The sequence below is a fragment of the Leptosomus discolor genome, chromosome 21, assembly GCF_034619465.1.
Source record: "Leptosomus discolor isolate bLepDis1 chromosome 21, bLepDis1.hap2, whole genome shotgun sequence".
NCBI classification, from domain to species: domain Eukaryota; kingdom Metazoa; phylum Chordata; class Aves; order Leptosomiformes; family Leptosomidae; genus Leptosomus; species Leptosomus discolor.
In genome coordinates this window covers 6,477,164-6,528,670 of record NC_141411.1, presented here as the reverse complement: position 1 = coordinate 6,528,670, position 51,507 = coordinate 6,477,164, and the positions used below count along the sequence as shown (strand labels likewise).

Genomic DNA, 51,507 nt, shown 5'->3' with positions numbered 1-51,507 from the left:
TGGAAAATGTCCACATCTAACAGCATCCCTCTGTCATCTCTTCCATTTCCATGTCATCTGGCTTTCCTCCAAAGACCTCCTCTCGTGTTTCAGGCAAATATTACACCACATGGCACTCACGCGGTGAGTTCTGATGGATGGCAAGAGCAGTTGCTGAGAAGAAAGCCACAGAGATGGATGTCTAAACTGGGGCATGAAAGCAGAAGCACAACCTGATCTAAATTAGCTTGTCTAAATTAGCAACAGACCTGAGAGCAGACTATAAGCTACTACTTACTCTAGAAGGAAATGGTAAAGTGTGAACTTGGCATTAACTACTTATTGTTACAGATCACTCGTGTGACCTTCTGCCAAAGGTGTCTCTTTCCCTGTATTTATAAATTGGACAACGTGTAATGTAACACATCACTATCTTGCAAGCAAACTGTGAAGGCAGATTCCTTGTCATATGAGAGATGCTCAGAAACTATAGAGTTACTGAAGCTCTGAAAGAGCAATTAGATTAGATTCCCATGTGGGATTAATGCTGTTTCTCTATTTATCCTCTGCACTCCTTCAGTCAACACACAGTCACACAAGAATATGCAACTTTTAACAGTTTTAGAAGGCAGACGGATTTTGTCAGCACACCTATGATCTTAATTTTGTTCCCTATACCAGGCATTCATCCAACCTAGCATTGCCACACGACACCTGATGAAAACTCTGGGTAGGACCCTTTGTTATACATTTAGCTTGCAGTCGCATTATCTGTGTGATACTTGATTTCAGCTAAGGGTAAAAGACAACTAAGCCAACAAAAATAATTTGTGCTGTATGTCCCATAGACAGGCCAAAGAAAGTATAACTCAGAGTACTTCAGGGTCAAATTCTGAATCAAAAGGATAAACTGTTTTTCCTTTAATCAGCAGCTGCAAATAGGAACACACACATCTCTCCACAACAAATCAATGGCTCCACTGTTGTCCTTAACACAAATCTTATTTTAGGACTCTGCACACTATACGAACCTCATAAATAATTCATTACTTGGAAAATCATTCTGTGAGCCTCACTGACTTCAGTGGAAATGCACATGAAACAACAGAAATGGAAAATGATACATGGGACTGTGAGAACAACAGCCAAGTCCTCTCTTCCTATGACCTCCCCGGCCTGCTGTGGGCGACTTTTGTTGCTATTCACCAAAACACAAGTTTTACATTTCAGCATCCCAGCTTTTCTGTTGTTGGTATTTTGGCATATCACATAATTACTTCTGTAAATCATTGGTAGATGTTTTAAAAATTGCAAATGGAGGGAATGAACAGCTTCTGGGGGGGGAAAAGACACAAAGCTGAAATGAAACTAAGAGGATTCCAGAGCACCCTGCACAGCAAATGGCAGAGATTTTCAGAGACTCTTGATCACCCTCTTCTGATGGACTTAATTTGTCCTCCAAAATACTGAACTGTATTAATAGCAAACATTATAATCCCCTATTGCCTTTTGCAGTCTTGTGTCTTCCTAAACATGTCGCCATCCCTGAGATGAAAAGTCTAACGCTTACTGCTTTCAACAAACACGGTTACTTGACATTAGCTTGCAACAGGAGTCCCCTAAGTTCTTTTTATCACACGCTCACATTTATTCTTTGCTACTTCTGATTGCTTCCCTCCACACTAGACAATATTGACAAGCACCTACACTGAAACATGAACATGGTCCAAATCCTCAGGTTCAAAGCCATCAAGAAACTTATTATTTTCTTAAGTTATCACATGTATCATGTCAGACAGTTGTTCTCAGTTGGGTGTGATGTGGATATATGTTAACATAACCATAAGCTATTGAGAGATGGCTACGTTCAAATCTAGCTTTAAAAAAAACAAATACTGACAATATTTGTATAGGTAGTAATAGGCAGGACGTATGCATGCTCTCAATATACAATACACACTATGTGCACTATGTGTAAACTGATGAGTTTATAGGGCCCTAAATATTTCAGAAATTCACTTGGATTAAAGATAAGCTGCTGTGAGTCCTTAAACTCCTGTGAATTCTTGACTTCTGGAGAGTGAGACAGAAGCATGTTAATGCCACACATTGATTGCACAGTTAAAATAACAGCGTCAGGATATGCAAGAGAACATTCCTTTAGCGTAATTAATCCAACCCCACCACATTTTCTAGTGTCTTATGTGTTAAATAAGGACCAGAAAATAACTTATCAGCTGACACAGAGTCATTCAGACCCTGCCTTGGTACTTTTAAAATTTCTACTTCCCTGTTACATGAATAACCATGTTTTTGCTTTGACTTAGTTCAATTCTAGAAAAAGAAATCACAGAATTTTTAAAAGGAATTAAAGACAGCAAAAGCCTTCCAAAAATTGTCACAGAGTAACTCATATCTTCACTCACAGATGCTTGAAACACAGCTGTCCACACGAAGATGATCACCGAGGTTGCTATTTATTCAATGGAGGCAGACAAATACTTCTAAGAGGCAACCTACCCCTCCCTAGATGAAATGCTGTTGACCAACACCCGCAGCACAACAGGGCTAACACTGGAAGTAGATCAACGCTCACTCCTCTGAAAAACATGTCATTGTTATCCACCAGCCCTGTTCAGGTAGCCAAAACTCATCCCAGGGAGAAGTCTCTCTGCTTTTCAGCTGCGGAGACACCCCCTTTGGAGACAGTGGCAAAGCTTCCACGGCTCTGAATGCAGAGCAGGAGCAAACCCTTGACTACTGACAATATTTTTAATCTACCAAAATAAACTAGATAGCCTGATGGGATGGGAGGTCTGTCCTTCATCTTGTCTATCCATCAATCTGTCTGGATGAGACAGAGCAAGAGCCCATTCCCTTTTGCAGTCTGACTGGACACTAGTGATAGGGCCATAAATCAGCTAAGTGAATAAGCAAAACACTTGGGAGTCACAGGATTTGGAGGTACTAGTGGTGTCACAAGTAGTTATTTATGAGGTTCAGACAGTGGAACACACAGACAAGATGTGACATAATTGCTGGCAGAGACTGGTGAGCAAAATTAGTCAAACTTGTAGAGAAGTGACAGCAGCGAGCGGCTCATACAGACGTGATGGGTCCAGAGGCATGGGATGTACCACAGACATTGGTACAAGCACAGCGAATGTGGAGTACAAAGCCATTAGCGTAGACCACAGCAGATGACTTGAATCATCATTATAATAAATTAATGAGCAAGAGATGCAGCATTCTGTTTCCTCTGTAATTCATAAAAATCAGGACAGTCCCAAGGTGAAGGTTCTAAACAAAATACTGAATTGTTGTGTGCTCAGTCTCAAATTCGAGCTGCACTTTACACCAAAGGATCCAGATACTCACTGAGAAGAAGGACGTCTCACCTAAAATTTCTCTTTTAGCTTTCTTTGTTTATTTGTTAACTTTAAGTAGTATTTTGAGCTTGAGTGTTCCCATTTCAGAAGACTTTGAAAGGAAAATCTCGAAGGCTTTGGTTAGAACCATGGAGCTGAAGGCCAGCAACTGCAGAAGAGTGACTTAATGAAAACTTCTGAGCAGGTTACAGGGGGGGAACGTCACAAGCACTCCAGTGATGAATGGAGGTCTTGTGTAGAGTGGGGAGGAATGCCCAAGGATCAGATTTTGTGTGACTTATCCCTTTGGTAAATCTATACTTGACTTGATCTTCTCTTCTGCCTCAGGGATTATGAATATAAGTGATTGCTCATGCTGTCCATGATTTACGTATGCATACACCAGATACTCTATAGCTATTTATTTATTAAAGTGGCATGGACACAAAATGCCAAAAACGGGATACACATCATCTATATTTTCTAAGTGAATTAAAACAATTAAGCCCTAACAGCAGTGAAAAAGACAGCGAATTCATGTCAGTTTGGTGAAGCAGGTATGGAGCGACAAGACGAGAACAGGTCAGTCCGTTCTTTTTGATGCTCACAACATACCCATAAATTCTTAACACAGACACGCATTTTCTATACCATCAATAAATCTACAGCAAATACCACAGAGCAAATAGAACTGAGTTTTACTAAATGTCCAGAAGAAAAAACATCATATCCCTACCTGCTGTCCCAAGAAACATCTCCAAGATAACAAACATTAGACACCACAGCGTATCTTTGCTACACGTCCCATGTTACCTCCATGGGACAGTTAGGGCAGATCTCCAACAGCCTGCCATCTTACGAGGGAAATCGGCCGTAGGAGACCACTCCTCCCAGAACATTCACAACATTTGTCAGACCTACGGCAATGCAGAGCAATGTCTACCATGACAGCGGAGGTGACATTTCATATTCCCAGCTCTGTATCACCTCCACACAAATCTCGGTGGTGACATGACCAAACTCACTGCCTTACAGGTTGAGCTTCTGAGATGATCCTGCTTGAGGTCAATACTCCGTCTCCCAGGACCTTGGTGGCTTTGTTCGTTGACTCAGACCACAGAGCTCTTCATAGCTGTTCAACATGTCTCTTGGTCACAGATATTACAGATCTGTACAGAAGAAGTCACGCCCCTTATTAGTCTGTTGTAAATGTCACTAAGTGGCAAAAGAAATGACAAATTCTTGTCCCCCTCACACCTCTCCACTCTCCTAGAAGCTAAGTCTGTGCTCAGTAGCTGCCTAGCCAGGATGTCTCTATACTGTGCTGCGTGCAGTTTGTCGGGGGTTCATTATACACCCACACTTCCCACAGCACCAGGGGACAGGCATTGGACCCACTGCCTCTGGCAAGCCTCAGACAAGGCAGTGGGCCAACTTGGTCAGATGCGACCATCAGTCAAGGCAATGCTGGATTTCCAAGCACAAGCTAGGTCAAGACTTTGTGCCTCAGAGAAGGACAACCATTTGTGCAGACCAACGGCTTGTCCAAGTACGGGACAAGCTGTACACACAAGTTCTGTAGGACACAGCAGTAGACTGGTTCTCAGGGGCCATGAGTCCTTAGGAGATCTCATAATTCCTTAGAGGAGAAGTAAAAACAGAGGATTATTGTATTTGTGTATGGGCCAACCATGCTTGGGCTTGGCCTTCATAAGTGCAGCCTTTTAGCCTGTGCTATTCTCAGAGATCTGAAAGAAATCCAGTTCCTCCTAGAACAGCTTCACTGCTATAGGCAAAAAGGACATCTCGATTTGCAGTCTTTCCTTCCAGCACATCCACAGGCTGATCCCTGTTCCCATGAGCAGCAACAAGGCCACTTATTGCCATGGACAGGCTTAGCCTAGAAGTACAAGTGCAGCATATTGTGCCCAAAAATCTTTGCTTCCAGTCTGCCCTTGCAACTCGTAAACCTTCCTCCCTCTACCCAGAAATCTCAAACGGACTGATCTCACCTGGAAGCAAAGGTTCCTCTACCTAATTCCTGATGTTCACAGAGATGGCCAGTCTGGGGCCGAATGCTATCTTCCCCCAGCGGCATTACATGGAGGCAACAAAGCCTGTTCAGTCTGGCAGTCCACTTTCATTCACTTCTGGCTGAGAGCATACAATCTTTTTTTCCTTTGCATCGTGTGCCATATATTCCTATTAAATCCTCTTGTTCAACTCTGAGATGAAGGGCTGGCTCCAGAAGTTGGCATGGTGACCGTGGTTCACACGATGTCTGGGCTGACAGAACCAGTACAAGGTTTTCCTCTGGTTTTCCATCAGGAGATTAGAGTTCTAAAATCTGTGGTTAACGGGGAAGGGAACATACAGCAAAAACTTGGTCCTGGAGCTAAGATTTATGTTAGATAGGATGAAGACAGAACCATGAAGAGCATCACTTTCACTAGTCTCGGAAAGATGATCTTTCAGTGGAAAAGACACTGGCAGTAGCAGTATGATGTGTCAGCTGTTCAGATCCAGATATCAAAAACTTCTCCTTTGCAGGGGCGGGGATCATGATTTTAATCAACAGTTTAAAAGATAAATGTGGAAATTAAATTCTGGAGTAATTTTCTTCATTTCTTCTTTCTTTTTGACAGTTGTTGCCGGTTTATACCTTCCCAGTTCATAAGAAAACAGCATCAATAGAGGAAAATGTGATTGTTCAAACTGATGTTTAGGCTAAGATCATTCGGTTCTATGTCCCTTGTTACATTTGCAGTGATATAAAAGTAGAAGTAATTCCAAAGTCAAATGTAAACAATTTGAAAATTAGCAAGCCAAGAAAATAAGACAACAAGGATTTTCCATCTGCTGTAGCAGTAGCAGACACTGTTTTCTAGCAGCGTCCTAGCGGGTTTCCCACAGTCCCTTCCTCCACCCATTTTGGCCAATGATCATTCCCAAGTTCCTTCCTTATTCATTAGTTTTACTGGTCCAGGGCAGCAGTTATGTTGATCGGATTATGTAGCCTTAACATTAAGTACCTTTAACAAAACCAGTTGCTACACAAGTCTCTAAAGACAGTAACACTTCATGTAAGCCATGGGAACACTCCCAGAGGAAGCATTTACCAGCTTCTGCTGAAATCTGAACTCATCAGCTCCCATCAACTGCAGCAAGAGCCTTCCACTTAGCAGTTAGCCTGACCAGAGGACCTGAGCTATCCAGAGCCACAAGGCTTACTGCTGTTCCCCTTCCTGTGTACGCTCCCTTTCCACTTTGTTCCCCACTGAAAAGCACACTGCCGATGATATTTAGTCTCAAAAGGCATTTAGCTGTTGGGGTCTGCTTGAACAACTGAGGAATTCTGAATGAGGTAACTCCTAATTAGATAGACAGTTGGGTCTAGCAAGTACCAGGAGAGCCACAGAACCTGACCCTGACAGGGCTTTGCCTTATTTCCAACCCTGGTTTTGCATTTTTCTTGGGGGGAAGGAATGGAGACCTCTCCTACAGATGGATTGATAACTTAAAACCATCCGTGACAGAGCAAACTCCTCCAAGAGACTGACCTTCTTCCATTTCACAGCTTGTTTTCCACCCGCCCACCCAAAAGTCCTGTTAACCCCTGCATGTCAGTGGATAAGCTACTGCATACCACTGAAAACCTGCAAAATGTCATCACGAAGCCTGGCACATTCAGCAGCGGTCACCGCTTTCACTGCAAAGGGGACGCGTTTTTCCCTGGAAGCAAGTTCATCCCCTAATGAAGGGGAGTGAAGAAGTGTCAAGAGGCAACAGCTGCAGGACAGTTATTTCAAGATTGAATTTAAAAGTACATTTTATCTGTAAATGAGACTCTTCTGATCTTGTGTTTTCCCTGTAATTCCCTTCTTCTTCAGTATGTCAGTATGAAGTCTACCCGTTCTGACCAGTGACAACTGGCACAACTGTTCCTATAGGCTGTTGGTTCCCACTGCATGGCTCAGACAGAGCAAGAAGTGAAGAAAATAAGACCTGGTAGGTCCAAAAAGCTGACTGGATTTTCCAGTTCATGAACAGATGACCAAGGTCAAAACCTAGTCTCATACTTGAGTCACTTGTCCAATCCATACCATTCCCCTGAAGCATAGGTGTCTGGTCAGTCACTGTGCTGAAGGTCAAGGTGGTGTCAGGGAGGCTTTTGGGCAGAAATATTCAGAGATATGTAATGGGGCAAGATATGCAAAGCTCAGTAGTCAGGTTCAAAGTCAACTTGACATAATAGCAATAAGAACCTCATAAAAACTATACATGAAAAAAAAAAAAAAGTTGCATTCATTTAAAGATGGGCAAGGGCATGGAAAATGGAATAAAGATCCAAATTCAGTGACTACTAGTTACCTGCAGGCCTACAACCACCCAACATGCTATATCAAATCGGGAGAGTCTGACGGCACTGCTCTGGCTGGTCACGTACAAGTAAAGGGACATGCTTTTGTTCAGATCAGGCCATGGACCAGGTGGGTCATAGAATGGCATTTTGTTTTTACCAGGAGAATGCCCTGCACTAGGATGAGGAACAGTCACACCATGCAGTGGGTGCCCCAAACGAGTCTTCTGCTCTCATATTTGATTTTAAATAAATGTGATGTACAAAATATTGAGCACTCACAGCTCCCTCTGATTTCAGTGGAAGATGTCCATCCTCAGCCCAGCCCCTCAACACCAGATCATCTGTGTTGTACACTCCAGAAGAAATTTAAGGGACTATTTTAAGGCTCGAAGCCTTGGTTATTTTACCTCCCACACCCAAGATGCCAGTCTGCCCCTTTGTCATCAGCAAGCTGAGATCTGTCATCACTGTTCACACAGAGCCACGACTGGACCCACTGCAGTTAGCTGGACTTTCACACACTGAGATGCAACTCACCATAAGGGAAAGATCAGAATCAGGGTAACGAATCCAAGAAGCAGCAGTTCTCTGCTTTCACACTGCAGATTAGCTCCCCGCTTCCCATGGTGAAATTCCCAAGGGAATTTCTGCTATTCCCTGGTTCAGAACTGATTTAAGCTGTTTGCATCCATGACTGACCGGAGGGGTTTGCTAGCACAATCTGTGATTTAGATGGAGCCTGGCTGCCTATAAACCTGATATTCCTACTTCCCCCTTGTGATAGCTGCTCTCATGATTATCTTTCTTGCATGCTTCAACGCCTGGGCTGGCCAGTGTTGGAATTTACTGACCCTTTTCCATTTGGAAAAACAAAATAGTGGGCAACAGATGTTTAATATAGACTTACCAAAGATGCGATTAAACATCAACATATTACCAGACATATCACACCATCAGTACTTTTCATGCCTCCTTGAGACACTGAAGAAAACAACATTTTAACCCATAGTGTGCTTTAATGAATGTAGAGAGTAAGGCACGCCTACACTGCTTTCATTTGACCCTATATGGGCATCGGACTTTGTCAAATGTCTTCTTCTCCTGCTAAAATTAGCTATGTATGTTCAAACCACTTTGCATATGCCACCCCTTGGGCATGCAGAAGTTTAATAAAGCTCACTGCATGCAGTAAAAACAAACAAACAAACAAAATTGTCCTATTCAGATGCCGCAAGCAATTTAAGTTATAAGGCTTTCTCTCATTCCCTCCCTGCCTTCAAACTAGAGCACATAACAAATCCCCCAGTTCTGATTTATTTGTTTCCCCAACCTGCCAGTGGCAACCGATGAAAAAAGACCAGTCCTCGCATGACGAGCTATTTTAATATTTCATGCCCTAATGTGCCAAGAAGTTTGACACTGAAACAAATGGTAAGAAAATCTCTCAGAAACTCCAAGAAGCCACAGCACACACCACCTTCCCGCTTCCTTTGTGGGACGCCTGAACATTATTTTCAACATTGTTCTATACTGTTCGCCTGACCTACGCCTGCACACGTTAATGTGTGGCACCCACAAAGGTGCCAGAGGACTCCCGTTGGTGGGAATGCTGTCCCGTTCCTTCTGAAGGTTGTTCTCTGTCAAACTCTGCCCTTATCCAGCACTAAAGTATCGGAATAAAATAAGTGTCATCCAGAGCCAGAAAATTATGCCATCATCCAATGGAGAAATAACCAAAATAGAAATAATCATGATGGAAAGAGAGGGCATCTCTCTCCTTTCACCCCTGCTTGCTCCAGGAATCCTGCGGTTTCAGAAAAGAATCGCAGTGTTCCCCTTTCTGCAGGCATGAAACTAGTAGGTTCTGTCACTTCCCAGCGGTCACCTTTTCTGCCTTGTGAAGGTGATCACAAGGAGCTCAAACACACCTTAGCTCACAGCAAACACAGCTACTTATCTGAAACAGGTACACAGCACTCACCTGCACGTGCCACCCCAGAGGTCCTCTTCTACCCTGAGTGCTGTCAAAGCTGCAGCTCACCCGCGTCCTTTCTGCAGTCAGTGCTCAGCTGTGGGATCAGCACTGGGTCCCTGGGATCCTTCTCAGCTGCTCCCTCTGTCTCGCCTTCTGCCTCCTCTTCTCTCGCACTTAATCTCTCTCTCGCCCTCTCCCTCTGGTAGGTGAAGCCTGTCACAGGGCTGTTAGCCTGCGAGACATCCAGACGATTTTTTTTTTTATGGGAACCCGATGCACCTGCCTCCTATTCATTATTATTTCAGTCCATATCAGTAATGGTGCTGGACAAATTTGAGATTAACGTGATTCTTCAACATTTCACAAGTCAGTTGGAGTGGTGCTTTTTCTGCAGATGGTGTTTCCTCTTCACAGCGATTCATTAAAAACTTTGATACAACTGAATGGCTCTGGATGTTTTAAAGGAAACTGCACCTTATTTGGTTCGAAACAAATAATCTCAAGAATAACTTTGGTTACTAACAGATCAGATAAATTGAACTTCAGTTAAAAGTGAGTGGCCAAGCACATTTAAAGATGAGGTTTCTCCAAATATGCTGATTTTTAAAATAATAAAGTAACTCTTTGAAGATTTAGTATTAGGAATATTGAGACGACCAGAGCACTTGGCAGAACCAGCTCACAGTGCTAACGTGAATTTATTGACATGTAGTTGAAAAGCATGAGCCTGCACCCCAGTTACATGGCTGGGAGCAGCCTCTGTTACCTACACAGCTTTGTGCACCCCTTGGAATAAAAGGCACCTTAGAAGCATTAACAGGATTAGGAACCATTAACGGGATTAGGAACCATTAGGTCAGGGTGGGAATGGAGACCAGATGCACCTGCAGACTAGGTTCTGTGTACCAGTAAATGCTTCCTCTGCTAGGAGGCATTTATCCAGAATTACCTGGAGCTGATCTAGATAAACCTTGAGAGAAACAAGACAGAGTTCCAAAATAAAAGAGCCCAAGGCAGGGGATAAAGAGGCTTATAGACACTGTTTCCTCAGCTTGCAGAAGGTAGTGGGCACCCATGGACCACCCAAAGCTCTCCTTGCTCTCAACTTGCAAGTTGCAGACATTTCTGGTATTTCATTGCCCATGTTGCTCACCACAGGGATAGTCACACCTTAGGTGATAATGTCACTCATATTCAGTAATTTCAAAGTCAGCCCCACGCATTGTTGTGAAAGAGGACAGCCATGAGCACATCAACGCTTCTAAAAAGCAGATGGATACAGTTCAGCAGCTTATACTCTTCAAGGAAGAAGATGTGCTGGTGGGATAGGCTGTACACGAAGCACTTCAAGTGCTGAAAGGTGGGCAAAGCCCCAGTGATACAAACTGGCCTGGAATTATGTCACCTAGTCCAGTGTCATCCGACAGGAAAGGCAAGAATCTAAAGCAAACATCATTTTCAAAGGTTTTGCTTCTAGCCACTTGAAAGTAATCCCACACGCACCAGGCAACGGGTCTATTGCTCCCCCGCATAAAACTGTGCCTCCAATGAACCAAGCCTGGGTAAGCAATCCATTGTAAAGGAGGCACAGCGAGAGGTACGAAGACGACCGAGCAGGAGGACAGCAGGTTTGCCTTTTATGTACTTTTCAAGAAATCAGATAACCCGAGTGGTGTTTTCATTCCCTAACTCTTTTACTTTGGATTAACCAGATTTTTTAGTTCAGATTCTTAGTCCCTTGACATCACAGCAGCCAGCTGAAATCTACTGAGGATTTCCTACCTTGGCCCTCAATAGCTAAGCATCCTTCCTGTTGACGAGAGAGCTGGAGCTGTCACACAGTCTGCCAAGGTTATACTGTAACAGATTTAAGCCATAAAGTGCAGATGACACATCCCAAAGAATCACATTTACAAACCTTTATGTGCATTTACAGTCAGCAAAACATAGAAGATCCCTTTTAATGTTGTAGAAGAGCAAAAACATCTTCTGCCTCAAAAAGCAGAGAAGTACTAACAACCCAGGAGAAGCTAAAATCAGTCTGATTGATAGACTTGAAAATATTGCCCTTTACCAGACCTCAGAAACCCAAAGGGCAGCCTTATGTAATGTGCTTTACTTAGCAATCCTCTGACACACCCCTTTCCAATAACCCACTTCAATGATTTGTAAGCCTGGGTATTCCTTTCCCTTTGACAGTCCTCATAAAGATTATTTCCTATCAGACATGTGAGAGGACTCTACTGGAAACCCACCAAATACTACGTCTGAGCTGACCTGAGGATGTCAGATTCCAATTCTAATTTCATCCCACATTAGCAAGTGGTTATTAGTTGTCATAAAATTGCATTTGTCAGGAATGAAAATTCTTTGCCAAAATAAGCCATTCAGATTTATTTACGACATAGACAGATTTTGTTACTCTCCCACAGAGCATGACCCTAAAACACTGTCAGTTCAGCCAGCCCTGGCCTTCTGCCCTTTCATGTTTGCAACCCAGTCATTAAATTGTCTGTTAGGAGTTGTACTGAGGGCACAAAAACCTTCTCACCTCTACATCAAATGAGGATAAAACACAGAAATGAACTACCAGTGTGTTAAGTCTGAGAACCCTGAACCTTTGTTGTGACAGAACAAGAATACAACCCACTTTGTGCGTGGAGTCTCAAGGAAGGGGACCTGGACACTGGAGATAGTTGTACAAATCGTCACATCTCAGCCAGTTTTCAGACTCTCAGCGTGTAGTCTTGCCAAGAGTGTCCTACAGTAAGGCTCTACAACAGTGCTTCAGCTCCAAAGCACAAGCTCCCTACCAAACCAGGATGCAGCCTGGCAGCAGAGCATCTCTTTGAGGTGTCAAAGATCTATTTTGACCATGTTTGCCATCTCTCAAGCATACAGCCAGAAAGATACATCACAGTCCCCTCAGGCACCTGAGCCTGTATAATCCACTATTGCCTTCAGAGGCCATACTACTTCAGTAATCACGAGAAGTCCTGCCTGTGGTGAGGCTGATGTCAGGTAGCTAGATTCTGTGGAGAACCAACCCATTAGCTGAATGACCTGCCCAACAGTCAGGAGCTCAGCATATGCACCTGGACATGAAGTGGAGGATATGGTTCAAAGAGAGAAACTGTACCAGGTAAAGTGCCGGGGAGGGATCCTCTCCATCACCCACACCCAGGGAGTAAAGCCAAACTGCCCTCTTAGTTGTCCTACAGCCTTCTGCCAAAGGGGCAGTGAGCACCTGTGAGGCAGAGAAGACAAGTTACCGAAACATCCAAAAGCACTCGGAGCCTTCCAGACGGTTCAGCTACAAGACAAACTACGGGCCATTGCCACCAGAGCTTCTTTTTCAACTATTGTACATCCCTTTCTCCCACCCCTCAGCCACCCACATCCACCGGATCAATAATTGCAGCTTCAGAATAGCAGCAGGACAGGAGAATGCTCCAGGTATTCAGTCACATAAAAAGAGATGAGCCAAAAGCCAAGCAGCAGGGATAACCGGACTGGATTTCTGATTCACCTCTTCCAGCCTCCTTCGAAATAGCACATGCCAAAGGAGATCCAGTGGAGCTCACCTGACCCAGTACCACTCACAGAGGAGCCTACCCTTGTAAGCTCTGATTGCTATCTGGGTAACCTGACCTCCGCCTGCAAGCACAAAACAGGCCAGATGACACTAAGCGAGACGGTAAATGCCCAGCCTACAAATGCCTTCTTGGGTCCAGCCCAAAGCAGGTCTGATATCACCCTGTCACTCTGTTTTGGCTGACAGTTGCAGGGTCCTTGGTGGTCTTGTGAGGGCTTTTACCGCGTCATGAAGGCAGCTGAGCTTTTTGCCCGCAAACACCCCATGGCAGCCAATTCCCTCACTCGTTCTCCCATGTGATAGTGACCCAATGCGTGACAGACACAGGCCTTTACTGCTCACTACCAGGCACAAGGCCAGGCCAGGAATTTTAGCAGGGAAATGCCTGCAAAACCTGGACGTTGGGGAGCACTAAGAGCTGGGCTCTTCCCTGATGGAAGCGACAGCCCCAGCAGAGGCAGGGCAGGGACCTGACTGACCAGGCAGACTCGCCCATCACCATAGAGGTGATGGCAACAGCATTCATCAACAGTCCCATGATCATCAAAGGCAAGGTAAAATGTCAGCTCCAAGGTCAACCTGGAAAATTCAAACAACAGTTCAGGAACCAGCCTGAAAGCAGGTGCAACTACAGCAAAGGGCAGGAAGGGAATGAAGGCCCAGGCCTCCTGGGCCACGGGGAGAGGGTGTGGGAAGGGGTCCCATGTGAGGTTCCTCAGGACAATAAGGCCTATTAGTGCTCCTGCAGCCCTGTCCCTGGATTTCAGGAGAACTTCATTTCTGTGACACACCAGCTCACCCAAGCCCTGCACCCAATGGGGGCTCTTAGCATCATGCTTCAAATTCAGCTCCCCCTCCCCTCCCACCCTGCCTTCCTCAAGTCCTCCTGCTTCTACAGGTGGTTCTGCTCTCCTGCTGATTCCCAGGCCCAGATGACCTCTCCATCCCCTCTTCATGTCTGCGCCCTCAGTAGCACTCATCTGCCCCATAAGACTTCTCTGTTCATGACTAAAGGGAACGGTGGGAGCAGAGCCACTGGAAGAGGTAGGTAGCAAGAAGAAAAGGCACTGGGCAATGGACAGTCAAGTACAGAGACGTTTACCTTCCTCTCCTCTCACCCCCCAGTGTATGACAGGAAAAATTTTATCATTTCATGAATGTACCATTCACCACTTCAGAACTAAAGAGAAAATCCATTTTCGTTGGGAGCTTCTGTTGTTCTGAGATTTCCAAACTGAGATCTTGCTCCCTTCCCACAGTCTCTCAGTCTCTAGAATGAATCTATGCGATCCTGATGTCATAACCTTTAAAAAATATTGCAAGACTTTTCATATGGAATTTAATTTGATTCCTGTGCCGTTTCCTCCCTTGAGCATGTGCAGTGGATTGATCAATGCTGTCTAGCACAGCAGTCTTCATCCAGGTTCACCCCTGGAGGTGCAACTACTGCCTTGCTTTTCACACTAATATTGACTTTCTAAAAAGCATCACAGACAATAATCTTTCTGTTTAGGATCAAAACTGCAACTAGTTCTTGTGGGAAGACATCAGCAGTCTTCAGCAAAGTAGTTCCTCGCTACGGCATGCTCAGTTTATTGTGCTGTGAAGCTCTACCAGCCGTGAACCCAACCACAGGGGTCTCTTTTTGCCAGTTATTTCACTGACCCAGGGACGAGACAAGTGCAGAACTGGAGATGCCTAGTAAAGAGCACCAAGGAATGACGGTCAGACTGCCATGGGGCCTAGCCCTGGCAGTGGTAGATGATGAAGACACTGCCGGTACTTCTAGGCTCCTGAAGATGCAAAACTTCGTTTTTCAAGTCATCTCAGTTTAAAGTGTCCAGACCTGACTAACAGGTACTGAGAACCTGGAGCCTTCCCTGAGGTCACTGGGATCACCTGGATGCACATGTCTTGGTGCCCATACACTGGGAAGAACACTGGGGTATAAGCGTCTTGGTCCTTGTGGGTATGTGCATATATGAGTCTGAATGAATGAAAACATTTTGTTTTAAAATAAAATCACCTTCCCCTCCTTTAACGTCTCACACTGAGTCCTGTCACCTCATTGCAACGTTATTCCCTATGACAGAGATAAGTTTGCAACTGCCTGGGAAAGGCAGAGCCTCTGAATAGGAACTGGGTGATGATATTGTATCTCATAGCCCAGTTTACAACCTGGTCTCTGACAGTCTCCAGGAGCTACTTTTTATGTGCTGCCTTCGGTGATGTACAGTCGCATGCGCTCTGTATTTTCCACCACCAAGCACGTTCTGCCTGCTCGCGGTCAGACAGACAGGCAGGCTCCTGTCTGACCGAAGGACAGAGGGACATAGTGAGCAGGTCACTTTTCAAGGCAGACGGGTGGATAGATGCATCACTGAAATGGGCAGGATAATGTCAGGGGTGCTGATACGTCATGGCCAGACTAGGAGAAGGGAGGAAAGGAGGAGTGGGTGTCAGAGACAGATCCTGTGTCAGAACGGGTGATGGATGAGGGAGGACCGTCTTCTGGGAAGAGCAGCTGGGGCAGACAATACCAGTGCCAGGAGCTGAGCAGGAGGAAACAAGACCCACACAAAGGCCCTGATTAACCCTGCCTTTAGACAGAACTGGTCTGTTGCTCTGAAGCAAACCGAATGGCAAGCAAATTGCTTGCAGCTTGGGCCTTTACAAAGTCCAGCGTGTCCTTGTCAATCTCTTTGACTGACAGGTTGAGGGTCCCAGATGGTTCAGAGCTGGCTGATGCAGGAGGATCAATCCAGCACAGAGACCAACACTCCTAGCAACCCAGAAAGACACAGAGAAACACTTGAAAGAGCTCTAAAAAGCAGGGAGAAATCAAATAAACCATTAACCATTGCTGCTCAACTTCTGCACAAATATGAAGACAAAATTTCTTGGCTTTGTGTTTATTAAGACATGTCCATCTTTCAAAGTATAAATTTAGTTCTCTGTCCCATACATCTACACTAAAATTTCAGCCTTTTTCTTCCTGGTGCAGCATTTTCCTATCTATCCATCATATTCTAAGTGGCTATCTCATATTGCAGGTGCCTTTCTTTTCCCTGTCCTCTCTCTTTATCCTGTTGGACAAGTTGTATCTTCTTTGTAGCTTACGAACCCACATCTCATTGATAAGAACATTGAGATCTGCAGTTTATCTTCTCTGGAAGGGTTTTGGCCTCCTTCCTGACTCTCTAGGTATGTCTGTAAAAATAGAACATGCGCATTGCTGACTTATGACCACATCCTTGAGAAATAAACTTCCTTAAACAACAAGCCACAGCCGTCTGAGGCAGAAGCCAAGATACACTGGCCTTGCCACATGCCACAAAGGTCAACAGACCAAAACTGACGGATCAGACAGGAGGACAGAATGCCAGAAGCAAAGGACATATAAATCTAATGACTGTCAGCTTAACTATGTCAGCTGATTTCTGAGCTCAACCAGAGGGTGAAAGAAGGATGGTCCCAGTTTACCTTTACAAGTCTCAATGAACTGAGGCCTCTTCCAAACACAAGTAGTTATAGCAATTCCTTAAGTGTTTCACCCAGGAAATGTTCTTTAACACTGAGCTACAGGGTGTTTCAAGCAAGCCATCTACAAGTCCCAGGCAGGCAGTCACGCTGACCTGGTCAGAAGGTGGCAGGAAAGCTGTGAGAGTCTGCAGAGCAGCTGAGGCTTGTAGTGCTCTCTGCCGTATTTATTAAAAAGGATTTGCCACATCCCTTTGTCCTAAGCGCTGTTTCCAGAGATGCAAGGTCACAGCACTCATACAAGACTAGGGTACAAGCAAAGCCCTGGTGAACCAGAACGCCACCAAACCCGGCAGTTGAAAGAGAGCTGCAGCTGCATCACTGATGGTCACTGAATCACAGAGGTGGCAGTTGAAAGGGGGTTCTGGAGGTCTCCAGTCCAACCTCTCACTCAGGGCAGGACTATCCTGAACACCAGATCGGAGCAGCCATGGATTTTCCACTGAGTCTTAACAACCACCCCATACTCCCCCCAAGGACAGAGGTTCTCCCACCTCTGATGACCTGCCCCAGCCCTGCACCAGCTTCCTGGAGAAGCCTCTTCCTAGTGCTCAACCTGAACCTCCTGAGCTGCAACTTGTGGCCATTGCCCATTACAATTTGGCACCACCAAGAAGCGTTTGGCTGTGTCACATTTGTGACCACCCCTTGCTCTGCTGGTGACACACCTTCAGATTTAGCCCAGGATGCAGGTAGCTTTATGATAAGTACACATTGCTGGTTCATATGCAACTTGGCATCCACTGTAATGTCTGTCCTTTCCTAAAGGACCCCAGGTCCTTTTCCTGGCTGCTCATTATAGCAGCATGTTGTCTCTGCAGACACTCAACTACAGAATTCTGAGAAATGTCAAGTTGGGGACTGGACAGAAAAGCCACTCACAAGGGAGGACATTGCCTCAGCCCTTTCCCCTTGGAAACATGAGGATTCTGCCTGGCAGAACAGCCCCACAGGACTCAGGATCTGCTGCATTTGGGATGGAAGCAGAGGTTGTGGGCTGTGATCATGAACCACCATTGGAAGAGAGTTGTGATGGTGCTACCAGATGGCAGGTAAGACAGGAAGGAGCAACACAACATTGCAGAGGGTGCCAGTCAGTCTCACCTCTGTGCCTGGCAAGATCATGGAGCAGATTCTCCTGTAAAATATGCTAGGGCACATGAAAAATAAGGAGGCGACTGGTGATGGCCAACACGGCTTCACTAAGGGCAAATCATGCCTGAAAAATTTGGTGGTCTTCTATGACAGCGTTACAGCGTTGGCGGGTAAGGGAAGTGCAACTGATGTCATCTGCCCTGACTTGTGCAAAGCATTTGACACTGTCCCACATGACATCCTTGTCTCTAAACTGGAGAGACATTGATTTGATGGACAGACCACTTGGTGGATAAGGAATTGGCCAGATGGTCACACTCAAAGAGTCACAGTCAATGGCTCAATGTCCAAGTGGAGATCAGTGATGACTGGTGTTCCTCAGAGGTCAGTGCTGGGACCGGTGCTGTTTAACATCTTTGTCAGTGACCCGGACAGTGGGATCGAGTGCACCCGCAGCAAGTTTGCCAACAACACCAAGGTGTGTGGTGAGGCCGACACGCTGGAGGGAAGGGCGGCCATCCAGAGGGACCTGGACAGGCTGGAGAGGTGGGCCCGTGCAAACCTCACAAAGTTCAACAAGGCCAAGTACAAGGTCCCGCATCTCGGTCAGGGCAATCCCAAGTACAGACACAGGCTGGACAATGAGCGGATGGAGAGCAGCCCTGGGGAGGACTTGGGGTGCTGGTGGGTGAAGGACTGAATATGAGCCGGCAACGTGCGCTCGCAGGTCAGAAGGCCAACTGCATCCTGGGCTGCATCAACAGAACTTTGGCCAGCAGGTTGAGGGAGGTGATTCTGTCCCTCTGCTCTGCTCTGGTGAGACCCCCCTGCAGTGCTGCGTCCAGCTGTGGGGCCCCCAGCACGACAGACATGCAGCTGCTCCAACAGGTCCAGAGGAGGCCATGAAGACGCTCAGGGGTCTGGAGCAGCTCCCCTGTGAGGACAGGCTGAGAGAGCTGGGGGTGTTCAGCCTGGAGAAGAGAAGGCTCCGGGGAGACCTTAGAGCAGCCTTACGGTGCTGAAAGGGGGCTCCAGGGAAGGTGAGGAGGGACTTTTGATCAGGGAGTGCAGTGATAGGACAAGGGGTAACGGTTTCAAACTGAAAGAGGGGAGATTTAGATCAGATATTAGGAAGAAACTCTTTACTGTGAGGGTGGTGAGGCACTGGCACAGGTTGCCCAGGGCAGCTGTGGCTGCCCCCTCCCTGGCAGGGCTCAAGGCCAGGCTGGATGGGGCTGGGAGCAACCTGGTCTGGTGGGAGGTGTCCCTGCCCATGGCAGGGGGTTGGAACTAGATGATCTTCAGCGTCCCTTCCAACCCAAACCATTCTGTGATTCTATGAAAACTGTAAGAGGTCTCAGGAAAGGCCTCATAGAGGAAGTCTCATAGTTCTCCTTGGGACAGAGTCTTAGGGATCCAAAAGCAGAGAAAAGAAAGGCATAAGAAAAGGAGCAGGCTTTCTAGCCAACTTGGGACCCTGAGCTCAGATCTTGACAGCAGCTGTGGGAAGTACAAGTTGAGTGCAGTGACACAAATCCACATTCTTCTATCCTCTCTTCTCATACCCCAAACTCAAAATCCAGGCAGGGTACCCTATTCAAAGGGATCTAGATGGCCTGAAGAAATGGGCTGACAGAAACCTTCTGAAGTTCACCGAAACCAAGTCCTGAACCTGGGCCAGAATAAGTCCATGGAGCAGGGTAGGCTGAGGGCCAACTGGCTAGGAGGCAGCTTTGAAGAAAAGATAGCAGACGCAACAGGAGTCAGCAGTGAGCCCTTGCAGCAAAGAAGGCCAACAGCAGCCTGGGCTGCATCAGCAAGAGTAGAGCCAGTAGGTCAAGGGAGGTGATTCTTTCCCTCCTTTTATGAGGCCACAGTTGAAGAAAAAGGCCTGGACAGACTGGAGCAAGTCCAGTGGAGAGTCAACAAATAGTAGGTTCAGTAGGAGGTTACAGCCCATGAGGCAGAGGAGAGGCTGAAGGAGTTGGATTTGTTCAGTCTGGACAAGAAAGGAAGTGGGGCCACTGAATTTCAATCTCTTGCTACCTAGGGTGTCTCATAGAGAAGGCAGAGCCAAACTCCTACCAGCAGTGCACAGCAGTAGGACAAGAAACAATGGACACAAGGTGCAACAAGAGCAGTTCCAATTAGATGTTAGGAAAAAAAATGCTGTAAGAGTGGTCAAATACTGGAACAACAGCCCAAAGAGATCACATCTCCATCCTTGGAGATATTAAAAATTTTACTGGGTAAGTCTCTAATCAACCTGATCTAGTTTTGAAGAGGAATCTGCCCTCAAACCTGGTCATTCTTCGAGCATGAGGTTCAACTCAGAATATGGAAAGTCTAGCAAAAAAAAAGGACAAAGTGAAGGATAAAGGCATCAGTGTCCAAAAGGATGGAGAAGGAGGAAAAGTAAAACTGAAGTTAATGAAATTTGTCAAAATAGTAATTATAGCAAGTAGAATCACTGTGCTAATTTTAATCAGTAAACATGAGATGGTCAAATGAAATTTCTGTGTACAAATACTGGGAAGTAACTTGCTTTGTTAAAAAATGTGGAAATGGATAAAGGGCTAACTGGAGGTAGCACCCATGAATAGAACAGAGATCAAGATGAAGGTGGAGTGACAGTGCACATCAGCAAAGGCAGGACCCTGAAGAAAGAAGGGCAAGCACTGTGGAAAAGAGAACTTCTGAGAGTCAAAAACCATCTTGACAAACCATCCCCCATAAGGCAGGTTGAGGTGGAAGCTTCCAAACCTCAGCATATCAGAGTCAGGGATTCAGGATTCTTGGCAACGTTTCTTTTCTAATGGTTTTGCTTGCCATGAAGTCTGTCATTAAGGCACTGTGAATAATTACTGACATGCTGCAGTCTGATATCAGTTATTATTAATAACTGGGAAATCCTAGCTTATTAAAGGAGTAAATTTGTGCATGCTCAGAGAAGATACGTCTGCCTTCAGTGAGAAAGAGACCTGGAATGATCAGGTTAATTTGACATTGCATAGGTGGTATGAAAATGCAACTCCTGCCAGGGCCATCATGGGCTATTACTTCACTCAGGGCCCTGACTCTAATCCTCAAGTCTTTGTCATGGTACAAAGTCAATTTTAAGCGTAAGACAGTAGTTCAGCTATTTCATCCCTCCACTGGGGGAGATTTTCATCTTTCTGGTCCTTGAAATCTGTTGGTCTCACTTCATCTATATCTTCCACAACTTTCTGAGACTTCAGTCTGAGACAGACTCCAGGGGAGACACTCACAAATGGCAGACCCAAGTGTAGGGACTTCCACACTGAACACACATGTAAACAAAATACTGGGGGTTTTCTGCTATGACCTTAATTTCCCAGTGTATTCCTTCCACACCTTCTCCACACCTACAGATCCTGCCACGTTTCTTGTCTTGATGAGTTTGAGAAAGGATGTTTTACTAGGTTTTATGCCTCTTCCAACCTCATTTGTTTTCAAAATCAGGATGTGCTGTGATGAAGTAAGAATTGACAAATATCAGCCTGGGTAGGACAGCCCAAATTCTTTAGAACAAACAGTGAAAAACTCTAGACAAAAAAAAGAGGAAGAAATGGGTTCACTCTTCAGTGTTGAGAGGGTGAGAATGTATGAAGCCTCAGTTTTAAATAATAATGACGGTAATAACAATGACAAGGAAGCTGACTTGAGAACAGAGGACACAGAAATGGAAATTACCATGAGAGAAGTGGGAGGGAAACTTCAAGTGCCATTCCAGCACAAGCTGATAAAGTATTGCTGTTAGAAAAATATCCGTGCAAACTTTTGATCTCAATTTTTGAGGCCTCCACCAGAATACAGGGAACACTGCTGTTTGTCCATATTCAAGAACAATTTGCTCAAGTAGGACGATGTATGAAGATAGCATCATGGGCTGCTCAAGGTAATAGAGGACAAGCTGTATTAAAAAAGAGTGAATAAGGTTAGTTTGTTCAGCCCAACAAAAGAGAGATCAAGGGAAAAAAATATTAAATACCTTATAAAGGTAAATACCAAAAGGGAGGACAAGGTGACAGAAGGACATCTGGAAATAACTGATGATTAAGAGGAACATAAGATCTGGCTAGCACAGCCTCCTAGTTAGAATAATAAGGTGGAATGTCTGACAGAGTGAACACAGATTTATTTATTTTATAATGGGAATGCTTTGACACAGCTTTCTGCCACTCAAATTCAGAGGTCTTTTCTAAGGTCAGGAAAGAAGTCTGGGAGGACAAATGGCCAGGAGACAGTGAACTCAGAAACTCTTGGCTGCAGTAAATGCCAGTTGGGAGTGACTTGCTGCGCAGTTATTTTGGCAATTTGTTGTCCCTACTCTTGGGCATTCCCTTTCAATAGCCAAACGATAGTGAACTTTGTGCACACTATGATAGGGCACCCCTGTATCAGGCCAGCAGCTGAGCAGTGAAGAAAGCCTTAAGTGAGCGCACTCATTTGAGCTAACGAGGCAGCACTACACAAGATTTAAGCACTACCAACATCCCTGCCAGTGAAGCTCTTACCACAGGAGGTCCCAACTCTTACCTGCTAGCAAGAACTTCACATCCTTTAGGCAGAAACTACAGACTGTTATTTCATCCAGACAGAAATGCCACTCCTGCATGTCTGTCTTCTCCTCTGCCAGTCCTAGTGAAGATCCTTCCATCTTTTGCTGTGTACATGTGTGTGTATTTGTGTACATGTCTGCCTGACAGCATTTTACTGGGACCTGCTGAGTGCTTCAGGGCCTACAGATCACAACAGTTGTCTTAGGGTTCATGACCCTGCTGACTTGCGATCAAGAATGTGGAAAGCTGTGACCCAAAGAGTATCCACTCCACCTCCTTCGGCATCCGGCTGACAATTGAGCTGACAGCAGAGCTAACACTCCAGCAGGCTGCGTTGAGTGGGCTGAGTCCCCTGCCGCAGCCTATAAATTACACACGGCCAGTTTTAACACCTCTTGATATAGTTATGCACAAAAGCTTTCGGTCCTAGTGGCTCTGTAAGCGGTCAGCGCATCTGCCTGTCCAAACAGGCGTCAATAATAAGGAAATAACCTCCCTGGTGAGAGGAATTTTAGAAGCTGTGAGGAGAGGTCGCAGCTGCAGGGAGGACAGTGTGAACGCGGCTGTATGCACCTAATGACACCCCTGGGCACTTGGCTTCAAGGACAAGAGCTCTCTCTGCAAATCTATCTCCCTGGCAGAGGTCTGTGCCAAACACAACTACTACAACAACAGTACTTGTACCGTCCTTTTTGGTTAAGAACATTTTGCTGGATCACGAATCCCCAGACTGTTTCCTGAGGAGGTGGGAAACACAGAGCTATTGTATGATTTGTTTAACATCAGAAATTAGCATTCCTGAGGCAGCTACTGGAAGAATCTTTCTCCAGAGGTAAAACACACAAGATCTGACAGAACTATTCTCCAGTTCACGGTCCTTTTCAGAGCTACAAACAGCATCCAGAGGCTCTCCAATTCATTCCTCCATGTTTGGTGAGATGCACTGACTAATTTGGTTGTGAATCAAAGGACTCTTGGTGCCACCATAAAGAAAGAAAATTCATCATGGAAACAGTAGCCAGCAAGCAAAACCAAATAGAAGTCTCTTCATACTCATAAATCAGCTTTTCCTCACACTCCAGCATCCCCCAGAGGTGAAGGAGTGCCTTGCTTTGATTAATTTGGATGAAGCGGGAGAAGCAGACACAGGGTGGGGCACTGAGACCAGTGTCCTGCTACGCAGCTCTGTCAGCAGCCTCATGGCCAGCACGCTGCTGTAACCTGGCCGTTTGCCACTGACTCCCCAAGAGTATGGGCTGGGCCAGCCCCACGTTAGCCCGTGAGCTCCCAGCACACACGTTCCTAACGAAACAATCCAGCAGAGCATCTGCTCCAGCCAGTGCCAGAACCCACCTCCCCTTCGTGCCGATCATTGTTCTCTGCGCGCCGCACGCTGCAGGCAGGTGAACTGGCTCGTGATCAAGGCCGCTGGGCGGCACGTGACCTTCAGCATGACCACTAGTAGTCCTGAGAAGATGTCATCCCTGCTCTAGGCTTTTTGTCTCCACTGGCACGGCTGCAGCATACTTGCCAGATCACCTATTACAACCTGTGGGATAGCGTAACTCCACTTTAAAGATATTTACTTGGCGACGTAGAGGAAGAACTGGACCTGGGAAGTCGTGATCCCGTCACAGCCTTTCAGAACACGCCATCCAAAGAGGTCTCTGTTACTCTGCCCTACAGTCTGTGTGGTGAATAGCCCTCTTGAACCATCAATTACAACACACAGTTAGCTCCACTGAGCAAGAGTGTCACAGTCCTGGCAAACTGCCCTTCCTCCCACTTCTCCCTCATTAGGCTATTCCTCTCTTGCGAGATCTTTAATTAGCTTGTCATCAGCAACTTGGCCTGGATTGAGTACCCTGCGTTCTCCCAAATGATACCATATAAGACAGATGGGAGACCACAAGCAGCAAGGGAGTAGGGTGAGAAGACATGCAAAGCAGTCAATATGTGTCCGTAACTGCAGGGACAGGCTTGCCAGGGGCAGTAATAAGATTTCAGCTGGCTTGGACAAACTGGGGGTGATCAAAACGTAGGTTGGCTGAGACCCAGCAACCCCACCATAGGGACAGCAGAAGGGAGAGACAAAACCCAGCAAAATCAGTAGCGTTGAGGAATAAAGCTATTTACTGTACCATTAAAGTGAAAAGCCCAGCCATGGTCAACCTACCAATTCAGCTTGGAGCAGTTTCACAAGAAAGCTTTGTTTACACCTCGCCTGACTGCCTTGCTTTCACTAATTCAGAAGCCAACACTTGGCCTCAAATCACCCTTTCCCTCAATTCTGAAGCTGGGCTGTACTCCCCCTGTCTGCCACCCACTGAGCTCAGCAGATGCTCCACGGCACTGCTGCAAAACATTGAGCCAATGCGTGGAAGGCGGGGAGGCAGCAAAAATGCTGCCCGGGGAGGGCAGCCCATCGAACACGCACCTGTTGTCAATCAGAAGCCAAGGCTTATGTCAGCCTGCTGTAAATATTTTCCCTTCCACCTTGGTGACCTTTTCAATCATACTTCATGAGGAGACTGCTCCCATTAAGTGCCACTTGATCCTCTGCTAATGCAGCAGTTATGAAAGGACCACGGCACTTGTCATTAGGATAAACACCTCTGCAGTGGGCGAAGGCTGCGGAGAAGGGGCACACACCCGCTCTCCCCTCTGCTTCCTCAGGTTCCTTTCCCTCCATCTGCCCATTACCACTGTTACGGCCTCACAATTGGACAAGGAAAGCTGAGCCTGGCTGCAGCACTAACCGCTGTCTCTGCATCTGCTGTCTTGGCAGGCTCAGCTGCCAGCACCTGAACTACCACACAAAGAAGAGGGTCTGATTTTCTGATCAGTGAAACATTCCACTGCATGAGAGCGATTCAGGATACAACGCCAGGTGTAGACTGTCCCTTCCACACTCTGGATCACATAGGCTCGATTAACTGTTATGAAGATGGCTCCTCCTGCAGCCATCCACCGTCCAGTCAGGTCGGAGAGCTCATTTGAGCTTTCAGCTTTATCATGCTCAGAAAAAAAGGTCTGAGGGGCAGCATGAACCCACCTTCCCTGCTGCAGCGCTCCTTGGCACTGCCCCCAATCATCACACGTGTGACTGCAGCTCTTGGCAGCCTGTTTGGGTGCCACACAGAGGGTGACCTGAACAGGATCTCCGGGGGGCTGGCACTAATGGATGGGTGGGGACTACTGGCCTGCAGGACTTGCCCAAGAGGAAAGAAGAGCTTGGAGGTCAGGGCAGCCTCTCCTCCAGGAGCACGCAGAATGATGGCCACCACTCCAGGTACCGGGAGAGGCAAGATCCCTGGTTTGACCTGGTGCCATTTCTCTGGCTTCTTCAGAGTACAAACTAGTGCTGCCGTTAACGTCCTGCCAGCTGGCTCCTTCCAGTTCCTGGTCACACTCAGATGAGTGACCAGCACCAAGGTCTTTCACCAGCCCTTTGAGGAGGGTGAATAAACTCCTTTGTCTGACCCAGAACAGGACTGTACACACACAGAATCTAGCTCTTCAGCCCTGCAGAGAGAGCTAAGGACCCCCAAAAAGGGACTGACTTTGGAAGAAATGGCACACATAGGCAAATCAATGTGAATTAAAACATATTCAGCATCTGCACTGAAATATTTGTCAAGGGAGAAGAAAGAGCAACTAAATGAAGACCCTTTCTTTCCCAGCTGCTTTGTTGCTCCAGCCCTGGCTCTCTAAATTGTGGTAGAGGCCTCCTGGGTCTCAAGGAACAAGAAAACACCTTCAGCCAGCAGAAGTAGCTGGGCTGTCGGTGGCAGCTGTGAGGGATGGTGACAGTGGTAGCACCATTTGGGGCCACTTGGGCTGCAGGTTGCCTGGGCTGCAAGTGTTCAAGGTGTGTGTGCCTGCCTTACCACTATGTGTCTGGCGTGAGTGGTGTGAGAGTGCTTTTGGGCAAATGGGAGATGAGTCTGCAAACTTACAATTCAAAAGCTTGAGCATTAGCTGCCTTGGGTTTGAAATAAATCTCTTCTGGAAAGAATGTTGCTCTGCTGGTCACTGGTCCCTATGCAAAATGCCTTGAATCATGTCTGTGTCATAAAACACAAAATCACAGAAGTGAAGGGACCTCAGAAGTCTCTAGTCCAAGGCTGAACTTTTCTAGAGCTGTACCTGCTAAGGTATTTTTGGCAGGCTAGAGCTCTGTCATGGGAGCAAGCAGAAAAAATAGCAGTGGTTTATAGGATGGCAGCTCTCTGCACCAGTAAAAGCTGATTATTGTGAAAGCAATGGTAATCCCTGCAGCTGGGACACCCTGCAGGCCTGGCCACCACTCCTATGAACTATCTGGCCATCCCTGTATTACCAGTCATGAATATTCCCCAACAAGCAAAAAGTCATCAAGACTGGGAAGGGACTGTGAAATCTGCCCATCGCAGCAAGATCAGTCTTCAGGAGAATTTTCCCTATTTATGTTGCACTTGAAACAGAAGACCTATAGAGATCTCAGGGGGTCTCATAGCCCACCAACGGCCTCTTCCAAGAGGTAGGAGGAACCAACCACTGAACAGCAAGGAGCAAAGGTTCCTGCTGAGCAACTGCACACATCAGCAGCATCTTTCTGTAGATAAGACAAAAGAAGGAATAGTGGCAATAATGGAGACGCTCTCCACTTCTTTAAATCACCAGGGAGAGATTTCTGCCCATCTGACAGGCAGCTGAGTGGGCTTTCCCTCAGCTTGCAGTGTGCACAGAAAAGACAAACGATACTGGTCTGGGAGGTCAGGCTGTTGAAATATAAAGGGAGAGATGTCATCATGGCCCTCAGCAGAAATTTGCTGGCGTGTGACTGCCATCCAGGTGGTGATAACTGGGTATAATTTATTCAGGTAGAAATCCCTCTTCCCACTCTAACAATGTTTTGTTTGCTTTGTCCTGAATAACAAGCCCACCAATGCCCTGGAAGTGATGATTCAGAACACATGTGCAGTGTTCTTAATACCGTGCAATGACAAGAAGTTTCATCAACTCAGATAAATATCCCTGCCTTCTCGGTGACAGTCCCTCATACTTGAGATGTCTCACTTCCCCTACCTGCCAACATGTGAAATCTATAAATAAGGCCAACTGGGAGAGGAACAGGGGATGTACACTGCCACCCACTAGATATCTGTTGGGCTAGGGCATATTTTTGGAGGGAGCTAGTGGTAAGTAAACAACACGGCACTAGGCAGTAGAGGCCTGACCCTGTAAGGTTGGGACAGTCTGGCAGATCACTAATTGAGCCTGAGATCTCTCCAGAGCAGACTGGCTCTGGACGTTTCTCCAGCTCTCCTGCTGCCTCAGGAGCACAGGCTCGCACTGCTCCAACGCCTGCAGCGAGGCTCCAGTAGAGACCCCACATCCCTGCAGCAGACTATGCTGAGCTGATGGTGAGGTTCAGGAGATGACTGGGATGCCCAGTGCAGCGCTCACTGACCTTGCTGTCAGCCTTTTCACTGCCAGTGCGCTCTGAAGCAGCATACCACTACCTACCTATGAGCACCTTCCAGTAACCTACCAGTATCTTTCAGTGTAGCACCAAACCCCTTCTGGCACAGCAGCCCCCATCCCTGTCTCTCAGTGGTTTGCAAGTCCCAGCACTGCAGATCACCCAGGTTTCCATAGCAAGGGCAAATACCTCCCTCTGCAGACTTCCTTCAGTTGTACGGTCAGAGGCTGCACCTCGCTCTGTGTCACACACCCCTTTTTCACTGAGCCCAAAAGAGAAATGGAGGGAAACACAATTTTTGGCTCACTCCTACTGTTCATGGGACCATTTGTTACACAGAGACAGAAGCCCAGAGCAATCCAGCGCAGGTCTCAGTGACGCGGAAGCATTCAGTGGCAGCGTGTCACATTTGCACAGGCCGCTCCTGTCAAAAAATACCACTTGGAACCTACCCTTGAAAAACAGCCTGACCAAGCAGAAAGCCACTGCAGCCGTAGTGCAGAGCAGCTTCTGTGCCCAGGCCCTCTTCTGTCCTCCCTTCCAAGCAGAAGGCTCTTTGACAAGTACGGAATGGCTCTTTGACAAACACAGAATAACCTGCTTTCCAATCACTGTCTACTTGCTGGTAAAAGCTGTTAATTGCCTCGTATACCCTTCTGTCAGCAACATTATCCCCTCTTGTCCTGCTGAGCCTGGGACAAGGGACTGTCCTGTTCAGTGGCTGCAGTGGGACATGGAGATGGGGAATGTGAAATATAATATGAGAAATACTACCTACGGCAGCAGCAAGGCTAACCGAAAAGCTGTGAGGGAAGCAGGATTCCAAGGAGAGAGGAATGCTGGGGGAGGAAAAGCATGGAGTTCTCTTGACAAAGGTCCAGGATCATTTTAAAAGGGCCCAAGAAATTATTTTTTAAAGTCTATTTTTAATACAACCTACATATGCAACGAGAGCACTGCCTGCCACACCGCTATCTTATTACTTCCAAGATTAGCAACAAAAAGACTAATTTAGACAGGATGGAATATTTTCTAACAAAAGTGTCACTGCCTTCTGGGGAGCAAGTCTGACCTGAAAAGATCACGTACAGGGAAATCCCAGACCACAGGCAATCCCTCAAGGATAGGAGTCCCCCAGCTGGAAACACAACAGTTTGGGTTAATTTCAGCACAGCTGGGGTGACTGCCAATGACATCACGTGACTGTAATATGTCACTATAATTGATCATAAATATACGTACTCCACTACAGCTGACAACAAAAGCTGTGGAGACAACAGTGGATTAGGCCTACACTCCTGTTCTCTGAGGAAGGTTCATCAAGCAGCTATTAAATACCAACATGAGCCCACGGCCTTTGGCTCAGGAAGTTCCTAAGACACAGACAGACGGACCGGGGAGGCAAACCGGGGAGTGAATCCTTGTAACGAGCACGGCTCTGGTACCCTGCCCACACGTCGCTCTCCCACAGAGAGGGAAGCAAGCACTTTGGCCACCAGCAGCTCTGGATGCGCTGATGTGCTGCCGTACAGGTGCACTTATGTATTAAAGTGACCGCTGTAACACGGGGAGCCTTCAGGAGCTTCCCACCTGCAGGTCAGGGCTTGCTTTTCTGGCTCACGTTTTAATTCACCCCAGTAACATAGAAATAAAAGGCTTATAATCACACCATGTCCTTTTTCCAAGAGCTGCAAAACCCACTGACACACTCTCTCAGCCCTCTCTAGTGCGGGACCACACAGAAGATGACGAGCCACTGTAGCTGGTGCCTCTCCTGCCCTCCTCCTTGAGCCTCAGCCCCGAAGCGAGAGGCAAAACTCCCACATGCATCGATGGATACACAGGGATGGCCCAACCTGCGGACTCCCTAATTAAAAGCTGATGGCAAAGCTGAGAACTCACGGCGCTTGGCTTGTACTGAGGGAACTTCCCCACTTATTAACATTTTTGCATTCTCTTCTTTGCCAGAGAAACTGAGCATATACCTCACTTACACTGAAAATTACCTCCTCCAAACACAACTGAATTATTTCTCCAAGTTGCTGCTATCATTTCTGGAGAGCTCCAAGGGAGCCAAGTACAGATGGGATCCTATAACCACAGCCCCCTCCCAGTCCCGCCAGCACTTTCACACACTGGAAATCCATCCTGCCATGGGGTCTCCAGAGAAATCACTTCATCCTTTCCAAAACAGAGCAGCTGTTTAGCAGTGGCTCAGCATGGCAGGGCAGAAGATGATGAATCCCATATCCAGTTGAGACTTGGGAATTTTTCGGGAAACAAAACCCCAGCTGTGTAAGTTGGAAGAGGGCTGAGACACCTGATCCAATACTGCTGCGCCCAAAACAGTGCCAAGCAACGAGGATGTGGCTTTAAACTGCCCCCAAAGCAGTGGCCTCTGACAGGAGAGACTCCCTTGGTCTCATGTGAAGTATTTTCCCCCACTCTGAATCAGAAGGAGGGATCCCTGACTATCAGCCGAGCTCAACAGCTCTAGGCTGACGAAGTTCATAGGAGTAGATCACAGGGTGAGGTGGGCTGGGATGACTGCAGCCCAGCAAGCACGTGACCTTTAGAAGGTTAAACTGACCCACAGCAGGCCTGATGCAAATAATACATCTAGTCCTAAATGTTCCAGTGTTTCATGCCATTCCACCAAAAATCTTGGGGAAACTTATTTTTGGCTGAACCAGGTGGCACAGAAAAGAGTGCCAACGGCAGGGTTTCTCTGCCAGGTCAGGAGGAGACCTACAGGGAAGCTCGCGCCATGCAGAGATGGGTGCGACGCAACCAAGCAGCAGAGGGCTGTCACCAGAGGCTGCAGCTGCTCAGTCCCACAAACATGATCTATCTCACCCAGCCTGATTTTATTGCTTCCCCTCTTCCCCCACATCCCAGGCACGTTAGCAGGAGGATAGCAGGAAGAGTGTCACTGATGCTTCACAGACATCTATACACCCAAATGTGCTGTAAGCGCCACCGCTGTGGGCAGTGCTCCACACTGGTGTCTTAGAAGATGAAAACCAGTGATGTGTCTGGCTCTGCAACGTCTCTATCTGCCCAGCTCCGCAAGAGCACGTTCCCCTACCCCTTCAGATGGAAGCTCCAGCAGACGAACTGGTTCTCGAGCTCCTGTGTGGTTCACAGTAGGGCTGCATCACCACACAGGCTCCCAGGCTCCGGGACAGAGCATCGGCTCTTGAAAAATACTTCTGGCCACAGAGAATTCCCTTTTCCCCTCTAACGAGGCCTCTGTTCCTTGCTTAGGAAAGCACACCGAAGTCAAGCAGAGGGAAGCAGTGTGGACCTGTGGCCAGAGCACTGCCCTGGGGTGTAGCAGCTCCCTCTTCTAGTCTTAGCACTGTAAGAGGCTTGGGTGAACTTGGACAAGGTCTCTCTCCTCAGCTGTCCTCTTTGTAAACTCTGAACACTTAGACGGGAAATGGTTTCCAATCTAGGGGCAGAAGCAGCCCGCGAAGCTCTCCAGGACATAAGCCACGTCTGGGTTGTTTCCCCCTCGCCCGTCGCCAACGCTACGAGTCTCCTCACCGTCACGCTTCAAGGTGCGAGTGAGCAATTGCTGCACAGCTGTGAGCCATGAGACCCAACACCAAATTCCATGGTCCAGATTTATCCTTTCATGGCTGTTACACTAATGGTTGCTCTCTACCCCGTTCATCCCATGAGAGGTCATGCTTGACAGAGGGTCCTTCACAACGCCAGCCTGTCTGGGCAGGACCAAAGGACACATACTGACACTGTATCTCCCGGGTTATCAGAGTCCAGCGTGCTGGGAAAGCCACATCTTCTGTCAACCCCCACGCACACACCAGCTGCTCCTGCCTGTGATTGACAATGTTTCTCCACCACCATATGCTCAGAAATCTCTATGAGGCTTCTACAGGTCTTTTTAAGATCATCAGGTCTTTCATGTTGAGATCTTAACGCACCCTCACAAGCAGTTCTTGTGGTCCTCACAAGCTCCTCAGTCACCTTCACAGAAACCCTACGGCACTGCTGTGAACTATTTGATTGAGGAAACTGAGGCACGTCACCAGAAGCTGCTTCCTTGGAGTTGTGAGGGAGCTGATAGCAAAAAGAGAAGAAGAATTGCTATTGCTTGGGCTAACCAACCATCCTGTGCAAGGAAGAGAGCTCAGGGAGGCCGGCCCAATGCCCAAGCACCCTTGCATCCTCTCCTGTCAGTTTACAATTCTGAAAGCATTTTGTGAGCAAATTTCATGTCATGCTTAATGCAAAGACCAGACCGTTTTGTTGCAGGTGAAGAATGAAGTGATTTCTCCCTGCATTATAGGATGCCTTTTATAATAGTAGGATGCATCTCTACAAGGCAATCTGTTTGTTTACAATTTAAAATAAATTGCCCTTTAAATATCTGGCAGCTGATGTGACCCCGTCGGGGTGCCGGAAGAAGGTTTACAGTGTAGTCGCTAATACCCATTTCCAGAAAGAACAAGGACAAGCTGTTCTTGTGTGCCCTTAGCCGCTGGTCATGTTAACAAAAATGCCACCTGTCCTTCAGAAGCTGACACTGCACATACCAGTAAGGACTAATTACATCGGTAAGAGGAGAATTCAGGGCATTAACAGCGACGCCTGATGCATTTTCCCTCTTTTGCATATTTGTGTTTCTTTGTTTCTGTGCTGATCTCTGATTCTCTCTCCCTCCATGCCAAATGAATCGTGTTTGGCCTCTATTCCCAAGACACTGCTTATGGAAAGCTCCTCTGAGGCACCTCTCTCACCTGCCTGCTGCCAGCAAAATGAGAGGCCGAAATGGGGAATGAACAGCCCCAGGAAGTCATTGCTAATCCCATAGTCTTCAAACTACAATGAAGCCTCTTGCCAGACCACTGTGCAAGTCAGAGATCTCTGCAGGCCAGTTTCAGTGGCTAACATCAACCCACATTACTTGGAATCCAGAGCAAGATCTCAAAGGGTTCAGGACCCACTACTGGAGCTAGAATTTTGAAGGAACTTGAATTCAGCAGACCAAGAAATTCAGGAAACATGACGGCAACTGTTGGATCTGTATAGTGGTGCACTTATGAATCAGGACAAGGCTGAGCAACTGGTAGGGAGAAATAAAGCAGCAAATCCTGCTCCCTCCAGCCAAACTCTCTCTTTTTCCACTGCTGCTGGGCTTTAAACACAGCGCAGGGATGACATCCAGGAGATAACAGAGCACACTGTGTCCAAGTCACCTGGGACAGAAAAAAAGCCTGCTGGGTAGAGGGAAAGCCAGCAAGAAAGGGAACAGCAAATGGTGTCCTGGAGGAAATGCACATGCAGCTAACCCTCCCTTCCAAGGAACTGGAAACCAGTCTCTTGAAAAAAGGGCTTGAAACTGAAATGCAACTTTCAAGCTCATCTTGTATTTGGTGGGTCTGTCTTTGAGGGACTCACCTAAAAACCCTGATCCCTGCATTCGGTGTCTCAGCTGCCTGGGCTGTCCCATTACTTAGTCCAAGGGGATTGCTCAGTGTCTTGTCACCAGTTCAGGCCGCTTCCTCCAGATGTCTATCCAGTTTAGTCCAGCTCCACAAGAAGCAGTGATACGTACCTTTGGGCTGCAAAAGAACACAGAAAAATGGATTGCTGTGACAACAGGCATGTCAGAGAAGGTAAAATACCTCCTCACCAATTGTGCGGGGAAAGCCAGTAACATAAAATCTCCATCTGGCTTCTAAACCTGTAAAAACTCAGACATTTCATATTGACAGTGTCCTGCAGCCAGGCCTAAGGTTCTGCTCTGAAGTGAGATTGAGTTAGCACCAAAGAGGTTCTTCCACTTGGCAACACTGGAGTAGGAGGAAGGAATTAGAATTCCTTTGTGCATCTAATACCCAGGATAATTCTCATGGAATATTTCCTTGGATCAATCCAGCTGACGTAGGCCATGGTCCTATAACAGACTCCAGCTGAATGGGGGGGGGGGGGGGGGGAATGCAGCCGTGACAGGGTCAGGATTTTCCACATTACAGCAATGGCATGAGAAAACGCTTTTACATCAGTAATTCCCATACCTGAGTGTATGGAGCAGCGTGGGACCTTTTAAAGGCTGGCAGTCTCCACAGTCTACACATTCTACAAGCCCTAAAACAAGCAGTCTCAATCAATTTACTCCTTTCTAAAAAGTTAAAACTATCTATGCCAGACAGACATTCCCTCCTGATTTACATATATCTCTGGCTGACTCTATCTCACCTTAGTCTTCTCATTTTTACTTTCATCAAAGAAGCAAGCTCTGTCAGGTTGGGAAACACTCCTCCCATGATGGGCCACGGCTCCCCACAGCATTTGCCGCAGAGGTTCCTGCCATGGAGGTGGAACGGAGGCTGCATGGAGCAGCCCCACCACTGCACAGAGCCACGGCCCCAAACAGCCTCCCCCTGCCCAGGCCCACCCGCGGGTGAGGCACAGCTGCCCTAGCCGCAAGGTTTCAAGAAGTTAAACCAGAGGTTTGGGTCTCTTCCACCTCCCCCGCCCCGCCTTCCATCAATGGATGCTTTTTACCTGAATCTGATCCTGACTTTATCCAGGGCCACAGACAGAGCTCAGGTAAATCGGCAAAATGCCAGAGCGAGCGGAAAAGCAATGCAACCCACCCAGCTGCAGAGCGGCGCTGCCCAGGGCGCTGCCACAGCAGCAGGGCCGAGGCCAAGGCCACGTGCATGCCTGAGGCTGAGGGTGAGGCCGCAGAAAACGGGACAAACCCAGGATAATTCTAGAAACCTGTACTTCAGAAATGTTCTCTTTGGGCGAAACACAAGACCCCATGGCCTTGGAAAGGCACAACGTGGAGCAATGATGGAGCAAAACTGAGCCAGTGGTTTCCAACACAAGAGGTGGACTGCGGACCTGCGGCCTTGGAGCCCAGAGGATCATTTATAACCGTACACCAGCCGAAAACCAAGGCCACCAGCGTGGCCCGGGTTGTCCCTTTGATGGACACAGCAACGCCTTTGGTGTGAAAGGTGTGAGGCCGGCTGAGGGGAGAGCCCGCTGCTCTGGGGGGAGCAGGGAACTGAGCGCCCACCCGCCGCCCCGTCCCCTCAGGTCTGAGGGGCGGGAAGGGGCTGCGGAGCTGCAACTCGGGACCCGGGCGGGCCAGCTGCCTTCCGACTGGCCTCGGACAATGCCTGTCACTGAACGTCACCCTCCGCAGCCAATGGGCGCGCAGGGACCGGGGAGAGGGTGGGGCTTTGCGGGGGCTGGGGTCGGGGGTGGTGAGCGTCGCGCCCCGGCGCCGAGGGGCAGGTAGGGCGGGTGGGGGCTGCGCTCGGGGCGGCCTGAGGGGAGGCCGGGCCGGGCCGCGCCCGTTCCCTTCGCTGCTCCGCTCCCCCGCCGCTTCCCGCCCCCTGGGGCCCGGGCCGTGAGGGGCCTCGCCGGGGCGGGGCTGTGGGGGAACCCGGTGGTCGGTTGCTCGGTGGGTGTGGTGGGCGGCTCCGGCGGCGGCCTGGGTTACCGGAGGCATCCCGGGTCCCTGGAGGTGGGGATGGGTTGTGAAAGCCCCCTGAAGGGCTGAGCATCTGCGGCTCTTCGGCGGGAGTTGAGGGGTCGCCGCCGGGGGAAGCCCCGCTCCTTGCAAAGGGGCCTGCGCCTGGGGTGGGACCGGGGGTCCGAGTGGGTCGGGTCGGGGGTGGTTAGAGTGCAGATCCCGGGCTGGGCAGTGTGTTGGAGCTGGCCTAGGTTTAGTCTTGGAAAGGCTGCAGGTGATGGAAAAGGTGAAGAGTTTATTGGGGGTACTCCCAGGGAGAAGGGGCACAGGGCGGGTGGGTGCCGTTGTGCTGTGGGCCTGATTGGGGCGGGGGGAGTGTCCATGCCTGGGGGCTGCCACGCTCCTCAGTCACAACTCCGAGCCCCCAACCACGCCTGAGTCGCTCTCCTCCACTGGAGATGATTTAGGCAGATGGCTGCTGTAGGCTTGGCTGGTGGTCTGGAAGACAATAGCTTTAAGGCCTGTGTGCAGGTGCCCTGAACTACGGGTAAATTGGCCTTTCTGTGGTGTTTTACAGTTCGTGATGGGTGGCCTCTGTCTAGGTGTCATTCCACGTTTTTATTTTGTTGCCGGTAAACATGGTGGAATAGATCATGTGTTTTCCCTTGCTTTTATTAAAAATGACAGTTACGAGCTGTTTGGATGATCTGAATTTAGTTGAGCAGGCTAAAACTAAATTCCCAATATGAGCTCCATTGTTGGGTTAAAAATTCAAACGAGTACTAGTCCAAAAACACTTACAGTGGGGAACGTGCACTGTGCAGCTCGGATAAGTCACATGGTATTTCTGATGAAGAGCTAAAACCCTGATGTGCAAGCGTGTCTCCAAAGAATGAACCATTGTTTGAGGTTTCTGCTAACTGGGGCGCAGAGGGTTAAGAAATCCTGCAATAAGCTGATAGGGCTGGAATGCATTTTGATGGGGTTTGGTAGGTCAGCTTGTTAGAAGTGACTGGTGTTTTGTTTAGGTAAAGAAGAGGTGAACTTGGTGTTTGCAATCCATAAAGTCGATGAAGCATTAGTTACGTGAATATTGAGTGTGGACCTGAGATAAAGCAAACAGTGACAGAACATTCCAGTGATGTAAATACTAATGGAATTATGTTCGGTAACAGAGTCCAAGTACCTGGAGTTAGCTGTGGGATTAGGTGTGCATATGGAGCTGATTAACGAAGGTGTAAATTACTTTCCCTGAATAAAGCTGTGCTGAAGTGGCTTTTCAGAGCTGTCCCCAAGGTGGCACTTACAGGCCTGCTGTGCCTCTTGTCACCAGCCGTGCTGCCCGTGGGAATGTGAGTGCCAGCCTTGTTAAGTCGGACTTTGCTTTTTGCAGCGAAGAAAATGAACTCGTGTTCCTTTGGATTTGTGCGAACACACGTCTCTAGAACAACTTTACCTTTGCATACGTAAGGAAAGGCGTATCATGAATTCACCAAGCTAGCAACTTGGAACAATTTTTAAGAATTAGGATTTTACTGAACAGGCATCTTGGAGTAAAGGAGGTTTAGGAATCAGTAAATATTCCACCCCCTTGCCATACATAGTTCATGGCTCAGGAGAGAGGAAAATACGCTGACCCCTTCAGAAGCAAATCTTTGAGTCTCATAAGATGAATGATTTAACATTTGTTATGCAGTTCAGCAGTGAGGCCCCAGTGTACTCCTTTTCTTGGTCAATGGATTTCCTGGTTTTGTATCTTCTACTGGGGAAAACTGTCAGCAGGAAAATAGCTGTTGCAGAGCTCCACAATAGTGAGAGAGTAGCAGGAGGTTATGTGGAGCTGCAGAAGTCAAACTGTAATGAAGTCAGCAATATTTTTTGCAGGAATGTGGTAGTTTGGATGTGTGGCTCTAGATCGTGGAAGCTTTTTTTGATAGGAGTGTTTCTTGGGATGTGTGTAAAGTGTTGCCAGGAGTTTCTGACTGACATCAGCCTTGACTCAGGGATAAATTTCTACTTTCTGGGTAAAACAGAGGCAAGTGGGCCAAAAAAGAAAGCTCTAACTGACTCATTCTGGCTGCTTTCAGCTGAGATCCTCTATCCTGGATGTGAATTTTTATTTCCTCAGGCTTCCATGATGTTTGCCCAGTGCACCCACAAGTGTGCGAGCTCCGTGCTGCTGATGGCACTGCTCTGCTGCATCCTTTTCCCTCCAGCGCAGGCCAGCAAGGTGAGTGAGCGGCTTCAGACATGAGCACTGATCTGGAGGCGGGGGGGGTGTAGTACAACAGAAACAAAAATGGCAGAGAAGCACCTGTTTTTCTGTGGAAGTTCGCAAAGCTAAGGAGTGCTACAGCAGATGTGTCTTTGTCACCTATATTGCTGTGAATGTATGTGACGGTGGCCTCTGTCCTGCCTTCTGCTGTGTTTTGGAGTTTGCATTTTAAAATTTGTTTGAAAAGTACCTCGTGTCCGGGGCAGAGGTGCTCAAGACATTTTAAAACTGTGAAGGTATTGATGTGAAAGAAGCAGCGCAGGGAGACACGGTGTGAAGTCCTCTTTCTCGTAGAGAGCGTTTGGCCTTTCCCTGCGCTGCTGGGTGGTGAGGGCAGCAGAACTGTGCCTACGTGCTCACTCGCTGATGGCGTCTCCTCTTGCCTCTGCAGAGCTCGGAGGACATCCGCTGCAAGTGCATCTGTCCCCCGTACCGCAACATCAGCGGGAACATCTACAACAAGAATGTGTCGCAGAAGGACTGGTGAGTTGTGGGTCGGAGCCCCAGGGGTCAGTCCATGAAAGCCAAGGCTCCGGAGTTTCGTGCTAAGGACGGAATTCCCTGCCCGTGCATTTGCACGGGAAGCCGTTTCTGTCGCTGACGTTCAACCCAGGCGAGGGGCGCTTTTTGGACAGAGATTGAGGGATCGGGGAGATGTGGTTTCTTAAGCCACAGCTCTCAGAAGAGGCAGAGTGTCCCCACCAGCCCCCTTCACCTGAACCAGCTCCCTGCAGAAGGCGCTTGGACACTCTCTCCCAGGAACTTTGGGCTAGCTGAGCTGCGAGGGGAGCTCTCAAAACCAGACCGGTATTACCAGCCTGATGGGAAAACTGAGGCACAGAAAATGTCACCCCAGCATCCTTCCACAGAGCGTTGGTTTCGCCTTGTTGTGTCGCTGATTCTGGTTGCCTTGTGTTGCAGCAACTGCCTGCACGTTGTGGAGCCCATGCCGGTGCCAGGGAACGACGTGGAGGCCTACTGCCTGCTGTGCGAGTGCAAGTACGAGGAGCGCAGCACCACCACCATCAAGGTGATTGAGGGTCTGCTCCCTGTGGCTGGCTCCTTCTCCTTGCTGTGCCACACCATCCCAGGCACAGCTAGGCTGGTGGGTTCCTGGAGAAGAGCCCAGAAAGGGAAAATGAAACTACCACCGCTAGTACACGGTGGGAGTGCCAGGGGCACGATCAGGAGGGCTCCTGGCAGCGAGGAGCAGGCTGTACAGGAGCCCAGTCTTCTTGCTGAGGATGTGTGACAGCGCCAAGCTCCTCTGACTGGGGACCCATCCTGTTGGTCTCCTTTCACATGCAGCACATGTCCTAAATGGACACAGCGCGGAGAAGATCAGCATGGTTTATGCAGTGAGGGCAGCTGCGTCTCATCAGCCTTCCTGCAAGTGCAAGAGACTGTAGTGAGCAAAATTAGAGTGAGGGAAGAGATCAAACATCAGAGGCAGCTGTGACAGGAGCTTCCTCGCCTCTGTGGTGCTTCTTATCTACATAGAATCGTAGAATCACAGAACGGTTTGGGTTGGAAGGGACCTCAAAGATCATCTAGTTCCAGCCCCCTGCCATGGCAGGGACACCTCCCACCAGACCAGGTTGCTCCCAGCCCCATCCAGCCTGGCCTTGAGCACTGCCAGGGATGGAGCATCCACAGCTTCCTTAGGCAACTGCTCCAGTGTCTCACCACCCTCAGGGTGAAGAACTTCCTCCTTGTATCTAGTCTAAACCTGCCCTCTCCCAGCTTCCAACCATCATCCCTGTCACTGCAGGCCCTTGTAAAAAGTCCCTCCCCAGCCTTCCTGTAGGCCCCCTTCAGGTACTGGAAGCCCACTGGAAGGTCTCCCCGGAGCCTCCTCTTCTCCAGGCTGAACAAGCCCGACCCTCTCAGCCTGTCCTCATAGGAAAGGTGTTCCAACCCTCATCATTACTGATTATTTTATTATTACTGACATTACTGATCCTTTTCCACTGTGATGTCCTTAACTGCAGGTGATCATCATCATTTACTTGTCCGTGGTGGGGGCACTGCTGCTTTACATGGCTTTCCTTGTGCTGGTGGACCCTCTGATCCGGAAGCCAGATGCTTATACCCAGCCCCTGCACAATGAGGAGGAGAATGAGGTGAGGCCGTGCTGCTGGTGCGTGCAGGGTGCACGTGGGTGGCTGAGGTCAGGGTGGAGACAGGGCGGTCGGGTGACAAGAGAATGGCTGACAGGGAAACAGAGTGGCCCCGTGCTTGTCCCCTCTGATCCAGTGTGGGACCAGTGCTGTTGCTTTCTGAGCACTGACCACAGGTAAACGTTTAGACTCAAAGCACAGATCATGCGAAGCACAAGGGAATGTTCAAAGTACAAGTTCTGTGTAATGAGACCTGTCCTCTGGAGCCGGGGGTGGCTTTTTACCAAGTGGCCTGAATTTGGTATGTCCATCTAGATCATAGTATTGTAGAATCACAGAATGGTTTGGGTTAGAAGGGACCTTGGAGATCATCTAGTTCCAACCCCCTGCCGTGGGCAGGGACACCTCCCACCAGACCAGGTTGCTCCCAGCCCCATCCAACCTGGCCTTGAGCACTGCCAGGGAGGGGGCAGCCACAGCTTCTCTGGGCAGCCTGTGCCAGGGCCTCACCGCCCTCATGGTGAAGAATTTCTTCCTAATATCTGATCTAAATCTCCCCTCTTTCAGTTTGAAACTGTTACCCCTTGTCCTATCGTTGCACTCCCTGATTAAGAGTCCCTCCCCACCTTCCCTGCAGCCCCCTTTCAGCACTGGAAGGTCGCTATAATATCCCCCTGGAGCCTTCTCTTCTCCAGGCTGAACAACCCTAGCTCTCTCAGCCTCTCTCCACAGCGGAGGTGTTCCAGCCCTGTGACCATTTCCACGACCTCCTCCAGACCTGCTCCAACAGCTCCATGTCTGTCTTGTGCTGGGGGCCCCAGAGCTGGACGCAGCCCTGCAGGGGGGGTCTCACCAGAGCAGAGCAAAGGGGCAGAATCACCTCCCTCGGTTCCTGTTCGTGCAGTGTCCTGGGCGTAGTTCCTTGGTGGTGAGCTTCCAGGGAAGGATGGATTTAATGATTTGCTGAAACATGGGGCTGGCCTCTGTTCTAGACACTTACAAGAGCAGCCTCTGAGGTGGTGGTGTTTGACCCTGCTCTGCAGCTGGGCGCTGTTGAATCCAGGCTCTTGTTCCTTGTGCTTCTCCCCAGAGCAGAATGTCACTTGGGTCCCATCTTTTGGAGAACGTTGGCATATGACATCTTGGGCAAGAACATTAGGACCCAGCAGCAAAGAGCAAGCCTGTCTCTCTCTCACAGATTTTGGGGGAGGACAAATTTCTTGCTGCACTAAATTCATGCGTTTTCAGCATCCAGCGTGCAACATCCTTCCCCTCGGGAGAGAGGCGGTGCTTTAGGGGGAATGATCGGGCCTGATTCCGAGGGGGATTTCAGAACAGGAGTGCCCTGACTTGTAAATCTTTTCTTCTTCCCCTGAAGCTTCCCTTCTCTTGTAGGGAAATACAGGAGACTGAGATGGGGATGGTCTCTCGGAGAGGAAGCGTTGGAGGCAGAGCTGATGGCTAGTGCGGGGGAGTGGAGTGGCCACACGCAGCGATGAGCTCATCTGTAGCTCACGCTGTTTGCAGGATGCAAGGGCTGCCCAGGACTTGTTAGTGCCGCGCGTGGCTCTGCAGCACAGCATTCCCTGTGGCTTTCCCCGTTCAGACATGAGCAGTTCAGCGGGGCGCAGTACTAGGCAGAGCTCTCTCTTGGAGCCAAGTTCTTTGGTGGAGCCCCAGGGCTGTGCTCAAGCTGTGCCCGAGCTGCTGCTCCAGGCCCCCGGCTGCTGGGAGGAGACCCATGAGGAGGCCTTCCCTAGCAATTGGTGGCTCTGGATGCTGGTGAGGAGCTCAGTCACACTTTGAGAAGGGAAGCTGCAACGCTCGAACATACTCTCCTTTCCTAGTCTCTGAGAAAACCACTGGATCAGACTGTCCTGGTTTTACTTCGTTGTAAGTGAAAACTGTTTGGCCCAATTCTTTCGTACGCTGATGTAAGCGAGGAGTAGCCGCTCTGAGGTGCACAGTCCATCTGTTGCCTCCCTCTGCTGAAAGAAGGAGGTCCTGCAGGAGGAGGTGAATTGTATCCTAAAAGGATACTTTGCTCCACTGCTCCACAGCATTAATTCAGATTTAGATCTAGATGCCCACTGTAAATGCCACTGTAAATATTAGGTAAGGTTTCTCTTACTCGTGCTGGACGGTCAACTCATTGGGACAGGCCTTGTGACTGCCTCGTGTGCCACGATGGACCCCATCCAAGGGGCCTTCTGACATTACTGCAGCATAAAAGTGGCTGTTTGGAGCAGCCTGAACAGCGGGGCTGGACAAAAGTCCTGCAGCACCATCCGAGAAACAGATGAGCAGCTCCTGTGTAAGCGGGTGCGCCGTGGCTGAAGGGAATTGTTGGCCCAGTTTCAGCGGGGTGATGCAGTTTGCTTTAGCAGCGTGGCTCCTGGCACCCCCTAGCAGTGCATTTCCAGCAGAGGTTTAGACTTAGTGCAAATCCTCTCCTGGGGACTTTGTCTGAGGGCTGTGACTTTACCACGGGTGGTCCCCAAGAGCAGGCTTTCCAGCTGGAGTTGGGGGCCTGGCGTTGAGGAGCTCTGAAAATGAAGTTCTTTGTCAGGACAACTCAAACCTTGAATTGCTCTTTCAGTTGAGATTTCTCCCAGAGTTGAGCTGCCACCTCCTGTGTTTGGGCTGGGCACGCCTCAGTCTCTTTCACTGTTTTTTTCTGTTGCAGGATGCTCGATCCTTGGCCGCAGCCCCCGCCCCGGCTGGCGCTAGAGCCAACACGGTGCTGGAGAGGGTGGAGGGGGCTCAGCAGCGCTGGAAGCGCCAGGTGCAGGAGCAGAGGAAGACAGTCTTTGACCGCCACAAGATGCTGAGCTAGACCTTTGCTGAGCTCTGCGGCACCACTTCCCAAGAGACAACGTAGCTCCGCCGGCCGAGACAGACAGCAAGTCATCCTTCAGGCCGTCCGTGGTGTTCAAAAGCTCTAAACCTCTCTGATGTACTGGCTTCGTAGAGAGAAGCAGACCAAAATGCTTGCCTCTGGGTTTGTCCCCTTGCCCTTCACCTCTCAGCCCAGAGGCCCCTTAACCCTTGCCTGGCTGAGATCTGCGCTGATCCTTCGCCCCGTGGCTGCATGCAAACGGGCGGTCGTCTGCGGCGCCGCTGCCCCAGCTCACGGGCGGAGTTGCCCTTGCTGGGACCGAAGTCTCTGCCAGCCCACCCCCGCATCGGAGACAGGGGTCTTGGTACGGAGCGTTGGAAGCTGGCTGAGTCTTCCTGGGATTAAAATAGTGGGATCATTTTTATGTGGGATAAAGTCTGTAGCATTCCTTCAGGATGAAGAAGCCGCCTGCTCCTCCTCCAGTTTGCACCGATGTTCATTGGGTGTCGTGGTGCCAAGACAAGTGTGTTGCACTGGAAGGAAGAGGAGGGGGTTCCCTGCCAGTGGTCAGCTGCTGCTTGCGTTCACCTTGGTGTAAACAGAGTGGATTTCCACTCTGCAGTGGAGTCTGTCCAGATTTACACCAGCGTAGCTGAGATTGCAGCTTATCTGTGTAGGTGAGGACCACAAAACTGATCGGTACCTTCACAAGTAGGAGACCAACAGGTAAAAGGTTGATTTACATTTGTATCTTTTCCTGCTTTAGCAGCGAATAAAGACATACTGGGGAGAAAACTTTCTGTTTGTACCCACATTGGTAACCCTTGGTGCTCTCACAGTGTGGTCAGGGGCATCTGTGTCGGAGAGAACTGGGGCAGAGGCTCTGCTGGAGCACTGCAAACACTGCCTGGGCCCTGGGAAGGGGACACTCGTGCTGCTCAAAACACTCCGAGAGCTCTGACTGGGCTTGGGCTGTGTGGAGGAAACAAGTGATTCTGCAATGCGTATATTGATCCCACTGAGAATATTTATGATGTCAGGAAGGTGCTGGAGCTGATCATGTAGCATCTCTGTATTAAATGCAGACAAAGATCAATTACGTGGCTGGCTTTTTTTTCAGGGAAAAGCCCCCTCACGCCAGGTCTGAGGCTCCCAGCACTGAGTGGCTGCTCTCCAGGCTGCTTTCCGGTGCCCAGCAGGCAAGTTGATGCAAGACCTCAAGACCGAGCTGTGGTTATGGCACTCGGGTGTTTTGGCACTGCAGGTGGGTCCCCTGGCACTGGTTTGTGCCCGTCTATGCTCAGAGGGCAACTCTCCTGCTCCAGGAGAGCTGGGCTGAAAGCACGGACACACCGGAGCGGTGCTGCTTGGCGCAGGTCAGGACAAAGTGCTCCGAGCCGTCCCGTGGGAAGGCCGAGCAGGTCGGAATTCCTCGTTTGCTGAAAGCTGGGCGATCGCTGCTAAAAGCCTAATTGGGAGAGGCGCCCGTCACCGCCTGGTGGGCTGGTGCTGCCAACAGCTCTGGATCGAGCTGCCCAGCAGGATCCAGCCCTCCAAGCTGCTCCTGTCGGACAAATCTGAACAGAAACTTTTGGGGGGCTTTGTGCCTGCAGCCTGTGTGTACCCTTCAGCACCTCGCTGGGCTACAAAGCACCCAGAGCTTCACCTTAGACCCAAGTCACGTTTTCCTTTCCCCAGCCTTGTTCTGTGGTGCTCAATCACTCTCCCCCTGTTAGAAACCCCATCGTCCCTGTCCTTCCCTCTCCGTGTGAATCCCTCACGGACACAGGGTGTGGTCCCTGGGAACTGCAGACAACCGCCCCCCCCCCCCCGAGAGGGAGAAAATCCATGTGAAGGCTCTGAACACCGAGCAGCGGCTGAGAGCTGCCGGGCAGGGACCGAGCTGGTGCGATGGGTCCATCTGGTGGCCGGTGCTCCTCTGAGGAGCACCGAGACATCAGGGATCACCAGTGGTAGGGTTCCTGCTCCCAGCGACCAGACCCCTGGGTCCGCAGTCCTGGAGGGTGAGGGGTTTGGTGAGCAGCACCCCCCTACCCTCCCCCGGCCCCTCCCAGGAACAGCTTGAAAATGGGATAGAAGGGGGGGGGAAATAGAAATCAGAGTCAGTGGGTTAGAAAACTGACTGGTGGGGAGAGGTTGCAAAAAACGCCACTGCCTTATTAATTATTTGGTTTGTTAGTTAGCTGATTAGCTTTGTCCTGTGCACCGTCCTTCCCCAGGAGGAGGGGTTTTTGACTGCCCAACCTGAAAACTCCCAAGCCTCTGCTCCTCCCCGTACACCCGGCATTGCAGCCTGCTGGGCCCTGCTCCCAGCCCCGTCCGCCCGCCGTCCCTCCAGAGACACGCGGCACTGCCAGCAGCAGTCAATAATTTAATTCCATATCAAAAAGAGTGGAAAAAAAATAAAAGGCCTCAGCACAAAACCCAGCTGCTTTGGCAACCTGCCACCCCCGCGGTCAGGTGTCTGCCGTGGTCCAGCTGTCGATGCTCTGGATGATGAGCCACTCGCTCCGGTCCCGGGTTACCCGGATCCTCATGCACTCCACAGGGCCAGGCGTGCCCCTCTCCAGCCCCTGCCGATCAAAGGTCCCCTTGTCAAAGGTGCCCACGGTGGTGTAGGCAGAGCAGTCCTGGCCGTTGGGCCACCGCTGCCGGCCCAGCTCCAGCACCCCCTCGTGCAGGAAATCGCCCTGGCGCTCGTTGGAGCCTGTGCGCACCCGGACACGGGTGACACGGGCCGGCTGCTGGAAGACGGCAGAGAAGACGCTGCCGGCTGCTGGGTCTTTCCCCGAAAAATACCCCTCTGCTGTGCTGTACGCCTTGAGGGGCTTGTAGTTCTCGAAGGCGGACATGCCGGTGAACAAGGCTGCTGGCGGGTTGTCCGGAAGGTCCAAGGCATCGGCCTGGAACTCATCATCCTCCAGCCGGTTGATGGTGCCCTGGAAAGAGGAGTAGAGGCCCATGTGCTGGAAGAGGGAAGGCTTGAAGCGGATGACGTCCTTCTGGGTGAGCAGGAGGCAGAAGTGGGACAGCAGCCAGTCACGGGGCATCTCCTGGTAGAAGAGGAGGAGGAAGCGAGCCAGGCGAGGAAGGTCACTGGAGCGGTACAGCTTCCCAATGTAGCCCAGCTTGGAGAACTTGAGGGTGGCCCAGTTGGATTCTTCCTGGGAAGCCAGTGCCTTGCGGATGGCTGTCAAGAAGGACTTGGCGCACCACACGTCGTCCTCGATCATCAAATAGTAAGAGGAGAGGTTGGCGGTGAAGGCGAAGAGGAAGGCATAGTCCACGTTCTGCTTGGACCTGAACTTCACCCACTCCTCTGGGTCATTGTAGTTTCTTTTGAGGCCCTCCAGGGTGGGATAAAACTCCTGCGGAGCGTGGATAAGCAGGAGCCGACCCAGGAGGATGTGGTGAGCGAACTTGCGGGCGATGTTGGCGGCCACGTGCGTGTTCCATGTGGGGTCCGCGTCAGCCAGGTGCACCACCACCACCATCTCCTGCAGCTCCTCCTCCGTCGACTGCTTGAAGAGGGACTGGAGCGTGGCCGGGAGGTAGTAGCCACGTGGCCGCCGCACCGATGCCAACCCCACTGCCAAGAATTCTGCAAGGCAAAGGAAAGGCATTAACAGGCTGAGGGGTGACCTGGGATGAACCACGGTGAGGTTTGTCCCTGCAAGCCACAACGAGGGGGCTCCAAAAAGCTCTGCGTGGCCAACCCACACCGTTAATGCTACTTATGGCCCCATGTCCAAGGCTGGCAGGTCCTTTTTGAAGGTGAAGCCCCCACCGTCTCGGAAGTTGCCCAAAATTGGCCTAAATGGCAGGGAGAGGACAGGAGGAGAAGTCAGGAGCTCCTCTGAAGAAGAAATATTTGAGAAGAACACCTTAAAAAAAGCCAAACCTGTGGAAGGAACAGTGCAGAGACACTCTACAGGGCAGGGGTGGCTTTGTGGCATGGCTACACATCCTAGAAGCATGCCCTTACCCGACTCCAGACCTTGTGGAGATGCAATCACACTGGGATGAGGCATCCTTCTGCCCTCCCCACAGCCCAGCTGTGGCTGCATTTGTTCAGCTTCACTGCAGCTTCTCTTGCTGCTGGTCTGTGCAGCACCATGCACGTACTGGACCTCTGGTTTCAGCATGGGCTCGCGTGGGGCTGCCCTAAGCTCCTTCTCATGGTGTTTGCATGTGAATTGCTCTTCGTGCACCTGCCTAAGAGCTTGACCCACATCTCCCACACTATGCCGTTGTTCTGGCAGTCCAGCCCCACCATCTCCACCATCCTGACTGGAGAGCAGGAAACTCAACCCCAGGGAGGTGGTACCTCAGCCACCTTCTCCACAAAGACCTGGGAAACCCAAAACATCTGCAGTCACTCCAGTCCCAAGGTGGACCATGCTTGGAGAAGCATCATGGACCGTGCTTGGAGCATGCGGACCTTCTTCTGCCCCTCCATCTTCCCAGAGCAAGCAGCAAAGGCTGACTAGGGAGGAGGGCACAAGGTATCAGCAGGTCCCCCACCCCAAAAAGTCTGGAAGCAGACCCCTCCCTGCCTTGGCGCAGCAGCGATGGGGCAGGTCCATGCTGGGACGTGCAGCTGCGATGGGGGAGATGTGCAAACCCAGAGCCACTTACTCTTACGGGGTGAGGGGGAGCCAGCGAGGAGCTGGTAGGTGACATTGTGGAGCGCAGAGAGGTCATCCATGTCCCTCAGGATGTGCTGGGCTCCTGGCTGCAGCATCTGCAGGACCATGTCTGGGGCCAAGCCCCTAAGCTCCACCTGGAAGGGAGCCCCAGGCAGCCGTGTCAGACTCCAGAGGACCATGGACATACGCGAACAAGGGGGAATGACAACAGGGGGGGCCAGAAATGAGGGGGAGCCCCTGTCGTGCCCTCCCTGCTCCTGGATTGGGGGAGGTGCACAGGGCAACCCCAGGGAGAGAAGGCAGAGCTGGGGTTTGGGGGTGATTCAGGGTGGGGAAAGGAGCAGAGCTGGGGCTGGGGTCCATGTGGGGCAGGTGGGGATGGAGGATGCTCCAGTGGCCCCTCCAGTGGGACGTCCATGGTGAGGGACTCACCTCCAGGGGATCCTGTTCCTGCCAGCTGTCCCCGTGGAGGAGGAGGAGGAGGAGGAGAAGGAAGGAGGCTGCAAGCCCAGCCGTGAGGGAGCACTTCAGGGATCACCGCATGGCACAGGGCTGGCACCCCGAGGCCTGTGGGAGGAAGGGGAGCATCGGGTCAGGGCACAGCATGGGGAGAACCACCTTCCCCTGGACGGGACGGTGGGGCGGCACCTGGATGCACCCCTGGGGCTGACCCCTCTGCCTAGAGCACCCAGGGGAGCCCCAGGGCAGCAGGAGGCACCCACACACCGTCCCCTTTGGGCAGGATGCCTCACTCAGGCAGGTACAAAATCCACCCCTCCAGCCCTGCCAACGCCCGCGGCTGCCCTGCAACACCCCATGCAGCAGCTCTGGAGCTGGAGGCAGAAGAAACGCAGGTGACCCACAACTCGGAGAAGGCTTTCGGGTAAGCGTGGCACCCCAGCAGCAGGCACCAAGACCTCGGGACTTGGCACCAAGCCCTGGGAAATGCTCTTTCTTTCTCTCTTTCTTTCTTTCTCTTTTTTCACTCTTTTTTTTCTTCTCTCTCCATATTATTAGATAGAATTAGGGAAAGCCATATTTTTATCTGATCTGTGAAACTTTACCTTTATCCGATCTGTGAAACATTACCTTCAGTAGTAATAATATTTTACAGATCGGATAAAGGTAAAGTTTACCTTTAACAAAAGTGCGTTACTGCTGCCACTCTACTGACCAAAGAGGGTTATTAACTCACTACCTTTGCTGAGCAAAGGGTCTCTGCTGTGCAGGGGAAAACTCCTTTAAAAGGGAGGATACGAAAGATTCACCTGCCCCAAAACCCACCGAGTGGGACGGGACAGGAGGGTGGGAGGGTCATGGCACCCAGCACAGCCCTGGGGTCCCCAACGCTTGTGGGTGCAATGGGCAGCCCCGCCACAGAAACGTGCCTTTTGGGGAACACACAGCACTGCTGTGGGGTGCTGCAGAGCCACCAGAATCTCCCTTTGGTCCCCACATGCCATCTTGGGGTGCAGAGCTAGGGCAGGATTTGACCCTCTCCAGGCACATCCATGAGCCTGCCCGGAGCGGGAAAGGAATCCACAGCCAGGACACAGCCCCCGGTGCCCACCACGTTGTGGTCCTGGGTCCTCTTCCCTCCAAGCAAGTCCCACAAGCCCAGCCTGAGCCAGCCCATCCCATCGCCCCCTTGTGCCATGGGACACATCCCAAATGCTGGTTGAGGTGCTGGAAAAGGGTCCTTCCACCCGTCCCCACCCTGCGAGGGCCTCGGCACAGCCTCAGTACCCCAGCACAACTGGGACCCTGGCACCAGGAGCCGCTCACAAACGTCCCCCTGTCCCAAACCCTGGCGCTTGCACTCTGCTCGCCGAATTATTGTTTTGCCTGGGGGATAGAGAGGTGCCTTAGATGATGCTAAAAGGCACATTTTGGCTTGTTCTTGGAATAAACTGGAGGAGAGAGGGAAGTCCCAGGTGCAAGGGCTGTTTTGAGAGGAGCACACAGCTGCACAGAGGCACAGGCACAGACCCAGCCTGCGGAGGACCAGTCTTCCCAGCTGGGGCTGGAGCTGAGCACTGGAGCGGGACAAGCACAGGGTGACCCACCGCAGGTACCGGCCAGCCCTCACCCTGCCTGGGCTCAGCTCCCATCCGACACCTGATCCCCAGCAAGGAGAGGGGCAGGGTGAGGCCAGGGTGGTGGCCAAGCCTCCATGTTCCCCCTGAGGACACCGGCGAGGCAGGCGGATCCACTTGCAGCCCTTCCATTATTCAGGACTGAGCAGGACAAAGCGGAGGTAAACCAGGGCCCCACGCAGCAGGGAGAGCATCGGGGCTCCGGCCGTCACGGTGCTGATCTGGGGCCGCGTTTCCACACCACGAGGGACCCTTTTGAGTCACGTCCTACGGGAAAGAGCGATTAACTTCCACCAATCTGCATCTTTCCTGCCTGGAGCCCTGGCAGAGACTGCAGAGACCAGTTGTACCACAGCCTCACTGCATCCCAGCCCTGGAGAACATGGAAAAGGGTTCTTTTTTGGCAAGCAGCCTTCAGGAGAGGCTGGGCTTGGTGGACAGCGGGTAGAAGCCCCCCCTGCTTGAGGCTGAGGTCCGGCCAGGAGAGACATCACCCAGCAAACCTCAATGTGAGGTTCCCATGCTCCGGGCAAGGGAGGAAGGAGAAAACATGGTGCCCTGCAGCTCTACACGTGGGCAAGCAGAGCCCAAGCTCCGCAGCATCCCTGCTGCCTCACTGGCCTCCCCACAGGGATCGCAACAGGTCCCCGATCCCCGCCAGCGCTGCTGAGCAGCACGGCTCCCTCACCGGAGTCAGGGCAAGGTTTGCTGCTTGCAAAGGAGAGGGTTGAAAATCATTCTGTGTTTTATACGTTTCAGCCTTGAAAAGGGCTGACATGGGAGAGGCACCTCTTTGGGTTAGGGGGATCTGTCCACATTTAAATACCCTTATTTAAAACCAGCAAGTCTGGTGGTAGCAGGAAACATCCCATTCACCTGCTTCCTGCCGTTCCAGCCTGGGCCACCCGCTTCAGCCACACCACTCGAGGACCAGCTGCCCAGGGAAGGTTACGGGGCTGAAAGCCGCTGCTGTCTGGAGTGGGTGCTGCTGGATACCTCTGCCCCAGAACATTATGCATATCCTGGACATGCCCTATGCCCGATTAAAACATAATCCTGCTTTCACAGGTATCAGAAACACGAAGCCCTAAGACTTGGTCTGTATTTCTTCCCAGAAGCAAAAGGCACAGGCTGCCGTTCCTGTCCCCACTCAGCCGGAGCAGCTCCCTGCAGACGGACACCAGCCTGCTCTGTCCTCCCGCCACACAGCCCCGAGCCGGGAACCGAACAAATTCTCACAGGTAATTAATGATAGAACAAGAGGGAACGGACTCGAGCTGCACGAGGGTAGGTTTAGGCTTGACATCAGGAAAGTTTTATCACCGAAAGGGTTGTCAGACATTGGAACAGGCTGCCCAGGACGGCGGTTGAGTCACCATCCCTTCATGTGTGTAAAGGTTGTTTAGATGTAGTGCTTGCTGGGTAGAGGGGGATTGATGGCTGGACTCTGTGATCTCAAAGGTCTTTTCCAGCCTGAATGACTGAATCTATGATCTCTGCCCCCACCCGCCATATCCGTATCTTGTGCACAAGCAGCAATCACCAGGCGCACGGCGCTGGCATCGTTATGTAAAACAGAGGAGTTTTCAGGGTGCATAGCGGAAAATGCCTGGAAGGATGCTCTTCAAAGCGCCTCGGATTCTGCAGGAGACAGGCTGTGACTGAAGAGCCGCCTCCCTAGGAGAGCGGACACCAGTTGAGAAGGAGCCCCCGCCCCGGACAGCGGAGAGCTGTGCAAGCTGGTGATGTTTCACTTGCAACACTCCTGTGGGGGAACTCCACCACATGGCCACTGAGGACTCGTCCCCGAGTTCAGCGGTATTTAATCCCGCCTCAAAGAGACGACTGTTGTTCACCCGTTGCCCCAGAGCAGCTTCCTTCCGCATGGACACTGCCGCTGCTGTACGACTCTCCTGCACCACGAAGGCAACCACAATCAGGCCAAGCTCCACTATCATGGGAACCACCTTCCTTATCACTTTACAGCACATTTCTCTTGCCCTGGATCTCTACTTCAACTAATCTAGTTCCAAAACTTACCTGTGGGCATCAACACGTGTGCAGCAGCAGCGAACAGGGG

At 50.0% G+C, this 51,507-nt stretch overlaps 2 protein-coding genes across 2 annotated transcripts; one reads left to right on the top strand and one right to left on the bottom strand.

Moving 5' to 3' along the window:
• Nucleotides 1-37,564: 37,564 nt before the first annotated feature.
• Nucleotides 37,565-42,658, top strand: TMEM9 (transmembrane protein 9). Its single transcript, XM_009952725.2, has 5 exons — nt 37,565-37,657; nt 38,094-38,185; nt 38,624-38,732; nt 39,694-39,825; nt 42,509-42,658. The coding sequence occupies exons 1-5, from the start codon at nt 37,565-37,567 to the stop codon at nt 42,656-42,658; spliced, it is 576 nt and encodes a 191-aa protein (XP_009951027.2).
• A 2,480-nt stretch (nt 42,659-45,138) lies between these two features.
• Nucleotides 45,139-47,874, bottom strand: LOC104347639 (alpha-1,6-mannosyl-glycoprotein 4-beta-N-acetylglucosaminyltransferase-like). Its single transcript, XM_086476637.1, is given in 3 exon segments — nt 45,139-46,283; nt 47,321-47,465; nt 47,764-47,874. Coding segments are annotated over 3 exon segments (1,401 nt in total).
• Nucleotides 47,875-51,507: the final 3,633 nt, after the last annotated feature.

What these genes read in the sequence shown, in the direction of transcription:
- TMEM9 (XM_009952725.2), top strand. Translation starts at nt 37,565, where the DNA reads ATGTTTGCCCAGTGCACCCACAAGTGTGCGAGCTCCGTGCTGCTGATG. An exon ending in CTCCAGCGCAGGCCAGCAAG is followed by an intron (nt 37,658 to 38,093) that starts GTGAGTGAGCGG and finishes TTGCCTCTGCAG; the next exon opens with AGCTCGGAGGACATCCGCTG. An exon ending in ACAATGAGGAGGAGAATGAG is followed by an intron (nt 39,826 to 42,508) that starts GTGAGGCCGTGC and finishes TTTCTGTTGCAG; the next exon opens with GATGCTCGATCCTTGGCCGC.